Source organism: Dipodomys merriami, unplaced genomic scaffold, assembly GCF_024711535.1.
Source record: "Dipodomys merriami isolate MVZ:Mamm:240054 unplaced genomic scaffold, mDipMer1.0.p SCAF_496, whole genome shotgun sequence".
In the NCBI taxonomy this organism is placed as follows: Eukaryota; Metazoa; Chordata; class Mammalia; order Rodentia; family Heteromyidae; genus Dipodomys; species Dipodomys merriami.
The window spans coordinates 686,347-748,924 of NW_027206064.1; the positions used below are offsets into that span (position 1 = coordinate 686,347).

Consider the following 62,578-nt stretch of genomic DNA (forward strand, 5'->3'; position numbering starts at 1 on the left):
AAACATACACCAAAAGAGAGAAGTTTTTTCAGATCTGAATTTATGGGCTCTTGTGCACATGCACACACACAGGCTGTTATACACACATTCAAGCATACGTGGGTTTTACATACACATATAACACAGTTCTGTATGTGTGTGCACATACGAGCTGGTACTGGGGCTTTGAACATGGGACCTGGTCATTGTCCTTCAGCTCTTTTTTTTTTTCCTTTGTGTCAGTCGTGGGGCTTGAACTCAGGGCCTGAGTGCTGTCCCAGAGCTTTTTTGCTCAAAGCTAGCAATATATAACTGCTTTGAGCCACAGTGCCACTTTTGGTTTTTAGGTGGATAATTAGAGATAAGAGTCTCAGACTTTCCTGCCCAGACTAGCTTCAAACCGTGATCCTCAGATCTCAGCCTCCTGAGTAGATAAAATTACAGGCATGAGCCACCAGTCTCAGCTTTATTTAGGTTTTTTTTAAATTTTGTTTTAGCACTACTAGGGTTTGAATTCACTTGATGGCTCACACCTGTCATCCTAGCTATTCAGGAGGTTGAGATCTGAGGATCATGGTTTGAAGCCAGCCTGGGCAGGAAAGTCTGTGAGACTCTGATCTCTAACTATCCACCTAAAAACTGGAAGTGGCACTGTGGCTCAAAGCAGTTATATATTGCTAGCTTTGAGCAAAAAAGCTCTGGGACAGCACCCAGGCCCTGAGTTCAAGCCTCATGACTGACATGGTCATGGGGTTTGAACTCCAGGCCTAGGCACTGTCCTTTAGCTCTTCAGCTCAAGGCGAGTGCTCTACCACTTGAGCCACAGTGCCACTTCCAGTTTTCTGGTGGTTTATTAGAGATAAGAGTCTTGTGGACTTTCCTGCCCAGGCTGGCTTCAAACCGTGATCCTCAGATCTCAGCCTCCTGAGTAGCTAGGATGACAGGCGTGAGCCACTGGCTCCGGGCTCCTAGTATTTTTTTTTTTTTTTTTACACAAAATGTTGCCATTGTGAAGAATCAGGCAACTGTAACAAGGCATCTCAGTGCATAACTTCTTACAATTACATGCGGATCTACAGTGACTGGGATAAAACTTCAAATAAAAGGGAGAGAACACAGAAAAGGCAGAGAGGCAAGCCAGAGTGGGAGGGAACATTGGTAATTCCCATAACGAATTTGTCTCTAGAATATACACCTTTTTGGGGGGTCAGTTGTGGGCCTGGGCATTTCCCTGAGCCTCTTTGTAGTCAAGGCTAGTGTTCTACCACTTGAGCCACAGCACCACTTTGGGTTTTTTTGAGTGGTTATTTGGAGATAAGAATCTCATGGGGACTTTACTGCCCAGGCTGGCTTTGAACCATGATCCTCAGATCTCAGCCTCCTGAGTAGTTGGGATGACAGGTAGAAGTTACCAGAACCCATTTTAGAATATACAACGTTTCAAATCAATAAGGAAAAGACAACTCAACGGCCAGAAAACATATGAAAAGTGCTGGCAGCTCACGCCTGTCATCCCAGCTACTCAGGAGGCTGAGATCTGAGGATTACTATTCCAGGAAAGTTTGTGAGACTCTTATCTCCAATTAAGCAGCAAAAAGCCAGAAGTGGAGGGATGGTTCAATTGGTAGCGTGCTAGCCTCAAGCACAAGAATGAAGTGAGTCTGAGTCCCTGAGATCAAGCCCCATTACTGACACAAAAAAAAAAAAAGAAAAAAAGAAAACATGAAATTACAAAAAGGTGTTGAACATCATTGATATCAAGAAAAGGCAACTTAAAGCCACTAGATGCCACTACCATTTGAAACACAGCTCCACTTCTAGCTTTTTTGGTGGTTAATCAGAGATAAGAGCCTTATGGACCTTCCTGAAGCCTGGGCTGGCTTTAAATCAGGATCCTCAGATCTCAGCCTCCTGAGTAGCTGGGATTACAGGCGTGAGCCTTGGGGCACGCGGCTACACATGTAGTCATTTGCTTAAAAACCTGTAATACATCTAACATTGTGCAAATGGATTTCCCCAAACCACCACAAAACCAAACTTTCAACACTTCAGGATTTGTTTGTAATTCTTCTCTAGCCTTCTCCCAAGCCACAATACTCAGTTCGTAAATTATTTATATGATCTCTTTCTCCCCTTCAGTAGAATGGTGACAACTCTTTTGAAATACAGTTGGGTTTATTGGTTTTAGTTTCCCTTCTGATTGAGGGATTTTCCTCCCTACCTATCATTACAGATGCAATTTTAAAACATTAACTTATATATGCATGCAAAAAAAGTATATTCCAGCTCCACCTTTCTCTTACGCTCTCATGTCTTCTAAGTAACTGTGAGTGTTCAATTTTTTAATCCCCCCCCCCCACCAGGGCTTGAATTCAAAGTCTTGGGCTCTCACTTGGCTTTTTTACAGCCAGTATACTACTTGAGCCACACCTCTAGACCTGCTTTTTGCTAGTTACTTGGAGATAAGAATCTCAAGGACTTCTGACCAGGCTGGCTTTGAACCAAGATCCTCAGAGTTCGGCCTCCTGAGAAACTAGGATTGCAGGTGTGAGCCTCTCACTAGTGTCTGGCCATCTTCAGTATTTTATAGGGAACTGGTCGATCTTTGGTTTTGATTTGTATCTCTCTCTCTCTCTCTCTCTCTCTCTCTCTCTCTCTCTCTTTCTCTCTCTGTGTGTGTGTGTGTGTGTGTGTGTTTGTGAGTGCTTGTGCTTTATGATCATAGTATCTCATGGAATTCTCCCTTAGCAACCCCTGGGGTCATTCATTATCCTTTATCTTTTCCCTTACCACACATTGTTCATTCTGTACTTGCAGCATATCTTAGCTTATTCAACAACTTCTTGTGCTTGTTTACAGCTTGAAAAACTGAGGCCGGGAGTTAACCTTTGTGCAAATCCATTTTGCATTGTTTTGGTTGGTCCTGGGGCCTGAACTCAGGGCCTGAGCTCTTTTGCTCAAGGTTCTACCACTTTGAATCACAGCTCCACTTCCAGTTTTTGAGTGGTTCATTGGAGATAAGAGTCTCAAGGGGACTTTCCTGCCCGGGCTGGCTTGGAACCTCCAACCTCAGATCTCAGCCTCGTGAGTAGCTAGGATGACACTCGAGAGCCGGTACCACAGTTTGCCCCCTACTCCCATCCTCTAACACACACACACACACACACACACACACACACACACACACGGGGAGGGGGGGGAGAGAAAGCTGAGAATAAAGCAGTTCTGAGCTTGGAGCTAGGGAAAGGTTACTTGAACCCCCACAGGGTGCCCAACCCTTGCTCTAAAGGCGGCCTGACTCTTTCAACCTGGCTCTAACCTCAGGTAGGGGAAAGAAAACATTTAAATCTAGGGAGGCCCCCTAGGCATAAAAGGATAACTAGGCTCCAGTTTTCCCCACAGGCCCGGCAGGGTGGGTCCCTAGCTTCTTTGTTATTTATCTATTAGCATTAACACTCACCTACTGGCTCTGGGCTTAACAAACACCAGAGGGGGGGGGGGCAGGAGGCTTAGGAAAACAAACCCCCAGTAGCTGCTAACTGCAGATCAAAGAAGTCAGTTGGGCGAGAGAGTCCTGGTTGTGGCTCAAGTGGTTAGAGCACCAGCCTTGAGCATAAAAGCTGAGGGATGGCCCCAGGCCCTGAGTTCAAGCCCCGGTACTGGCAAATACAATGGATAATGCTACAACTGATTTGCCCCGCCCCACAGTTGCTCTTTGCATGATTGGTACAGAAATAAGAGTGGGTAATAACCGCTGGTGACAGCCAAACCATCCATGCCACCAGGACTTCAGAAAAAAAGGGGCATCTCTACTCTTCAGGACTCACTTCACGTTTTCTGCAAGACTCGGGGCAAAGCAAGGCCACCCTGGGCACATCGGCTACTCCACCCTCTCCAAAGGACTCGGGGTATACTGACTGTACCCCCCCAACTCGCTCTACCCCTGAAGAGTGGGGATGGTGGTGGTATAGATTCATTGTCTTTATAAATCCCAACGGGCCTCAAACCTACACACAATGGTGGAACTGAAGCTCCTTCCACGCGCAAAGCGAGACTAGACTTTGGGGTGGGTGGGTTTGGCTTTGAAGAGCCAAGGCAGGGGGGTGCAGGGGTGCAGGGGTGCAGGGGTGGGCCTTGGGCAGACCCCGGGCCTGCGGAGGGCTGGAGTCTGAAGATGCCGGTGGGGGATGTTGGGGACACACTGAAGTTTGCACTGATGAGGGGCGGGAGCCCCCCTCGTGCTGATGAAGTTACTGGGGAGCAGGCAGAGACACCCCGGGTTCAGAGACAGGCCCCGCAGGAAGTGCTCCCCGGAGAGCGGGGCCGGGGAAGCGCCTCTCTGGGAGTGGGGGGCTGGGGGACCCCGGGGACCCACGCCTTGGGGCGCGCCCGCGAGGGTTGGGGTGCAGTCGGGGTCCGGGTCGACGTCGGGGTTCGGGTGGCGGCTGGGCGGCAGTCCGCAGTCGAGGTCTGAGTCTGGGTCTAGGTCGGGGTACAGGTTGGGTCGATACTAGGGTTCAGGTCTACGTTGGGTGCATCGGGGTCCGGGTCGACGTCAGGGCGCAGTCGGGGTCGGGGTCCGCGTCGGGGTGCAGCCTGGGCCGGTGTCGGGGCGCAGTCGGGGTCCCCGGGCCGTGTCGGGGCGCGGTCGGGGTCCCGGGCCTTGTCGGGGTCCCGGGCCTTGTCGGGGTCCCGGGCCTCGTCGGGGTTCCTGGTGTCGGGGTCCCGGGCCGTGTTGGGGTTCCCGGTGTCGGGGTTCCTGGTGTCGGGGTCTTGGGCCGTGTCGGGGTTCCCGGTGTCGGGGTCCCGGTGTCGGGGTTCCTGGTGTCGGGGTCCCGGGCCTCGTCGGGGTTCCTGGTGTCGGGGTCCCGGGCCGTGTCGGGGTCCCGGGCCTCGTCGGGGTTCCTGGTGTCGGGGTCCCGGGCCGTGTCGGGGTTCCCGGTGTCGGGGTCCCGGTGTCGGGGTTCCCGGTGTCGGGGTTCCTGGTGTCGGGGTCCCGGGCCGTGTCGGGGTTCCCGGTGTCGGGGTTCCCGGTGTCGGGGTTCCCGGTGTCAGGGTCCGGGCCGTGTCGGGGTCCCGGTGTCAGGGTCCGGGCCGTGTCGGGGTTCCCGGTGTCGGGGTCCCGGTGTCGGGGTTCCCGGTGTCGGGGTTCCTGGTGTCGGGGTCCCGGGCCGTGTCGGGGTTCCCGGTGTCGGGGTTCCCGGTGTCGGGGTTCCCGGTGTCAGGGTCCGGGCCGTGTCGGGGTTCCCGGTGTCAGGGTCCGGGCCGTGTCGGGGTTCCCGGTGTCGGGGTTCCCGGTGTCGGGGTCCCGGGCCGTGTCGGGGTTCCCGGTGTCAGGGTCCGGGCCGTGTTGGGGTTCCCGGTGTCGGGGTTCCCGGTGTCGGGGTCCCGGGCCGTGTCGGGGTTCCCGGTGTCGGGGTCCCGGTGTCGGGGTTCCTGGTGTCGGGGTCCCGGGCCGTGTCGGGGTTCCCGGTGTCGGGGGTCCCGGTGTCGGGGTTCCCGGTGTCGGGGTTCCCGGTGTCGGGGCGCGGTCGCGGCCGGCGTCCCGCGCGGGGGCGGGGCGGGGCGGCGGCGGCGGCGCGCGCGGGGCCGGATGGGACGTGACGGCGCGCGCGGCATTGTGGGAGCCCCGGGCCGCGGCGCTGGTTCCAGTGGAGGCGGCGGCGGCGGCGGCGGCGTCGGGGCGGCGGGGGGCGAGCGCGGGCCGCGGGCGGGAAGGCGGCGGCGGCGGCGGCCGAGAGAAAAGGCGCGAGCGAGCGGCCGGCGGGCGCGGGCCGGACCCCTGCGGCTGCGCGGACGCCGCCCTCGCCTGGGCCTCGGCCTCGGCCCCGGTAAGTGCGGCGCGGCCTCGGGGCTCCGCCGGGCCCCGCGCGGCCCCGGCCCGGCCTCCCCCGGCCTCCCCCGGCCCGGCCTCCCCCGCGTCAGCCACAATGCGAATGGACGCCGACCCGGAAACCAAGTTGTGCGGAGTCGCCGCTCCCGCGCGGGCCGCGGCTCGAGGGCGCGGGGCCCGGCCGGGGGAGGGGAGGGGTGCGAGGGGCACGGGCCGGGGCCGGGAGCAGGGTGAGGAGTGTGTGTGTGTGTGGGGGGGACTCGAACCCCAGGGGTGCTGATGGATGGGGGGGTCCCCTGGGCCCAGCCGGGGTGGGGGGGTGGGGGGATGGGGGATCCCCCCCCCGGGGGTCACGCGAACCCCAGGCCTTTTGTTTGCTTTGTGATGGGGGGTGGGGAGAGGACTGGGAAAGAGGTGAGGGGGGGTCCCCCAGGTGGAGGAGGGGGGCGCCCCGGGACTCAGGGCCGGGGTGGAGAGCCACCAGCGACGGGGAGGCTGGGTTCTGATCTCACCTGACAACAGGTGTGTGCTGGAGGGGGAGGGGGAGAGGAGGAGGAGGAGGAGGAGGAGGCAGGGGACCCCCCCCCCCCACCCCTCCTCGCTCCTCATCGCCCGGATTTGCTGCTTTGGAGATTGGATTGGCTGGTCAGGTGCATCCTAAGACATTTGAAAAGGTTGGGTCCAAATCGTATTCCCTCCCCCTGAGAACCCCCCCCCCCTCCCCAAAACCAAAAATCCAAAGTTCCCGAGTTTGAAAGTGTACCACACTCTTTGCACCCAGAGCAGAGCTAGGCCGGGAATTCCACGCTGGAGCCATGACTCCCAAAAGCCCTTGCAATAAGACTTTCTTTTCTTTTTAAACGATCCAATAAACAGCAGAGAAGAATAGACAATTAGAGGGAGGGGGGAGGGTAGAGAAAGGGGGGGGCTCCCCCCTCCCCTCCCCTCCTAGGCTGCCTTCTTTCCTAACAGGTTTGTGGTTTGAGGTTTTACGGTTAAAAGGGAGGAAGTGCTTTGTTCTTTCTCAGGCTCCTGGCTTTGGGGAGTTCAGGTTTGTGTGTGTGTGTGTGTGTGTGTGTGGGGACAGCTTTGGAGGTCTGAGCTGCCAGACTCAGGTTGCAAATTTAAGTAGAAGCTGCCAGATAATCCACCTGTTGCCTATACTGCCGGGTTTCATCCTTAGGACCCTGGTCTGCTGTCCACCATGTTGTTAACTCTGAACCCAGCGCCTGGGTGGAATGAAGACTCCTTGTACCCACTTGGGCAGTTGTAACTCGAACTGTGTGGAGACTTGTCCACCAGGATGACTGTGCTTCTAAACTTCAATTTGTCTTACGATGGTGAAACTCCTTAACACTGCCCATTCTGCCCCCTTCCAGTTTTACAAGGAGCGAGGGACAGCAATCTGGTCTATTCTTTTGATTTGTTGCTCCCAGATAAGCCAGGAGGGGGTTGGAACTGAAAAAGAAAAATGTTTGCAGCAGAATCTGATTTAGGGAGAGCTCCAGTAAACTTTGAGAGTCTTCTGGAACTTCTCGTGACATTCTAGTGACACCAAACATCACTGGCCTGCCTTTCATCAGATGGGGCCGGGCTAGGGAGTAACATAGCTGGGAGCCCCTCCTTCCTTTGCCACGGAGAGGCTGAGAATGGTTGTATTCTTGGGAGCCACCTGTAGTGTACCTCAGAGCTCACACTGTCTCCATTCATTTAAGATGTATTTAAATAAAAGGGTATGCCGGGCACCGGTGGCTCACGCCTGTCATCCTAGCTACTCAGGAGGCTGAGATCTGAGGATCGCCGTTCAAAGCCAGCCCGGGCAGGAAAGTCTGTGAGACTCTTCTCTCCAATTGAACACCAGAAAACCGAAAGTGGTGCTGTGGCTCAAGTGGTAGAACCTTCGCCTTGAGCTAAAGAGCTCAGGAACAGGGCACAGTCCCAGAGTTCAAGCCCCACAACCAACCAAAAAAAAAAAAGTGTTAACTGAAAAATCTTCAATGAGAAAACAAGCCAGAGACTTCATGTGGTTGGTGTTCAGTCAGATCCAACCCCTGATTCTTATTTCAAATGTCACTAAAGGGGGCTTTGTGGACCTCCTGTCCTGGAATGAGGAAGGGCAGGAACGGGCCATACCTGCCCTTTGAGCCCTTCCCTCTTTAAAGGGCCAGCAAGCCTCAGTTCTTCTGAGTGGGCCTGAACATTCAGCTCTGCATTCCAAAGACTCATATTGCTAGTTTGCCGGGCTCTAACCTGACCAGCTGGTGTCTTGCAGTCTTTCAACAAATACTCCTGAGAATTGGCCCTGCTTCGTGCAGAGGAGACAACATACAGATGGAGAAAGGCCCCGGCTTGCCCGGGAACGCTGACCTTAGGAAGAGGAGACAGGCGTGTCACCATTAGGTGGTCAGGGCAAGAGGCCACAGGAGCTTCCAGGAAGGGCAGTAACTGTAACTTAGCCGGGAAATGAGTGCTTCTCAGGCACCGGGAGGAAGGCAGCTGGGGACCAGTGTGTGAGGACTGGAACCACATGTGCGGATCCGAGGAGACAGTGGAGGGGCTTTGGGGCAACTGCCAGAGATCTAGGTGGCAGAATCCTAGTCCGGTAAAGCCAATGGGGCAAATCATAAAGGATCTTGATCAAACCAGAGGTGCATTAAAGATCCCCCTAAAGGGTCCTGAGCAGGAGAAAGATGTGGGCAGGTGGATGTTTTTTTTTTAAATCTTTTTTTTTGGGGGGAGGGGAAAGGGTGTTGGGGTGTGAGTTTAGGACTCTTATCACTTGAGCCATGTGCCCAACTCTTTTTGCTTTCATTTATTTTTCAGATAGGGTCTGGCGCTTTTGCCTGGGAACAGCCTTGGACTGGGATCCTCCTCCTCTTCCCCCACCCCTCCCATGCCTCACTGGGATCACAGGTGCAAACTACCATGCTCATCTGCGCTCTTTTATTCTCATTGGGAACTCTTCCTTTATTCTGCAGATTCTGAGTAGCTGGCTTCCGGATGCTAGGCCTGACCAAAGTTCTGCCCTTTGAAGCTTGTATTTAACTTTCCTCTTTTTATTTGCTCATTTTTGTTCAAGACTGGGACTGGAACTCAGTACCTGACACTCCCTCATTGGCTGGCACTCTACCAACTGAGCCATGCCTCTAACCCTTTTCCTCTTAAAGGCTTTCCCTTAGACTGGTTATCTTAGAGTCCAGCGCAGCAGCAGGGACTGAGAGAAGGCAAGTGGGAAAGTTTCCTTGTGAAGCACGCAGAGTGAGTTGATATTAAAGTGGTGCGCAAGTCCCTTTGCCCTGCAGAGGTGAAGTTTTCTCTCCCTGGCTAGTTTCCTACAAACTTTTCTGCTTGTGATGAGTGACACTTGTGTTTGGGTTGTTTCCCCCCCCCCCCCGCCCTCCCCACTAAAAGCCTAATGCATGACCAAGAAAAATGTTTGAAAAAGCATGGTGTAGGATTTATCTTCTGTCTTCCTTGGTCTGTGTCTTCCATTTGCAATCCCTCTGATATCTGAGAGTGGACTGTGGTTCTCTAGGTTCTTTAACTCTTGGGCTTATTTTATCATTTGGTGTGTATTGAATGGAGACATATTTCTCCTGATTGGTTAGGGCTTAAGAATAGATCTCTGTTCTAAGCCAATCAGCGAGCAGCTTGTGAAAGCCCAGCTTTGGAGCCCTGGCTGTGTAGTGTATATACTTACGTTTCTAGGGACCCGACAGCAGTGCTGTTAACACCAGCTATGATAAGAATAGACCACAGAGAATACTTCACAGAGTTCATTGTCTGAGAGTTGCCTAATGATTGGAGCTGATAGAAAGGTGACAGATGCACCAGGCGCCGGTGGCTCACGCCTGTCATCCTAGCTACTCAGGAGGCTGAGATCTGAGGATCGCGGTTCAAAGGCAGCCCAGGCAGGAAAGTCTGTGAGACTCTTACCTGCAGTAAACCACTCAGAAAAACACCAGAAGTGGTGCAGTGGCTCAAATGATAGAAACTAGTCGGAGGGACAGCATTCAGGCCCAGTGTTCAAGCCCCATGACCGACAAAAAGAAAAAAAAAGAAGAAAGGTGACAGATGCATGTGGATGCAGGGTGTGTGTCCTGCTGTAGGCAAAGTGAGCAGCCCTCTCTCCCCGGCAGTGCTGATGGCTCGGGCTGGAACACAGGCTCTCTGAACACCGTTCCAGTCAGTATTTCTTTCAGGATCAATGTAAACATGTATTCATTGCTTAGATAATGAAAGAGTTCAGCACTGATCATTCCACAGGGGAGGAGGGCAGTGCTACAGGTAGTGGCCAGAGGAGAGGCCAGTGGAGCCCTGGAATTATTCATAAGCCTCAGCGAGCAGGGCATTGGAGGGGTCCTTCCTGGTCCACCAGGCTCCCCAGCTTCCACGGGGCTGAACCCTCACCGCACTTCACCAAGCGTGTGTATGTGAACGCTCCCAGAGAAAGGGTTTGGAAGCCCATAAGCCACAGCTCTGGGAAAAGTTGCCCTCCCCTTTGCTAAGGGAACTCCGCCCACTGTAGACGCCAACCAACCAGCTGTATCTGAGTGTTTACCTGGGTAGCAGGCACAGTGTGGTTGCTTGGGGAAGCTGGGCGGCAGAGCAGACGGGTCCTCCTTGTCCATGGAAGGCTTGCAGGCCATGGAAGGCTTGCAGGCCGGCAGGGGTGGGCGGCTGGCGTTAGAATTAGGGTATGAGATCTCAGGTGGCTAGCCCCTTGGACGGAAGGGCTGGAAACTGCATCTGCAGAGTACACGAAACTGGTGCAAGTTCCCGGACAGGGCAAACAGAGGGACATTTAAAAGCAGTTTTAGTTGGGTCCCAGGGGCTGTAGCTGCCACGCCCTCCAGCTCCCCAATCCACTGGGGAAACTGGAAAGTTTTAGCCTGGGGGCGTTCCGGGTTAGGGATCAGCTGGGTCTGTGTATAAGGCTAGAGTCTCAGCGGGGAGCAAGCTACCCCAGACTAGACAGTGGTACGGACACAGCAGGACACAGCAGGGCAGGAGCTCGTATGTGACACCAGGACCGGGACTACTAGGGCAACTGCAGACAGGGCTTGGCGCAGGGAAGCTGGTTTGCATGCAGAGAGGGGAAGAGGCCATCGCCAGCGCTCCCGGGCACCCGCGTGCCTCGCCCAGCCTCCTGCCTCTCCTGGTGGTAGAGGGCTCTTGTTCTTACACCACCCTGTTCCTGGGAGCCTCACCCCTGCCTCTGATCGCCCCATCACATCTCCACGTGACCAGCTCTGCAACCATTTGCCATGGGATGAGCTTTGGGTTTCTTCACATGTGGCTTATGTTTATTGTGGTATTGCTCATTGTGTGTACGTGTGATATATGTGCACGTATGCACACATGCACACCAGTATCGGGGCTTGAACTCCAGGGCCTGAGTACTGCCTTTAGTGTTTCCACTCAGTTGGTGCCCCTACCACTTGAACCACAGTTCTACTTCCAGCTTTTTGGTGGTTCAATGGTGATAAGAGTCTCATGGACTTTCCTGCTTGGGCTGGCTTTGCCCTACGATCCTCAGATCTCAGCCTTCTGAGTGGTACTGATGTTTGAACTAGGGTCTGATGCTTGCTTGGCTTATAGGGCCATCACCTGAGCCATGTTGCAAACTTGCTTTTTGCTGGTTGTTTTGGAGATGGAGTCTCGTAGACTTTCCTGCCTGGCTTTGGGCCATAATCTTCTGGATCTCAGCCTCCTGAGTAGCTAAGATGACAGGTGTGAGCTGCCAGTGCCTGGTCTATTAGTCTGTATTTGTTGTTATTGTATCAAGTTACCCACGGCAGGCAGCTTTCTAAAGAAAAGAGATTACTTTGGACTCCCCATTCTGGAAGTACGAAGCCAAGGGCCCAAAGTCGAGAGTCACATCTGGTGATGGCCCTCTTGCTGGCAGGGTCCTGAGGTGGTAGAGAGGATCCAGCGGCACCTGTGCATGCCCCTTCCCCTGTCCCTGTCATGAAGCTGCCAGTGTCTCTCATGGGGCTCCACCCAGAGCCCTCACCTAATCCTAACCACCTCTCCACGGGCCAGCCTGTGCGCCCTGTGGCCAGGCTGTTTCCACCTCTCAGGATTACCATGTCCTTAGGGACACTCAACCACATCCAAACCGTAGCCACACAGGATCACTTCAGGATTGGTGCACCACTTCCTGACCTAGGCTGATGATGGCAAAAAAGCCACCGGGCTCGTGTGCCGTGATGACAGACAGGCAGTGTGAGTGTGTGTGTGTGTGTGTGTGTGTGCACGCGCGCGCGTGCGCACATGTGCGTGTGTTCACTATGAGCCGTACCTGAAGACAGGCTGAGGGCCTAGGCTAGGACTGTCCTCTCAGAGCAGGGAGCGTGCAGCGCCCCATAGGGGCATTGGCTCCCCAGACCATGCCATTTCCCAGTCTCTCCTGCAATCACATGAGCTCTTGTAGCCACATCCTAGGTGAGAGCTTGTTGTCAGGAGCGGCATGCTTCACTCTGAGGCCCTCAAATCCCCCTTGTGTAGTCAGGTGCCAGTGGCTCTCACTTGTAATCCTTGTTACTTGGGAGGCTGAGGTCAGAAGGATTGCAGCTGGAGGCCGGCCTGAGCAGACAGAAGTTTGTAAGCCCTCCTCTCATCTCATAATGGGGCACAGTCACACTCATCATCCCAAGCTACTTGACGGGGGAGGGTTGAGATTGGGAAGCCTATAGTACCAGGTCAACCTGAACAAAAAAGTCTGCAAAACTCCATCTCTACCAAGGGCAGTTGGACGCAGTGGCCTGGGCCTGATCTAGCAATGAAGGACCTCCGAAGTAGGTGGACTTCAGCTCAGGCACATGTCTGGGCGGGAACTTGGGCCCAGGAAGCATGAGGCCCTGAGTTCAAGCCCCCAGTACTGCAGAAACAACAAAACACACAAAAAAACCTCGAGACTCCTTCATTGAAGAGGAGTCAGTCAAGATGAGATGTGAGGCGTCCACCTGCCACCAGAGAAGGGACTGGGATCCTTGACCCCCAGGGCCAGGCAAGCACCCAGGGCCAGGCCAGCCGCGTGGCTGGCGCTCAGCCCCTTGGCATGCGTCACGTCGGGCAGGCAGGTGCTATGGGAACACGCAGTTGGCCATTCGGGCTGTGGCTGGGTCGCAGGAGCCTCCAGGGTGGTGGGGAGGGGTGGTGGGTGGACGAGGAGGGCACTCCAGGCCGGACAGGCAGCCAATACTTGGAGGCTGTGGGTGGGAGGGATGGGGCCAGGCTGCCCTCCCCTTCTCCCTTCCTCCCCTCTCCTCTCCCTTCCTCTCCCCTCATCGAGATATGGTCTCAGGGCCTTGTGCATTCTATCTCTAAGCTAGACCTCCAGCCTCTTTCATTTTGTGTTTTGCTTTTGGGGTTAGGGTCTTGCTGACTACTAGCCTTGAACTTGTAATCTGCCTGCCATCCTTGCAACTGGGATTACAGGTGGGTGCCACTATACCCAGATGTGCAATCCCTCTGAAGGGATTGTGTGTAGGCCCTAGCAGGCCTCGGTACTAACGGTTTCTCTTGGGAGAATGGCATCCGGATTTCCAGCAGGCCTGCTGGAGAGCAGGGGCAAAGTCGGCCCCGTTGGGAGAGGGGCTGCGGGGCTGCTGGAGAGAGGAGATGTGTTGGGATTATAAGCTTTCAGCCCAAAGGCATTGGGTTGTTGGTCTATGAACCATCTTGGTAGCCAAGCCTGAAAACAGGCTCACATGCATGCCCCTGCGTTCCCTGCCCAGTGAGCACGCGCTGTGTGCGGGAGGTCGCACAGAGCAGTGAGTGTCGTTAGAAACAGAGTCGCTAATTGTGTCTGAAATCGCCCTCCACTCTGAGCCCTCAAGGCTGGATTCCACAAGAGGGCACAGTGCAGGACCCCCACGACAAGGGTTCGAAACCATCTCACCCCTGCTAGGCCCAGCTGCACAGCTGCCCAGCAGTGCCCGGGAAGCCTGCCGTCTCTGGCCCTCACAGCTGGGTCTGTGTGGGTCAGATGCCCTGGAGTGCCGTTGGGGCTGTAGAGACGTGTTAGGGGTGAGCTACAGGCCCTGGCATAAGGTGTTACGTGCCAGGCTAACCAGGGCTCCTAGTTGCGTGGCCTCATGGATTCTTGTCCACTTGGCTCAGTGGTCCAGTTACCCTAGAAAAAGCATCAAGGCAACCCCAGAGTGGATGGAGGCTGTGGCCTCCCCCCCTGCATTGCCCCCCTGGAGCCCTCGTTACTGCCATTTAGAAGACTACCGGCTTATTAGTGGTTTCTCTCCCCACTGGCTCAGAAGAGCCGAGCATCGAGTTCCTCAAGCTGAATGCAGGGGGCTCTGAGTAAGCCCCAGCCACCCCAGAAAACAGGGGCAGCCGTCCACCCACCGCAGTGGGAGGGAGACATGAGAGCGTGCGCAGTGCAGTGGCCCGCAGAGAGGATGGCGCAGCGGGACGAGCATGCGCGCGGGGCTGATTGGCAGGTGCGAGGGATACAGGACATCTGGCCAAAGGGAGCAGTGGCTTCGGAGGCGGCAGCCCCGGGGGCGGAGTGAGTGAGGCTTTGGCTTCCTGGTCTGACTTCAGAATACTGGTAAAGCTGGACAGCTGTGCTGGGCCTGGGTTTCTAGGGCATTACATGGTGGCCTGGTGGCCTGATTTTTACCTCGAGACTCGTGCGGCCCTGACAAGCTTTTGGGACAGGACATACTGGAATGAGTGAGAGCAGAGTTGCCCTGCCATGATGTAGAAAGTGGATCGGAGAAGATGGGCCTAGTCAAGGAGACCTTGGCTGGAGGCATTTGTGATCACGTGGCTGAGTGACTAGACTGGGGCTACTGGGGTTGGGGGGACAGCGAGGGGAAACGCGGCTCCCTGCTCTCTGCAGACATCCCTGCCACAGGGCAGTAACGCTACTCTGCTCATCCTTCTCCCAGGTCGGAGTTGTGACATCATGATAGAACCAGGGTGTCTGGCTTTCTGTCTCCGTTCTTTTGTTGTTGTTTTTTTTCCCAGTTGTGGCTTGAACTCAGGGCCTGGGCACTGTCCCTGAGCTCTTTTGCTCAAGGCTCTACCACTTTGAGCCACAGCACCACTTCCAGTTTTCTGGTGTTACATGGACTGTATGCTGCCCAGGCTGGCTTTGAACCGCAATCCTCAGATCTCAAACCTTCTGAGTAGCTATGATTATAGGCGTGAGCCTGTAGGCCTGGGCACCTGGCTTTTACATCTGTGTTCTAAAGGGGAGGCAACACTATCTTCTTGTTACTGCAAATATATTACCCCAGTCTCAAATACATGAAAAGGCAATTATTAAAGTATGTGGAATATAACCAGGAAATCCTATTTTAAAAACATAGCAAGGTATGAAGGCAAGGCACTATTCACAGTTATTGCCAGTGTGACCTTTAAAATGCAGATGACCAATGTTGGTGTTGGGGTATAGACTGGTCGGCTTTCTCTCTTCAGCGGCGCACGTGAACCAGAGGGCCCTGCAGTGGCCCCTGCTGGCCGGGCCTGTGCCTAGCAGGGGTCTGCGCGCCCCTAGAGGAAGGGTGCTGTCCACAGCCATCCTGACAGCTGTGCCTCTTGCCTTCCCAGTGTGCTCACTGATCTGCCTCCAGAACCACCGCCATGTCCAGCCGCGGGGGGAAGAAGAAATCCACCAAGACCTCGCGGTCCGCCAAGGCGGGGGTCATCTTCCCTGTGGGGCGCATGCTCCGGTATATCAAGAAAGGCCACCCCAAGTACAGGATCGGAGTGGGGGCGCCCGTGTACATGGCTGCCGTCCTGGAGTACCTGACAGGTGAGTGAGCTCGCGTCTCGCAGACACCAGAGCCGCAGATGTGGCGGTTCTGTTCGCTTTCCGAGGACGGGGGTAGGGGGAGGACCTTTTCCTGTTGAAACCTAGCAGGAAGTCATGAGAACAGCACAGTGATTATTTCCACGGAGAGTTGCCAGCTATGAACATTTTGTCCCATTTGCTTTCTTTCTTCCCACTGTCGGTGTGTTATTTAATTTTGATCAAGTCTGCATTTTTTTTTTTTTTTTTTGGTCAGTCCAGGGGGCTTGATCTCTGGGACTCTGGGTTGGGCGCTGTCCCTTAGGTCTTCAGCTCAAGGCTAGTGCTCTACCACTTGAGCCACAGTGCCACTTTGAGTTTTCTGGTGGTTAATTGGAGATAGGAGTCTCATGGATGGTCCTGCTTGGGCTGGCTTTGAACCGTGATCCTCAGATTTCAGCCTCCTGAGTAGCTAGGATGACAGGCGTGAGCCACTGGTGCCTGGCAAGTCTGCATTCTTGCATGACATTGGCCTTTTTTTGCTGTCAAGCTGGTGCTTGAGCTTAGGGTCTGGGTGGTGTCTTGTAGCTTTTTCACTTGAGACTAGTGCTCTACTACTTGAGCCATAGCTCCCCTTTTGGTGCTTTGGTGGTAAATTAGAGATGCAGAGTCTCATAGTCTTTCTTCTCTGGGCTGGTTTTGGATCTCGATCCTCAGATCTCAGTCTCCTGAGTAGCTAGGAGTTACAGGTTTGAGCCACCAGTGCCCAGCTGTGTCATGGACAATTTTGAAGTATCCAGGCAAATTGTTCTGCAGTGTGTCCGTCCATCTGGGTGGGTCTGTGATTCAAGACTCACCAATGTGATGTTGACCCCTCTGTGCTTCACACCAGGCGTGGTCTGTTCTGTGGCATGTATACCAGTGCTGAGGTGACGTCTGTATTTCTGCCTATTTTGTACTACAGTGTTTCACCCTGTGGCTTTACCTTAATCCCATGCTACCAGGCATTGGTCATTCTTTTCAGTCCCCATCAATCAGTGCTTTCCCTTTGTCTGTGCTGTTAGCGTTGGCTCACAAATTGTTTCATTCAGTGCATTATTCTCCATTCACGCCATTCTTCACTTTTAACACACAGATTACCTGAACCTCGAACTTCAGGCCTTCTCTTAGGTCCTTGGAGTGTGTGTCCGCTGGCTTCTGTGCGTTTCCTGGCTGTCAGCAGAAGGACGTGCCAATCTTGCCTTGAGCTTCCCTTGCCCCAGTCTTGGGGCTGGCTATCTCCCTTTCACGGTCTCTCTAATCCTCTTTGTGACTTCATAAAAATCTCGGGAGGCCAGGAGTGGTGCTCTTCCCCACTTTTTAGTGAGGTGAAAAGCAGACTGGAAGCATAAAAGCCTTGCCTAGAGTTTTGCACACACTATCGAGAGGCTGAGAAGGCCAAGCCTGTTCTGTTCCAATGTTTTCACCACTTTACTGCTCCCTCATGATGAGCTTGGTTTTGGGTACCAGGAAGCAGCACCCTGATTTCATGCAACCACCTGTCCTGCAGCCAGTAAGGGGAGATTGGGCAAGACAAGGCACTTATTCCACGGTGGCACAGCCAGGTAGGAGAGGAGAAGGGGCTGCTCCTGCTTTCCCAGGGCTCCCAGCTTGGCAGGGCCAACAGCTCCCTGGAGTCGAGACAGCGATTATATTATTCTGTTGAAATCACCAGGCATAAAAAATAATCAAGTTCTACTTCTGAGGTGTGTGTGTGCGCGTGTGTGTGCGTGTGCGTGTCTGCTTGCTTGCATGGGTGTGCGCGCATGCATGTACCAGTACCAGAGCTTGAACTCAAAGCCTGGGCACTGTCCCTTAGCTTTTCCACTCAAAGTGAGCCACAGCTCCACTTCTGCTTTTTGGTGGTTAATTGGAGCCTCGCCTCGCTGAGGTTTCTGCCCAGGCTGCATCTGAATGGTGATCTCAGCCTTGGGAGTAGCTGCAATTACAAATGTAAGCCACAGGTGTCTTTTGGAGCTGCTGGTGAGTCACGCCCCGGGGGCCCCCCCCTCCTGGCAGGCAGCAGAGAGTGTCCCCTTCTGTCAGCAGCACATCCAGTGACAGAGATGCACCTTCAAACCCACACCCGTCACTCTCGCCACCTCTGACACTGGGCAAGAAGCATCCTCCAAACTTGAAAGAGGGGTGCAGGCCTGCCGTTGTGCCGTTGGCTCTGTCGCTTACCTTGAGAATGAGTTCTGAGCCTCTTCTCCACTTTCTGTCTGGGACGCCCAAGTGGGTCCTGGACTCTCACAGCTAAAAACAACAGGAAGGGGACAGCGGGGTGCTGTCCTTTGAGGCTCCACAGCCCTCTGAATGCCTCTGTCCCTTGCCCGTGTCTCTGACTACCTCTTAGATAGACGCCTCAGGCCAGGCTCGGCCAACCCTTGCTAGCTAGCATCTGCTAGGGCGTTCACACTGCCCTAGAGCTCAGATGACTGCTTACAGTGTTGTGCAGAGTCTTTTGCCTGCCCTATTTACACAGGCACAGACACACACACACACACACACAGACACACACACACACACAGACAAAGAATTTTAAGAATTGAAAGGTTGCAACTAGAAGGAAGTTGAAACTCACTTGTAATCCCCCCCTACCCTCCTTCCTTGATAGATAGCCGTTGGTGTCTGAGCATGGTGAACATATGTATAAAACACAATTGGATCAGAGTCTGGTCGTGAACAGACACAATTGTCGACTCTTGCTGAGGACCAATCTCAGAATCATCACTACGAGGTCTTAGACGCCATGAGGGAGGCCCTCCTACCAGCCAGTCCTCCCCTCAGTCTCCTGACCAAGTGCGTAGTTCCTGGGGGGGGTGCTTGATGGAGAATGGGTTCAGCACTATTCCCGCGTGGTGGCGGCCGTGGCTCCCCGTCCTCCCCAGCCCCAGCAGGGTGAGGAAGTGCTGTGGACTGGCCTGAGGACATGCTGCTTCCAGGCACTTGTAGATAAGAACTGAGTTTTCATCTCCTCCTTCATCTGTTCCTGAAGAGTTCACGAAGTTGTGCAAGCATGTGTAGACGTGGCCTGGTGCACCTCATGAAATAATTTCCCCTGTCTCCCTTCCAGTGCAAAACTCACATTCTAGTATCAGAAAGGCCTCAATGCTGCTTTCTTTCTTTCTCTTTTTTAAAATTTATTTTTTGAGACAGGGTCTCCCTATGTGCTCAGAGTGGCCTCAAACTCAGAATCCTCCTGCCTCAGCCTCTCAGAGCCAGGATTGTTGGTACACACTACCTAGCTTGTATTACTGCTTGTCTTTTGAAATCTCTCTCCCTTTCTCTCTCTCTCTCTCTCTTTTCTTTTTGGAATTTCTTTTTCCATGTAGGGACCAAGCCTGGGGCCTCCCTCCTGCCTGATAGACAAGTGCTGTACCCCCAAACTACCTCCCCATTCCTCAGCAGTGTCTTTTACAGAATAGAACAGTTTAAACTGAACGAAATCCAGCCTGTCAGTTACTATTTTGTGTGGCACTGGGGATTGAACTCAGGACCTTGGGCTTGCGAAGAAAGTGTTCTGCCACTTGAATCATGCCCCCTCCCCTTCCCTCTCCCCTTTTTTGCTTTAGTTTGGTTTTCATTGTATCTCTTATCTATGGTGCTTTTGCCTGGGCCAGCCTTGGCTCAAGATGCTCCTGTCATCTACTGAGTAGCGAGGATTATAGATTATAGGCTGGATAGTGTGGTCACCACCAGACCCAGAGGTCCTCTGGATTTTCCCTTGGGCTGTCAGGAGTTGGATGGTACTTGTGATCTGTTTTGAGCTGGATTTTATAGCGTGTATCATTGGTGTGAAGACTCAGCATCACCATCCTGCTTTCTTTAGGATAAGCTGTGTTGCTTAGAAATCACTAATGGCTACAAAGTCTCAACGTTTCTCCACCTCATGACCTTGAAGGGCAATAAGCAGTGTTCATCTGTGTGCATCAGTCCACAGAAGGGTACATGGCCCCATACAAAGGGTTGGGTTAGTGGACTAGTTGACAGTACCCCAAACCCGTGTTTGATTTGAGATAAGGATAGAGGTGTGGTCAAAATGAAGCGTGCTTCCTTTTATCTAGACTCTCGCTCTGAGGCATCGATTGGTCTTTTGATGCTAAATAGTTGCCTTGGTCTCGAGCTCATCCTTAAAGCTTACCAGGCGTGGTCACCTTAACTGTATCCTCAGTCAGCCCCAGCCACTCAGCATGGAACCCAGAATTCAACATCTAGTAGCGTTTTCATTTCATTTTCCATTCATGTTTTCCTATACTACTTTTCTGGGTAGTTATTTCTGATCTGTCCTCCAGAACCATCTTCCATTTTACTAATTCTGTCTCTCTAGTTATAGCTAACCCTAATGATCAGTGAATTTTAAATTGCAGTTATGACACTTGCATTTCTGTCAATTCTGTAGGATAAATGCATGTGGTCTTTTTTTTTTTTTTTTGTCGGTCATGGGCTGACAAAAAAACTCTGGGCCTGGGCGCTGTCCCTCAGCTCTTCAGCTCAAGGCGAGCGCTCTACCGCTTGAGCCACAGCGCCACTTCCGATTTTTCTAGTGGTTTATTGGAGATAAGAGTCTCACGGACTTTCCTTGCCCGGGCTGGCTTTGAACTGCGATCCTCAGATCTCAGCCTCCTGAGTAGCTAGGATTATAGGCGTGAGCCACGGCGCCCGGCTGCATGTGGTCTTTTTTTGTGGTGGTAAGATGAAATTAGGGCTTTTGCTCCCCTTTGCTCTCTCTGCTCTGCCTCCTCTCCTTCTTCTACCTTCTCCCCCAACTCTCTCTTTCTCCCTGATATTCTCTCTCCCTTTCCTTTGACCCCTCCCCTCCTAGCTAGTACTTTACCTCTGAGCTACCTCTCTAGCCCTTGGGTCTTTCTAATCTGTTTTTACCTCATTTTCACTTATCTTTTATATTCTTTATCTAAATGAGTATGTGAAGTCTTTGTGAGTCTTATTTCTGCTGGGCCTTGAGTCATTACGTGGCAAGCCTGGGAAATCCTTCATAATGTTAGTATTTTTAGTGATTTCACTCTACATATTTTTACTTTGAACTTTTTAGATTTTACCCTGTTACATGCTGTGAGATAGAAAGGAATCTCAATTTTGTTTCATGGAGTTAGTCAGTAATACCAGCAGGATTAATGGAATATTCCATCTCTTCCCTGGTGAGGTACGATATACTACCTGTAGCGGGCATAGAATTTCTAGACATAATTACTTCAGAACTTCCTTTAATGTTTCGTTAGTCTGATATATTTATTATACACTGTGTTTTCTTGTGTCTGGTAGGCCTTACATTGTCTTTTTTTCCCCTTTTCCCTTGGTGAGGGTGTGGGGATTTGTGCTTGGGAACTACTGTACCACTTGAGCCATACCTTTGAGTCACTCTCGTTTACTGAATTTATTTCCTTTAATAAGTGATTTTACACACGGTAAAATTCACACATCAAAGGATGTGAAACATGCATCTCCAGTGGGAACACGCAATTCTCTTATGCGAGAAAAGCATCTTCTCTCTCAAAAGTAGATTGCCACCTCTCTGTCACTCTTGTGAGCATTGCTGTTCTGAAAAGTTTGTACTCTGCCAGGTGGCTTGGCCTTGTTGATTGCGCTTCAGTTACATCCTTTTCCTGCTACATTTTGCAACACTGGATTTGAGGTATTAGGTACTGTTAATTAAGCTACATCCTTAGCCAGTCTGAGCGGAGAGGCGGGGCCTGCTGGGTTAAGGATGAAAATCGAGTAGCCTGTCTGCTCTGCCAGCGTGTTGGCTGAGGGCGCGCTCTTCTGCAGAAGTAAACTTTGCCTTGCTGAGGCCTGTTCAGGTCGAGTCCTCCCTCATTCCTACACGCCACGCCGAGCTACGTCTAACTCCAGGAATTTCTTATATGTGCTATATGTCTTCCTAAAGGTATTTCTGTTTCCCTTTTGTTCTCCAAAATAAAGTCTATGAAATTCCCAGGATGGTGAATCAGGAGGATGTGAGGCCAACGGCTTATTTGCATCCGGGCCGAGATACTGGTTGGGAGAATCTGAGGCTCTTTGATCTGCTCCTCACCTACGGTGGTCCCTCAATCGAGCTGGAGTCCCCACGTGGGACTGAAGGGGAGGGCTGTCTGCGCCCTGGGCCCAGCCTGGGCTGCTCTCCTCTGGAACGGCAGCTCCATAGTTCACGTGTATCCGTGAAACCTGCACATCACGTCCAGCCTTCATCACTTCCTGACCGCCACAGCGCCTAGTAATCCATCTGGAATGACCTACTTTCCAAAGTTACCAAGCCCTGACCGAGTACAAGGTGCCAAGTTGGGTGCTGGGCAGGTTTACATTGAGTGTCTGTGTGTGCCAGGCTTATCAGAGGCCATCTCCATAATCCAAGGGCCAGGCCAGTGCGCCCTCCTGTAGGCTCAGCTACCAGCATAGGGACCAACATTTCGCAGGTGCTCAGCAAAGAGCGCGCGCGCGCGCGCGTGTGTGTGTGTGTGTGTGTGTGTGTGTGTGTGTGTGTGTGTGTGTGTGTGTGTGTGTGTGTGTGTGTGTGTGTGTGTGTGTGTTCATGAGCTGATCTTGGGGCTTGAACTCAGGGCCTGGGTGCTGTCCTGAGCTTTTGTGTTGGAGGCTAGTGTTGTTCTACTCCTTGAGCCAAGCTCCACTTCCGACTTTTCAGTGGTTAATTAGAGGCGAGAGTCTCATGGAACTTCCTGCCTGGGCTGGGTTCAAACCATGTTCCTCAGATTTCAGCCTCCTGAGTAGCTAGAATTACAGGGATGAGCCACCAAGCACCCAGCTCAGCAGATCAGCTTTTTCAATTAGAAGATAGAAGAGGAATCAGAGGGAGGGATGAGTTTCAGGGTGATGTCAAATGCTGCCCAGAAATGTTGAGAGATGGACCTAGATCCTGGAGTTTGAGATGAAGCATCATTAGGACTAACAGCATCCCCACTGGGCATGGCTTCTAAAAGAGGAGAGATAGCTAAGAATATGGTGGGTATTTTCTCTGTCAGTATCCCCAACTAAAACATCAGCAAGCAGCAGGCCGCACCGAACAGTCCTCTTGCTTGCTTTCTCCAGCCTGAGGATTTCTATGTCTAGTCAACCCAGATTAAAATATCATGAAAGCAGAAAGTCACTCCTCAGAGCTATAAATAAGTTATAGCAAGAAGACAGACCCAGAGGGTGTTAATCACAGCCAGCCCAGCCCCCCCCTCCTTCCCACTGCCCCCCTTCCGCTTCTGCTTGCCAAGAAGATGACATAAGCCCTCCTTGGATTTGCTGAGCTGCCCAGCTCCGCCCCGGGCTCTGACCCTGGTCCCTCCCTCCCTCCCCTACCCCCTCCCAGGTTCTTCCTTTTTAGGCAAGTGTGTCTTCCTTCCACTCACTGTCCGGGAACATGGGGTTCCTGGTGCTCTGGCTGTCTCCCTGAGCAGCTTACCTCCCCAGCCTGGCATTGCACCCCTCCGCCTGCAGGGGGCCCTGCTGGGTCTTTCCCTGCACAGCTCCTGTTGTGGGTGGGCGGGCTGGGGGAGACCCGTGGCTTTCCTGGTCATGGATATCTTGAAGGTGCTGTGTTGCCTCTGTGAATCTAGACAGAGGCTGCTAACGGCCAGAGAAGGCAGGTACTGGGCCGGCATTGCTGCTGCCCTCCCACCTCAACCCACGCGCTATTCAGACTGAGGCTGGCGGTCGCAGCTGTTTGGGGGATAGTAGAGGAAGTGCTTTTGAGTTCTCTGCAAAGGTGGAGCCCTTTACATCCCAGAATATCTGCTGCATACACGCCCTTAACCTGGTTGAGCCCTACACAAACTTATTTATTTATTGGTTTGCTTGTTTACTTGGTCTGAGGCCTGGGGTTCAACTTGGTATCTTGACATTTTCACTCATTGGCTGGTGCTCTACCAGCTGAGCCATGCCTCCAACCCTGCACATACATTTGTTAACTTCCTGAGAATTCACCCTTCCATTTTGCCTAAGAGGAAGTTGAGGATCGGAGTTGCCTGCCATAACTTCTCCAAAGTCATTCAGCATACTAGCTGGTCTCCAGAGGAGTAGTTTCTACAGACCCCTCCCACTGGGGCTGAAAACTTGGCAGGTTTTTGACTGTGTGTGTGTGTGTCTGTGTGTGTGTGTGTGTGTGTGTGTGTGTGTCTGTGTGTCTGTGTGTGTATGTGTGCCTGTGTATGTGTATAGACCCCGCAGGCACCATTTCTCCGAGGCACGGTTCCGCTTCTTGTCTTGTCCCCCCCTTTAGAGGTGCATCTGGGAAGTGAGACCACGGCGAGGCTCTCTACATGAACTTCCTTGTACATTATACTCTTCAGATCATTGCAGCCGACATCTCCTGATTGTTCACCCTTCCTGAGATGAATTAAGAACAAATGGCTGTGGTTTTCCACATTAAAACAAACATGCACATTAGCCATTTCCTCGTAAATTAATTTAAGGACCTTGAAAGCGAGTGATTGGTGGGTAGAGGCTCTGCCCAGCTGCCAGCCAGAACAAATTTCTCCGGCCTTCCTCTCTACCCCCTCTTTCCCTCCTCCCGGGACCCCAGCCGCTGGCTCTGGCCCTGCCCTGCTGGGGTCTGCACCCTGCTGGGGTCAGACTGAAGTCCAGACGGCCTGTGGGGCTGGGCGGCCCTGGCTGCTGTGTTCCATCCAGGCGGGTCTGGCATCACCGAGGTTAATCAAGTTCAAGTGCATTTTTTTCAAACATATGTAAACGGTTAAGTGTAGCAGAAAAGAATAAACTATTCAGGGAGGAAACACGAGGATTTTCGGTTGCTTTTCTCCTGCTTGCGCCTCACACACATCAATACGTCCACCCATTTATTTACACAGAGGAAGCTGAGGGAAAGGAAGTCTAGTTTTCTTCCCCTACTAATCAAGGCTGCTGTGCTTGTGTCTGTATGTATGTGTCTGTCTGTGTGCACGCGCATTCACGGGTGTGTCTGCATACCACTACTGGGGCTTGAACTCAGGGCCTGGGTGCTGTTCCTTAGCATTTCCACTCACGGCTGGAGTTCTGCCACTTGAGTGACAGCCCCACTTATGTCTTTTTGATAGTTAATCGTAGATAAGACTCACACAATTTTTTGCCTGGGCTGGCATGGAACCATGAACCTCAGATCGTACAGTGTCCAACTGCTCCTCCCCCACTTTTAAAGGAAGGGGTGCAGTTGAAGCATTGCTGGAGAGTCCTCTGCACTTACCAAGTACACTTAAGCATTTTACTCCATCTTCACAGCCCTGAGACGTAACGTCGGTCTCCACTTTGTAGATGGCCGTGTCTTGTCCACGTCTCCCAGCAAAGAGCAGGAGCTGTGTGCCCAGCCCGTGTGTGACTGCAGGCCCCAGCTCTGACCGCTGGGCCGGCCTCCTGTGTCTGCCATCCACACAGCCACTGAGCAGAAGCACAGGTGGAGGAGGGCTAGGCTGGTGGGTTACAGTGATGTCATGCTGGCCAGCAGTCACAGCAGCTCCCTTTTGTCCAATATTAAGTGACATTCTTTTTTTTTCTGTCGGTAGTGGGGCTTGAGCTCTGGGTGGGCCTGGGCGCTGTCCCTCAGCTCTTCAGATCAAGGTAGCGCTCTACCACTTGAGCCACAGCGCCACGTCCAGTTTTCTGGTGGTTCATTGGCGAGAAGAGTCTTAGGGACTTTCCTACCTGGGCTGGCTTTGAACCACAGTCCTCAGATCTCAGCCTCCTGAATTAGCTAGCGTTAACAGGCGTGAGCCACCGGAACCTGGCTTGACACTCTTTTTTAACTCGTAAGATATGAAGAACAAGGAACTTGCGTAAGTTAAGCAGCATTTCTGTCTTATGGGGAGACTTTGGGGAGGACGGGAGACTGGACTGGACCCTGCCTCTGAGGCTCCTCTGGGCCTCCTGGCTCGTGGGCTGACGGCAGGGGATGAGATCACGCAGCACAGAAAGTACCGTTCTAGGTTTTGTGGAATGTCCAGTTCCTCTGCAGGCCTGGGACAGGCCGACGGGGCGGGAGGGAGGGAGGGGGTGTGTGCTGTGCCTCCCCAGGCTTCAGTCTGGGTCACTCCCCTCCTAAAAGCTGCTCTGGGGACAGCAAACTTGGGAATAAGGTTGCAAACACTGTGGGCCTCCAAGCTGATCAGACAAGGCCAGGCGAGGTGTGGTCACCGAGCAGACGCCCTCTGATTGGGGATGTTGGGGTGAAGGGGTTGCAGTGGTGTCACACAGTCCTGAACTCAGTGCACTGCCAATGGAAGGATGACGGAATCGAGAGGAAGACAGTAGACAGATCCCCCTTCGCTTTGTAGCAAGTATGTTTTCTCCTTAGGATTACGTGAACCATTTGCTCTCTTTGATTTCTGGTTGTTATTTCCAATCTTCTTTTTGTGTGTGTGAGAGGAAACGCTTCAAACGACTCTGTAAAAGCCCAGATTCTTTCCTGTGCAAGGTTTGTGTTTGCAGTTGGGCTCAGCCTCACCACATCACCTGCTAGCGGTTAGGAGCCTTAATTCTGCAAGCCATGACTTCATCTCCCAGAAGGAAGGTAGATGAAATGCTTCCATACAACAGATACGGTTTAGTTCGAGACAGGTTTTGTTTTTTTGGAGGGGAAAAAAAAAGCCTTGAGACTTTGGTCTCAGGATGAACTTGGAAAGTAGACCTGTCAAAGGTATTCATGCTCACAGACAGCTGGTCTGTGCTCGAAAGTACTGCCAAATCCCGCTGCTCTCCACGGCTGTGGGAAATCTTGTCAAGTTGCCTTACAATGATGATGTTCAGCGAGACTGGGAGCGTTTGGCCCGGCCTGTCTCCGAGTGCTGGGGCTGTAAGAAAAGGAAGGGGTGTCACTGGTCTTGGCCACCCCAGGAGATGGGACATGGGCCAGACCAGCACTGGGAGCTAGGAGATATCTTGGGGTATCTTAAAGTACCCTAAAAGAATAGCTGGTGTCCGGCCAGCACTACACCTCATTCAGCCTCTTCCCCTTTGGGGAACCTTGTCACACCTAGAATCTTCTCCAGAGCTGACCCCAGGCTCTGGGCTCTGGGCTCCAGTGTTGTTCATTGGCCATGAAGTTAGACTGCCCTTAGCTAAGCTGACTTGGCTGTTGGGGACGGGGGCAGTTGAGGGAAGGGTCCTGGGGCTGGTGAGGGGTCCTGGGGTTCCTCCCGGTTGCTTTTGTCCCCGTCTCCTGTGGGTTTCCTACGGATTCCATTGGTTTTAGTTGCTCCTTCCAGAGCTCTGTGTCCGGGGAATCTCTCCAAGGGTGGATGTAGGGCTTGAGATCTGGAGATGACGGAGTAAAGCGTCTGTGCTTAGAGATCTAGCATTCTTCCTAGTTCTTTCTCAGAATCGCTTTTCCCTTCCACTAGCCAGAGGCAAGACATTGCACAGAAGCCCAGACCATTTGGAACGGTGCGATGAGCCGTGTGTAGGAACCCCTCTGCGTGGGCAGGCCCGGGCAGGCGCCCCGAGGCTGGGGCGGGGGCGGCAGCTGGCCATGGTGTCCACTAGCAGGGCATCCCTGCGGGTGGGCTGTGGGTCCATCCTGGGGACGTGGGCCGCCGTGGCCCAATCCTGAGCCTCCATGCCTTTGCCCCCTCCCACCCCCCAGCCCCCCAGCTCATCGGCAAAGCAGAGTGTCATCGCTGGGAAGAGAATATCATCAGGCCGTCTTTTCTTGGGTGGCGTGTGCCCTGTGCAAGTTCCTTGCCAGTGTTTCTTCTGTGAACACCAGGGCACCTTGGGGTACAGGTTGTACGGTGGCAGGCAGCCCTCGCCGGAACGGCCAGGAAGGGCCTTTATGCGGGCTGGGGACGACAGGCAGTGTGAGGGACCCTTGGCCAGGGGCGAGTGGGTGCTGCGGGATTCCCCTGCTGCGGGGCTGGGGCAGGCTGGGCTGTGGAACCTCGCGTCTGTGTGGTGCTTGGTCTTGTGTGTCCCCTGGTGACAGTGTCGCCATGGTTACTCTCCATCTGGAAAAATGCAAGAGCGAGTGCTTGCCCGGCGGCTGGAGTGTGACTCCGTGCCCCTCCCTCATGTCCTGCAGGACACAGCTTCCCCTTCTCCCACAGAGCCCGGAGCTCATTCTGTGGTGGTAAGGGTCTGACCTGGCAGGGGTTTTGCTCTTGTTTTTAAACTTCTTGGCGGTATTGCTTGTTAGATGGGAACTCTGCCAGTTGAGTCACGCTCCCAAGGCCTTTACGCTTTAGTTATTTCTTTCTTTTTGAATCAAGTCTTGTTCCCCTTCCCCCAAGCCGGGCTGGACTGTGATCCTCGGTTTGTGTTTCTCACATGGCTAGGATGACAGGTGTGTGCCACGGCGCCCAGCTTCTTTTAAATGCCCTGGGCCACAGGGAAGTAAGCCGTGGGGGCCCCAGCTGTGTATGGGCCAAGCTCATGGGCTCCGAGTTTTGCCTTTTATTTTGAAAAATTCTAACCACGTGGAATACTAAAGAACACTGCTTTTATTTGTACTTAACAAGTGGCTATATGAAGAGTGCACTGTGTGCTGTCATGTACCTGTGTGCTTCTCGGTGACAGGATGAATAGATTAGCATAGCTGTCCTCTCATGCTCCTTTCTTGGTGTGGAGACCATGTAAAAAAAATCTACTCTCTTTGCAATTCTGAAATAATCATGATCAACTACAGTTCCCGTTCGCTGTGGTAGATCACAAACTCTTCCGAGTGACCGAAGCTTGGTGCCTGGTGCCCAGCATTTCCTGTTTCCTCCCCCTCCCGCAGTGAGGTGACCACTCTCTGCCCTCTGCTTCCGTGACTTCACCTTTCAGACTTGATGAACTCGGAAGACCGTGCACTAGTTAACCTTTCTGCACCTGGCTTATTTCACGTAGAGTTGAGGCTCATGCTTGTCGTTCAGATGACACAGCCCTGTGCCAGCGGAACCCTCCCACAAGACTCCCACGCCGCCGCTGACACGTGGCCACAATTAGTGTAGGGACAGACACAAAGATGTCTCACCGCTCACTTCTCGAGTGAGCAGCAGCACTGTTGGACACAGAAACTCAGCTCCTTGGCGTGGGGCGCTGTGGTCAGGCCCCGTTGTGTGGGTGTTCATCTTGGACTCAGGCAGCAGTGACTCCTCAGGCCCCCCAGCCCCATAAACACACAGCAGCCTGAAGATGGAGGCACTGTGCGCCCGAGGGCCACACCCCTGCCTGTCCCAGGCGCCAGCCGCCAGCCAGCCATTTCTAGAAAATGGGAGCTGGAGCTGGAGCTGGGTCTTTCTCACTCAGTGCCCTCCAGCTGGTCCCTTCCCCTCAGCGCCCCCCCATCTCCAAAACAAAAGGGTCCCACCAGGCCCCAAAGTCCCCCTTTATGCCATTCAGCTCCTCTGTGCCTTCCTCTGCCCTAAGTATTGCCAGCGAGACCCTGCCACGGCTTCACACCTCAGGGTGCCGCTCCCCAAGGCGCCCCCCGCCCCTCCCTGGGAATGCGGGCACCGGGGGCACGCGGTGCTCTGACTTGACCATGTGCTCCCCTCTGTCCCCACAGCCGAGATCCTGGAGCTGGCTGGCAATGCGGCGAGGGACAACAAGAAGGGACGGGTCACGCCCCGGCACATCCTGCTGGCCGTGGCCAATGATGAAGAGCTAAATCAGGTAGGGGCTCTTTCATCACCCCCCCCCCCCCCGTCAAGCGCGGGCAGCCACGTTGGGGGACTATGTTTGGGACCACGAGCTGCTTCTGCTTCCCCGTGGCACCTCACGCTGGGGGGGGGGGTGAAGGGACTGAAACAAGGTGCCCGCTCTCCCCCAGGAGTAACAGGATCTAAATTGCAGCCCGGGCTTGCGGGGGGGGGGGGGGGGAGGGATCTGCAGGACTTGATCTCTGCACGGGGCCGGGACGGTCAGCACCCGGAGCCAGCAGGCGCGCGCACACGCGTGCAAGGGCAGGCTGACTTCTCAGAGTCAGGAGCCAGCCAGGCCGGCTCACCAGCTGCTACTTTGGTTTTCCTGCAAGCTGCTCAAAGGAGTCACCATAGCCAGCGGGGGAGTGTTGCCGAACATCCACCCCGAGCTGCTAGCGAAGAAGCGAGGCTCCAAAGGGAAGCTGGAGGCCATCATCACTCCACCGCCGGCCAAAAAGGCCAAGTCTCCATCCCAGAAGAAGCCCGTGTCCAAGAAGGCGGGAGGCAAGAAAGGGGCCCGGAAATCCAAGGTACGTACGTGGTCTGTGAGGGAGGGGGAGGGTGGGCGGGGCTTCACAGGGGACCTCCCCACGGATGGGAAACAGAGGAGTAACTGTAAGAGCGCAGCACGGGTCGGGAGGCTAATATAGCCAGAGGATGGAAACGGTGGCTGAGAGGGGACGGCTAATGGGCTCTCGGGGAGCCAAGGGGTAGGGGTAGGCCAGGCACAGGCCTGTGGGAGGGGCTTCTCTCCCGCTGCCTGGCTGCCTGGCAGGTTTTGGCAGCCGTGTTCCAGGTAGTTCCCCTTTTGGAACTGTGTCCGGGCTGCTGGCCTTTGGTGGAGGCAAGGGAAAGCCCCTCATCCATGCGTCACACAGGGGGAGAGGAGCTGCGCCCCAGCCTCCTGAGAGGAGCTGCTGGAACCCTGAGGCAGCGAAACCGCATCCCCAGGAGGACGCGGAGCAGCTCACCTGGCCAAAGGCCACCCTCTGTCTGTGGGAGCCTCAGTCAGGAGTCCTTGGAAGGGGCTGGAGGGACTAGGGAGAGCAGGCTCTGGTGTGTCAGCTGTCAGGGGCCGTGGACACATTGGCCAGCATGGCCTGGAGGGGCTAGGACCAGACTTGCTGAGCTCTCTCCCCTGCCTGCCCCCCCCCCCAGCCCGCCTTTTCACCCCAGGTGCGGCACCTGCTTTGACCTCAGCCACGTTCTCTGTTCCACTGTTGTAGAACAGCCCACGCTAGTTGACGTGCAGGATGCCGTATTTCCTTGCACATTCTTCTGGATGCTAAAAGAAAAAGAAACCAAGCTGATCCCTGTCCACGCCCCCTCCTTCCCTCCCTCCCCAGGCCCAGAGCCACGCCTGGCTCGCTCGTGAAGAGTAACTCCATCGCATTCCCCCTCCCTCATGAGTCCTGGAGGAGGTCGGGCTGGCCAGGCAGGGACTGCACAGAACGCTCCCCTACTCGGTCCTGCTAGCTGTAAAACAGGGTGGAAGGGCAGGGAAGGCGGGGCAGAGTGCCTGTGCAGCCCTTCCAGTGTTAATAACCACACAGATGCCCAAGCCAGACTCTTGAAAACAGCCCCCCGGAGCCCGGCTGTCCCCCGAGCCAGGGCCCCTGGCCCTCGGTGCCGGGGTCCAGCAGAGGCTGAGCCGGGAGCCCAGCCTGGCCCTGATCTCACCGGGGTCCACGCCTTTGCCCTCTTCCACGCTCAAGTTGCTGGGATTTTTGAGCCTGTCTCTCCCATGCAGGCTCTGCAGCAAACCTGGCCTTTGATCCCCCCCCCCCCCACCTTTTCCAAGTAGATTTTGTCCTGAACTTTCCAGCCTACCAAACACTGGGAGTCTTTTTTTTTTTTTCTTCCTTTCCCTGACTTGAAACCGTGTGTGTGTGTCTTCGGCTATATTTGGAACTCCGTGTTTCTAGTACTCATGTGCCAGTAATCACTTGAACGCGCAACTTTTCCCTGATTACAAAAGCAGGAAGTCTGTAGTGGTGGTCTGTTTTTCTTCCGCACAATAAAACACATTGTCTGCTTACTGTACCACAGCTTAGCTAACATTAAACCCTGGGGGGAGCTGAAATTGGAACCGTGAACAGCTAATTTTCAAAACATTTGTTTAATGTAAATTGTGGTGTCAGCTCCCAGAATCAGCGGAGAACCCTGCATCTCCAGGCTTAAGTGGAACATTCTGGAAATAACCTTTCCAGGGACATACAGAGAAAGCCTCAGAAACACACTGAAGCACTCAGAAACAGGCTGAAGCACTTGTAGTGGAAGGGAATTGGTATTTTTCAAGTGTCAACACTCAAATTCCAAATCCTAATTTCCCTCTCAATTCTATGTGATTTGACAGTTTTGAAAATGTCCAGTCGTGATGACTGCGTCAGCCAGCACCAGGACGGTCGGACCGCAGCAAACCCCACAGGGGCTGCGAGGCCGGGGTCTCGGCTGTGCCCGGGGGTCCTCCTCCCTACGTGGGTGGCCTCAAAAAAGTCTCCTCCCTCTCTCTGCCTCAGTCTACCACTAGCCCATAAGATGCTAACGTCCATGCCAGTCCACAGTCTGACGGCGAGGCCTACTGCATGTGTGTGTGCCCACGCCAGAAATACGTGTACATTTGGACTGTACACACACACAATACGTTATCAGAGTTGCTCTGTCAGGAACTTTTAGTCTTTCCAGAAAGTCCGGAGTTTTTTAAGTCTTTGCAGAAAGTCAGTACAGGTAGTACTCAATAGATGAACCCTTCCTGTTCTACCCGCTTTAAATAGACATATAAAGCACAGGCCTAGCAGTGTATCTTAGGAGGGTAGAATGCAAGTTCTTGGGTGAGTAACCTGGCCTTGTAGTTGAGTTCTGCCCTTTTCTAGCTCTGTGACCGTGGGAAGTTACTTCTCTGGTGTTGTTTCCTCCTCTGTAAAAATACACCCGGGTGGTGATAGACTTAAAAGAGCTGTCCTGTAAAAAGCTGGGGCGGGAGCAGGGTTGGGCATGGGCGCTGTGCTGCCCGACACCGGAGGCCATGGATGCCTGCATTGCGTATGAGCGCCGTACAGCCAGACCTGACACTGCGTGTCACCGGACACCGCCCGTGCTCACGCGTCAGTGTCTCTGTAGTGTGTGTGTGTATGTAGTCTTGATGGTTAATACTTGCATATTATTTTAACCCCATTAATACATTTCAAAAGCTGCCCCTTCCATTTCCCATCTGATTCTGAGCGGTTTACAGAACGTCCACGTCCGGAACTGCACATGCGGGTGCTGTTCTTGGTACAAGTACTGCAGTCAGCACCAAGTTCCCGTCTCCCTCAGGGCCCAGTGAGCGCGGTAGAGGAGAGGGCGCAGCAAGCGCTGTGGCAGAAATAAATGGGTGCCTTTTACCAAGACAGTCGGGTGACAGGTGCAGAGGAGAGAGACAGGAGACAGGCAGGTGTCACGTGAGTCACTGGATAGCATCGTGGTTTTCAAGCTTTGTTGCTTGCCTGCCTCCTGAAAGGTGGTTTTTTTTTGGTGCCAGTAACAGGGCTTGAACCCAGGGCTTTGTGTCTCTCGTGACCTTTTTGCTCGCAGCTGGAGCCCCTACCATTTGAACCGCCCCTCTTAGTCTGGTATTTTACTGGTTAGAGATGGAATCCCTTAGATTTTCCTGGGTGAGGTTGGCCTCAAACCATGTTCCTCCACATCTCAGCCATTTGAGTACCTAGTAGGCATAAGCACCTGGTACCTGGTCTGAGAGAATTCAAAAAGTTTTTGTGCTGGGTGCCAGTGGCTCACACCTGTAAGTTACTTAGGAAGCAGTTCGAAATCAGCCTGGGCAAGAAAGTCCATGAGACTTTTTTTTTTTTTTTAATCAGTTGTGGGGCTTGAACTCTGGGCCTGTGCGCTGTCCCTCAGCTCTTCAGCTCAAGGCAAGCGCTCTACCACTTGAGCCATAGCGCCACTTCCAGTTTTCTGGTGGTTCATTGGAGCTCAGAGTCTCAGGAACTTTCCTGCCTGGGCTGGATTTGAACCTCGATCCTCAAATCTCAGCCTCCTGAGTAGCTAGGCGTGAGCCACCGGTTCCTGGCTAAAACCTTTTATTGTTTAAATGTATACAGTGGAATCCAACTACTCCCATTAGGCATGCTACTACCCATTACTAAATATACAGAGGAACTTTTTTTTAAAATAGTAGATACTGTTTTTAAAATAGTGACACTGTTGTGCTTACAGTCATTTCTGTCCTGAGGTGGACACTGGAGAGCTAAGGAGGGAGTGATAGCTCATATAATTTATGGCTTTTTAAAAACTGATTGCTGCAACAAAACAGTATACACAGATGTCAGTGTATCTTGAAGAAAATCCTGTGACCACACGTAAACATACTAAATGATATAGATTCCCAAGATGGGTCATAAACACATTTGTTAGTAATAAACACTTGGTTAGATGAACAAAAGCATTACAAATTATAGGAAGTTTTAAAGAAAAAGTAAGATTTTCTTGGGGAAACTTCTTGTAACAGGGTGAGTAGGAATAGATTTTTTTTCCTTCTAATTATTGATACTTATAAGTACCAATACCTAATATCTGGGAGATCTATTCACTAAAATAATTAAATGGCAAGGAGTTTTGTTGTAATACCATTTAGTTCTCTATGTTCTCTGATGTGCGTCATGTAATCTCGCCTTGATTTAGGAAACGTTTTATTTTAGAATAACTCGATTTTGTAGCAAGGTTACAAAGACAGTTCAGAGAGTTCTTTCTTTGATCATGAAAAAGTTATGAAGTAAAAAACTTCACCAACTTTGTTTTTTAGTTTTTTGTTTCTTTTGGTCATGGGGCTTGCACTCGGGGCCTGGGTGCTGTCCCTCAGCTTTTTTGTCCAAGGCTCTACCACTTGGTGCCACAGCGCCACTTCTGGTTTTCTGGTAGTTAATTGGAGGTAAGAGTCTCACAGACTTTGTTGCCTGGCTTTGAACCATAATCCTCAGATCTTGGCCTCCTGAGTAGCTAGGATGACAGGTGTGAGCCACCTGGTTCTACAGAAGTGTTTTTAAATAACTACCAGCAGGAATCTGCTCATGTTGATGGCTATAGATACTATAGCTACTAGAATATTAGTGTCTGTTTTTATTTATTCCCACCTATTATTTACAGAAGCAGGGAGATTGTAAATACTTCTCCCCCCAAGTTTGTGTGATTAATGTCCCAAATAACTGTGGCACATGGGGTCGGTTCTGGGACATTCTTGCTAACCAAAGCATCAGCCTGCTTTTCACTGCTACTGTTGTTGTTATTCGGTGTGTGGAATTTAAAACACCCGCATTGAGGAAGGCTTATGATCCAGCCTTTCCCTTTCTTGGTTCTTGGAAACTGTGTCAGAAAAGGCTTATTACTAGGACTTAGCAGGTAATCGTTGAGTAGACCTATTTGGCGTTCATGGGTCAGGGCAATACCTTCAAAGTATTAGAAAAATCAGCATAGTAATAATTTATCTTTGCCCGTACTATATTTCTTGATAGCAGGATTTTTGTCATATGCCAGTGTCGTGGAGGTTCAGAGCAGCTCATTTAATTCATGGAAAATGTCAGGTATAAAACCTGCCTGCCAAAGCCAGCCTTGCTGTTACAGCAGTCGGCAAAATTGGATGTTATTTTTTGAGTTGAGTACAACTGCTAACACACTGACGTGAATGAACTTGAGCCCTACACTACACAGGCAAATGGACCAGGCACAGGCCCTGCTCTGAGCTTACTGCCCAGGGGTATCCTTCTGGAAGGCCCAGCCATCTGTACTTTCCACCCCACAATCCTGGTGCTGGGGATTGAACCCAGAGCCTTTTTGTCCATGCTAAGAAAGCTCTACCACTAAGCTGCACTCCTCCCCCATTTTCTACCCTCCAGTACCCACCCAATCGCCATTTCCCACTATCATCTCTTCCGTGTGTGCAGGAAGTCCCCAAATGAATGACACGTCCTTAGTTACTACAGGCGTCATCTTCAACAGAAGCACGCAAGAAGCATACTTCCCCATCCCCCGCCCCAGGGCACTGAGCCCTATTAGTGTTGGCTCTGGGCAGCAGGAGGAGGGAGTTAAAAAAGGAGGCAGGTGCCATCTCCACCCAGCCCAGAGCCCTCTGGAACGGCTGGTGAGCTGGAGAAGACACCCCAGAGCTGAGGATCTGGGCCACGTGTCCCTGGGCGGCCCTGGGGAACTCTAGGACCTGGGTATAGGCTGAGAACCACGAAGGAAGAGACCCAAGAGAGGCTTGAGATCCACATCTCCACGGAGGGGGCCGCCCTCTTCACAGCAGCTTCCGCAGGGACGTGGAACAGGGTCGCCGATTCTGGGGTGGGGAAGGTCGGAGACTTGTTTGGGTGCTTGTTGGGCCTTTTAGAATGGAGGACCTAAAAACAGTTTATGTTCTTCTTAAATTTTTAGAGCAGGCAGACATCTAGGAAGGAAAAACCTGGAGAAACATTTCCTTGGTCTGAATTACTGAAAATGATTCTGTTCTCAATTATCACTGTCAAGTTCTAAATAGCTTTTATTTAAAAAATTACGGAGCTGGGTGTCTGTGGCTCACACCTGTAATCTTGGCTATTCAGGAGGCTGAGATCTGAGGATTGTGGTTCAAAGCCAGCTCAGGCAGGAAAGACCATGAGACTCTTTAGCTCTTCTTTACCAGCAAAAAGCCATACATGGAGGTGTGATTCAAGAGGTGGAGTGCTAGCTTTGAGCAGGAAAAGAAAAAGTTCAGGGATAGCATTCAGGCTCTGAGTTAAAATCCCAGGGATGGCACACACACAAAAAAAAGCAGTTATGAAGTGGTTTGAAAATTTCATACCCTTCACGGGACTCTTGTCCCTGAAATCAGCGTGTGGCCCCTGTGGGGAGAAATGCCCAGAGCTGTGGTTTCATTTCCTGTGTTCTCACAGGGTGGGCAAGGTTTTGGGGCCTCTCAGTTAGGAAAACCCAGGCCTTTGTGGCCCTGCTGGCTCAGGAGCACGCGTCCTGACTCTTCTGTTTGTGCAAGAAGAAGCAGGGAGAAGTCAGCAAGGCGGCCAGCGCCGACAGCACGACCGAGGGCACGCCCACCGATGGCTTCACGGTCCTCTCTACCAAGAGTCTCTTCCTCGGCCAGAAGGTAGGCAGACCTGGGCTGCCAGCCCGCGCCAGGGCCCCGGGACGGAGGGCATGGGCCATCCCCTTCCTGCCAGGCTGGAATTCTGGGGGCCATCTCAGGGATAGTGGGTAGACAGAGGCGCAGGGGCTGGCTTTGGGAGTGGCCGGGGGTGGTGGGGTGCAAAGCCAGGGCAGGGGCCCTCCGGCAAGGGGAAAGGGCAGCAGTGGTTCCTGGGTACTGCTGCCCAGGGAAGAGGCCCCTTCTTTGGCATGCCTGGTCATCAGCAGCCTGGAGCAGGCACCTCCTAGTGGGTACTGAAGGTAGAGCCCCAACGGATCCAATGGGAGGGGGAGCCTGGGGGGAGGGGGAGGCTGGGGGGAGGGTGCTGTCCTAGGCAGATGGGTGGGTGCGCCGGGCATCCTCACCAAGCCTCCAGACAACTCCAGTCCTGTGTGTGTGTATGTGTGTGTGTGCGCGCGTGCGTGTTGCGTGCATGCGTGTGTGTGTGTGTGTGTGTGTGTGTGTGTGTGTGTGTTTAACCATGGGCCATATATTTTCAGCCGTCCCAGTGATGCGACTTTACCAGGATGCCATGGTCTTGTAAAAGATGATTCACTTTTATTGAAAATAAAAATGATGCAAAAGCTTTTAAGACCTGAGCACGAGAGCTAATATTTACTGCTCCCACTAATAATAACCTAAAAAGGAAGGGGCGGGAGCTTAGTTTTTGATCCTGGGTTAATATGTTAAGAGGAAGACTGGATTTGGCCTGGCACGTGCATTTGTGAACGGTGATGGCACCTTGGTCCTGAAGCGGCATCATTTTTATACCCCTGGGACACAGTTCTCTTGCTCACGTCATCGCAAATCTCCCCATCCCGCCCCCCCCTCCCCCGCCTGTCCCTCTTCTGTCACTAATTGCATTCAGTCTCCCATGATGCAATTCCCACGAAGTGGACTCCTGCAGAATCTAACCATTGCTTCTACATTCTATAACCATCATCTGTATTTTGTATTTTTCTAAAGAGGGAGGGGAAAAAAGCGGTACTAGTTGTCATCTTAAGGTCTTAGCTTTTCAAGTTCTTTACATTTTTTTTCTCTCATTTAAGAAATTTCAGCTCAGCAGGGAAGGCAGCCACCTGGGTCTACTTTCACACTCTTGACTGTGTTCTCTGGGTGACGTGTAGACAATTGATGTGGCCTGTCAGACGCTTCACACGCACGCACAGAGTGTCTTAGATCCCTAAGGCAGAGGGCTAGCCAGGACCAGGGGCCTGTGGGTAGATGGCACAGGTCAGCCCTGGGGTCGCCTGCATCCCTTCTCCAGCCCCGCCTCCTCTTCCCTGTGTGCCCGCCTCTTCCTGCTGCGACCCAGCCCCAGCTTCAGATAGAACTCACACCCTCCTCAATGGAAACAGAAGCCTGTGTGCACAGGGGCATGCACTTCTCACTTCTGTGCTCTGGGCAGGAAGTAGGGTCCGCTCCATACCCAGGCTCACCCTGTCAGGTCTGGGCACAGCTCAGATCCCACCAGGGCACTCCTGGCCTCAGGAGTGGACAGGTACCCCAGGAATGAACGACACATCTGGCCGACGCAGTCTAGAACTGGAACCTCCCTCAGGATTAGAGAGCGGGACCCTAAAAAGCCATAGAAAACGTACGACCCGCGGTCCCAGGAGAACGTGGGCCGTACCAGGAAGCCGCAGAGCTGTTTGAGATCTTGACGTCAGGTGAGATTGAGCTGGAATCCCCATGTCAAGCGGCCAGCGTAAGAGAAGGTGCAGAGCGCCGGCCCTGACATTCAGCCAGCCTCTGGCCCACGCTGGCCGCTGTGAGGAGGAGCGCGCCGGCTGGGGTGCACAGCCAGGGAGAGGACCCCAGCTTGCCACGGCGGGCGGCTCTGTGGGTCAGCAGCACCTGCGGTCAGCCCCGGACTCTGGTGTCAGGGAGTTGGGGCCCCGTGGCTGGGGACGATGCGTCTAGTTCAGAGCATTGTCCCGAAGCTGTACGTGCTGGGCTCTGCATGGACAGGGAGCGCCCGGGGACAAAGGTCAGAAAATGGACATACACATACAGCGTTAGGCCAAGCGCATGAACAAGTTAGTACGAGCGCCCATGGAGAGTTGGGTTTTAGGAAGTGTCTCACAAAGGGCACTTTGAGAACGATGACTGGAACCGTGTGTGCTGTGCACCTTATTTTTCCATCTGTGACGGCGAAACGAGCACTAGAATATCACAAGCAAGCTGTTGGAGAGAAAGGTGATACTGTGCACCACAGCCCGGGAGGCACGGTTGCTAAGCTACTCGCGCGAGGCGCTGGCTCTGGGCTTAGGGGCCTGGGATCTAATTGTTGTTGTTAATGATGTATTTCATAGACCCAAGTCCCCGGAGTAGTCACCCTCGTGACTCTGACGATTTTGCCCAGGGTTCACACACACCGTTGAATTGCTTTAAAACAACAACAACAACAACAACAGTGCTGTGGATCTGAACCAGTGGAATGTTTTTATTTTGAGGTTCAGGGGGAGATTGGCAACCTTTTTTTTTTTTTTTTTTCCAGAGGGTTTAAAACCCAGTGGCTTTATTTCCAAAAGAACACTTCCAGTGTGCGTGTGTATACATACGTGTCATGGTGGCAGGTCATTTACTGGAAGTGGTTGGGAAGCAGTTGAGTCCGTGTGTGAGCGTGTCTCTGCGCCTCCCAGATGAGCGATCGGGATCCCGCGCCCCACGGGAGCCCACGGAAGACAGCACCGCAGTCCCCCTCTGTCCGCGCCCCTTCTTCTTGGGTGCCACGGAGCACTAAGGGGACAGGCTGCTGTCTGCGCCCTTCCCACCGCTCCGGCCAGGGCAGGTTAGAAAACCGGCCTTTCACACGGGGTTCCTGGAACTTTCCGTGACCATCACACGGGAGTGACATCAGCCACCCCCCTTCCCCGTTTGTCGGACTCCCGGCTAGACTCAGATACCTTGATCATGTTCATTTTCTGAAACTGATCGTGTTAAATATATCATATGTATATTTGAAAAAGGGAACGTACTGTTTTCTGTAGCCAAGTAGGTCAGGTCAGAGCAGGCTGCCATGTCCGCCCAGTGGCTCCAGGCCACGCTGTCTTCTTCCCTGTCCTCGGTCAGTGTGCTCTCGCCTGGCCTGCCCCACATGCTGGGTGCTGGCCTACAGCCAGGCAAGGCGGCCAGGTTGGTTGGCCCAGCTAGGGCCCAGCTTCTGAGTCCTGGCGTTCTATCAACTCTCCTTTGGGGACGGCAGACACAGTCGTTTTGTCTGAGGATGTTTGCCATTGAGCGTTGATGTGAACGTACCTCTGTGGTAGAGGCTCAAGGACAGCAGCCACTCAAGGTCAGGACAACTGGACCCCTGTGGGGAAGGGACCTGGAGGTCCCTTTCTTCCAGCTTGCTCTAATCGTCAAGGTCCTGTAGCCACTGTATCCAGTGGCCAGGATTCTTCATAGCTGCCTTAAACTCCCCCATGCTGTGATCAGAACTCATGCTTTCCATCTTTCCCAGTGGTTACCACAAAGTAGTAATCACCTTATTTAGATTCTGCAACCATCACCGAGTCTCCTTTCCGGATGATCAGACTGTGCTTGGAGAAAAGGCAGATTTCTCACCCACAAGTACCTCTTCTCCGCCAGATGCTTTACGTAGCTGTGTGCCCTTGGGGATCCTCCTGGGACTGGCCCCAGCCCTGCTACGCCCACTCAGGGCTGAGCACCCTGGCCGTGGCGTCCCTGCCAGGCATGCGCATCCACGGTGCGTTGGCACCCTGTGGTCATCTCATCGCTGACCACTGCCCACCAGTCCAACCTGCGCAAGCCAAGAGGATGATCCATTTTTCTTTCCAAAGTGCCTGAACCAACTCATCATCTCCTCCCCCCCCCCCCCCCACCTCTCTGCCTCCTGCCCGGCTTTGTAATCTGGAGGATTTAAAACAATCCACATTTGAATATGATTTTGTTAGCGGCCAAATGATTTGGTAGCTCAGGCCCCCAACCTGAGCCTGGCGCAGGGCAGAGCTCAGTGGGCGGTCCCGGCCTGGCTGCATCCCCAGGGGTGATTCCCCGTGGTAGGAAGTCAGTGGTCCGCGCTTCTCAGAGTCGGCTGGCCGGCCTCTGCTCAGAGGAAAGGTGGCGAATACAGAGAGAGCTGGAAATTCTCCAAGAAACCCGAGTTCTTTGCAGGCCCTCCCCTCTCTGCAGCAGAGCCAGAACACAGAACACCCACAGTGTCCCCGAGAGAGCCCGTTCCCTTAGCCAGCCAGAGCAGGCCACTGGGCCTTGCTGGCTCCTGGAGCCAGAGGCCAGCTCTCCGGCGAGGCCTGGCTGAAAACAGACCCCAAAGATCCTGGAGGCAGCAGGCCCGCCCGGCCTCACCTATGCCCACTGTCTCCTCTGTGGTAGTCTGGGCAGGGGCCCCGAGCCCCGAGCCTCCTCCCCGGATGGGTGTGGGGGGCGCCTGGTTCAGCTCCAGGGATGTGCGTGGCCTCCAGTCACCTGACACTTAAGGAACAAATCACCAGAGACTGGAGATGAAGAACAGTGGGTCCTCTTCCCTTCTGGAGTCTTTTCTTGGCCACAGCTTGCCGGGGCAGCGGCTGTTCTAAAGGCTTCGGTCCAAGCAGCTTCTCTTCACCCCCCTCTTTTGAGAATGTAGATTTCTAAGATTCCTCGTGCTTGTTAAGGCTAGTGTGCTGCCCTTTGAGCCACAGCTCCATTTCCTCACTTCTGGCTTTTTTTGGAAGTGGAGATCAGAGCCTCACGGACTTTTTCCTGCCCAGGCTGGCTTTGAACCACGATCCTCAGATCTCAGCTTCCCGAGTCGCTCCCATAACAGGCGTGTACCACCAGCGCCTGGCTTCATTGCTCATAGTGTATTAGTCACCTCGTTTCGTTTTTCTTCTTAACAAAATGGCTGGCCCCCCAAATTCAGCAGTTTGGAACTCTGTTTCCAGGAGCCTCCTCTGGGGTGTGTGTGTGTGTGGGTGAGGGCTCCCCCCGGCTCCCCCCTGCAGGCCACAGCCTCCTGCAAGACCGCATCGTAGTCTGTCAGAGCAGCAGCCACTGGGGGCTGGCGAGGCTTTTCAGGTCGCTACCACGACCAGGAATTTGTCACCAGAGAACGCGTGGCTCTGTTCCAAGATGGCGTGCACATGCAGGTTTACCGCAGGAACCGGTTCCTAAAGAGAGGAGGGGGAGAGCCAGGGCCAGGACTTCAGTGCCCCTTGGACAGCAGAGTCCAGCACTCCCTTTAGTCAGGGGGTGGGGGGTGGACCCCAGTGTTGTCATGGCAGCAGAACGGGGCGGGGGAAGGGAGCAGCCAGCGGCTCTTCAGAAAGACCCAAGGTAGTGAGGTAGACACAGAATGCAAGGCACACGCCTGCCAGCCACCCATCGAGCCTCGGAGCAGCCTGACCAAGGACGGGAAAACTCTTTAAAGATGCGTTGTCTTGCCGGAGGACCGTTAGTTTGCCTCCTGGCTTTCGCCAGATCGTAGCAGACGGTTCCTGCTGCTCACCCGCCTCGGAGCAGCCTTGAAGACCCACGGCCCCTTGGAAGGCTTCCTGCCACTGCCCTGACGCCCCCTGCAGGCCAGCCGCCCCGCCCCGCCGTGCGCTCTGCTTCCCTCTGGCCCCCAGCTTGCAGGCTTCTCCCCCAGGCTCACCCACAGGTTCTGACTGCTCCGCCTAGCTTGCTTCCTTTCAGCGCCCGGCCGCACCGGAGTCTCCCGTGTGAAGTGGATTCCTGTCCGCGGCTCCCCCTGTGCCCAGGGCACTGTGAGTGCCCAGTGTCTTCGCCCGTGTCCAGGGCTCCTTCTCTGCGACCTGCCGGCTCTCCCGTTATTTCCCACCTCATGCTTTTCTTTTCAGCTGAACCTTATTCACAGTGAAATCAGTAATTTAGCCGGCTTTGAGGTGGAGGCCATAATCAATCCTACCAATGCTGACATTGACCTTAAAGATGACCTAGGTAATTGGGGACGGGGTTCGGCACCACCAGCTGTCAGAGGAAGCGTTATGGAACCCAGAATTTAGACTGTGCCTCCACCCAAGGCAAGTCCCCAAATCCACGACTGAGGTTTGAGTGTGCACCTTGCACGATTACTCCCTCAGAGCCACTTCCGGTGGAGATGGCCTGGCATTTCCCCGAGTCCAATTGGCTTCTTCCCCCCTTCTTCCCACATGACATCTGAATTCTCTTCCATAACAATCGCACTGACTGCTGGTTCCTCGGGAGGGGATTGTAAAACATGTGTTCTTTGTTTTCCTTTTCAAGCTGGGAAATTTCAGGTAACTACAAAATAATAGTTTCTCCATTTGAGCCTTGATGAGATCTGGCACACAGAGAGAAAAGCGAGGCGAGCTACATCCGTATGCCGATGAGCTGTCGTTCAGCCGCAGGCAGATTGGTGTGCTCCAGATTTACCACCTTACTGTCGCTTCTCAAACAGTGTGCGACCGTGTGCTCCCCACGCATTATTGGGGATGGGGCCATTAAACAGAGGGCACCGTCTCTTTCTGAGTGCGTGCCTACGGTGCCTCCCTGCAGAAGAACCACAGTCCGAGTGAAACACCCGTGCTCCACCATCTTTTCACCATGCCAGCCCATGGCACAATGAAGCTCCTGCCCTCCTGGTAGAGAGACCGGCCAGGAGACGTAGGCTGTGCCGATGCACACAGAGGTAGTGCTAGCCCCGGTATATCTCCCGTGCCTTTAGCCCCTGGCTTCGGCTGCCTCTCTCACCCGGCAGATGTTCTTGGCAGGGAGAGTTGCTTATCCCAGAGGCCCAGCCGGCCCCATACAAACTGGGCATCTCAGAAAGCCTGAGATGCAGGGGCTGAGACTGCTCTCCCCCCCGCCCCCCAAAATGCCCTGCTTGAAATTGTGCACACAGATACTTGCCTTAAAGTAAGACATCATAGGCAAGGATTCTGTCCTGAGTACCGTTCACATTAAAATACATACAAGTCAGAGGCAAGGCAGGCCCGGAAGCATTTCACCGGCCACCGGGGAGGCCACCTTCCACGTGTGTCTACACTATGTTCTTGGTTTTGAAGGGAGGCAAAAACAACGGATGCCCCAGGAACAGAAATCAGAGCCTGCAAGTTGACCGCGGCAGACTAAATGGAGAAACTCATTGTTTTGTTTGGCCTGATGGTCCACTTTTTTTTTTTTTTTTTTAAAGCGGATGCCATGTTTTTGTAGTCTTCTCAGTGGGGTGCCAGTTTTATAGGTTTTTGCAAAGTGAAATGGGGCGTTTGTTTTCTTTCTTTTAACCTTTGAAAATGATCTCATGTGTATTTTTTTTTTGGACTTGTCATTCAAGTGTTTAATTTAAACATGTCACATTTGATATTCCTCCTCCTCCTCCTCCTCCTCCTCCTCCTGTCCTCACCCCCATCCACATGTGTGCGCACTGCGTGGACTGATTGCCCCTTGGGCTCGTATGTTGGAATCGACCAGGTAGGCCAGCCCTGCCATTGGGGCGTTAGTAAATGTGCCTGTGTGTGGGTCTCGGTCCAACACAGTTGATGTACATTTGTTTACCCATTATAGTTGCAAGTTGTACAGGCTGACATTGCCTCGATCGACAGTGATGCTGTCGTTCACCCGACAAACAATGACTTCTACATCGGTGGTGAAGTAGGTAATGCCCAGCCGGGTGCTGCCGCGTGTGTGTGTGCATGGGCAGTCGGCCGCCGCAGACAGCTTGATCCTCTTAGCTATGCAGGGCTGCATTCATTTCACACTTCCAGCTGTCCTGACCCCCAAGACCCCCCCTGACCCCCGGGGTTGTGAACTGGAGAAGGCACGGCTGAGCTGTCAGCCAGGGACAGCCACAGCTGGCCAGCGAGCGCTTCTAGTTTGGAAGCGGGCCGGGCACTACCGTTTCTTCCCCTGATCAACGAGGTGCAGTTTTGCTGGAGACTGGGCTCTGGGTTCCAGAGGTGGCGGCTGCAGGAGAAGGAGGGCAGACAGCTGAGCAGCCCTCTTAGACGGCCCCCGTGTCCTCTAAAGGGCAGACACACATGCACAACCACCCGCGCACCGGGTCCTGCCTTCTGAGTCAGGAGCGTAGCATGCATGTACCATGGCCCCAGCCCGAGCGCCACGGGAGCTGCAGGAAAACCGCCTGGTTTTGATGAAATGCCCTCAGGCAGCTCTTGAGAAGCTGTCCTAGGACCCAGAGGGCCCCTGCCCGTGTGCTGGCCGCCGGCACTCCATGGTGGGTCTCCCAGCATGTGCCCACGAATGCGCGGCGCCCTGCCCTCCTGGTGCACGGGAGGCTTACGTAGGAAATGGCAGGCTAGCTCCGCATCCACAGGCCGTAGGGCCCGGGCAGGCGACTAAATTCTCCATGGCCTTGTTTCCTCCATCTGGTAATAGCGAGAATCCCATGAAATGCCTGGCGCCTGGCTGACCGTGCATGACTGGTGCTCGCGGTACGGTCTTGCTCTGGCGTGCACATACAGTCTGACGTGTACCTGTGCTGAGCCCGAGAGCAGCGGTCCATGCGGACTCAAACACAGCAGATGGCGCCATTTCTAATAAGCTGCAAGTCCGCTCATTTCGGAGCAGGAGGAGATGAGGACTTTTCCTGAGTTGCAGCCTGGCTGGCCGTCCGTAGCGTGGCCCTGTAGACGGCCCAGCTCGCCTGCGTCCCCAGCAGAGGCTGCTGGTCCCAGCCTGCCCTGGATTTGCAGTGGGGGCTAATGACTCTCCTGAGCACGCTGGAGTTTGGATGTGGATGGAAAGACAAACTAGATGGAAAGTTGGGATTCGCCAAGTCCGCCGAGCCAAAATGAAATCAGGCTGTAGGCGGTTAAAATAAAGCTTCCCCCCCCCCCCACAAGACTTGAGAGGAGTTTAAGAGGTCCCCAGAGAAGCTGCTTAAGAGAAATACGCTTCCTCCCATAACCCCAGGAAAAGTTGACGGGAGGGAAGCACTTACTTGCAGAAAGATAAATAAACGCACAGCGAAGGGCCTGTCCCCCTTGTAGCTGGGCGTGATCTAGGCCTGGCCCGTGGTCCTGGCTCACACCATCGGGCGGCACGTAAGTGGTGACGTTCCCCGGGGCAGAAGGAGCCACGCAGGCCCAAGGAGCGCAGAAAGTGGGCCAGCCTGCCAGGGGGAGACGTGGAGGCTTTGAAAGGCCCCCCCACCCCCGGTTGGAGAGGGACAGGCAAAGCCAGCTGATTCCCCTCCTCCTCCTCCCACCCCCCAGACGAGCCAGCCCTTTCTGAGCCTGTCTGGTCTTGGGGTAGGTAGCGACGATGCTGCTGCTTCTCCCCTGACACGCGTGTAGGGCAGTGCCACCCGGTCACAGCCATGGCCACCTCAGCTGCAGGGAAGACCTTGCCAGGCCAGAACCCAGCCTTCCAAAGCCCACCTCCGCTTTCTCCGCCCGGCGAGCCGGCCCAAACCAGTCCCCACCCCGCCTGCCTCGTAAGAGCCCAGACGGAGGCTACTCCAGACGCATGCCTGGTCTCAATTGGTTCCAGCCCCCACTTTGCTGTGCGAGAGGGGCAAAGAGAAAGCCAGGAAGTGCCGGCTCCCCTTCTCACGTTTGGTGTGGAATTCCTGAGTCCGAGACCGCTGGAAGAAGGAATTCGAGTGCAGGAATGCTTAGCCCCAGTGATTAACTTCTACCCATCCGAAGTTCTTTCTAACAGTGAAATAGACCACAGGCTTAGCCTGACATTTGTCCAAGCCTAAATTTTCGCTTAGGCCGTTTTGAACACTGATACTTCTGCCTGCTTTCTAAGCATGAAATAATATTGGAGAGTAACACATGTGTATGCTTGGGGGCGTATCAGCCAATTGCTTTACGATTAACCCTGAAGTTAAGCCTAAAAAGCAAGAGCCTTACTTTGAGCGTTGACAACACAGTTGAAAACGGGCCTGTTTCTTGTTAAAAAGTACACGTGTGTCTACATGAACATGTGCATATACATATGTGTGTGTAGGAGTCCAGTCCTGACTGGGTCGATTGCCTGTGAACTAGGGTTTAATTTTTTTTTTAAGTTTGAGAAATGCATCCAGTGGACTTTTAACTTGCAATTTCACTTCTAATTAAAGCAGCATTTAATTATAAGTAAATGATTTTAAAGTAAACACTCTTCCTAAGATAACACCTTTAATGATAAAGCAGCCCATTTTCTTAGGAGATGTTCGATGACATACAAGGGACTTGGCGGTCTTCACCAGGGGCCTTGCTGTGCTGGTTTTCCAAATTTCCCAGCTCTGCACAGAGCGTAGCCGGGACAGAGAGCGAGGACCCGAGCGTTCCAGCCGACAGCTGGCCCGTTGTCTTAGCCCGCCACGCTTGAGGATGGGCTGATGGGGAGGCAGCAGATTTGGGCTCGCGCCCCTTTTGTTCAGCTGCACGGATGCTCCCCGGGACCCTGTACTGGGGTCTCCCGCCTGGGCTGGACGGGTCTACTTCCCGGCGGGGCGAGCTGGGCTTCAGGCCCTCACGCACTTAAAACATTCAGCCCGCACCTGTGATGCTGTTACACCAACCACACAGCAGCGGCCCAGTGACCTTCCGTGACACCTGCCTTACAAGGCTCATGTGGCCGCCCAGGGCGCTGAAGGCCTGAGTTGAGGAAGACAGACACAGGGTCCCCCAAGAGTCCAGAGTTCGAATTATCTCTGCAAGTCCAGCCTCTGCCCTGGCTGAGAGCTCCCTGTGTGGGTTCAAGTATTCTCGTGCAGCCCCAGACCCCCACAGCAGGGCGGCGCCCGGCTCAGCCCCGACCCTCAGGCCCTGATGCTGTCTTAATTTGTGACCGGGCCCAACCAATGGGCTCTTCCTTCCAGATGCTTCCCTGGGTTAGTTCACCTCCGCAGAACAAGCAGGCAGGTTTTACTAAGATAATTAAGACCAAATTTGCATCCCAGTCCACCTTGACCAGTCCGTACCAGAATTATGCCAGGCACGCTTTGAATTTTCCAAGACAAACGGTGAATCTTAAGGGGAGTATTTTGTCCTCTTGTGAGGGAAAAGTACTTTAAAATGTGCAACATGGAAGAATCAGAGCTTAAGGAAGACAGACCCCCGTGCTGGCCAGCTCCCTTCGATGGTTGCTTGCCAGACCCACACTCGAGGCCTCCCAACTTCTTACGGGCCCTGGGAATCTCGTGAGGCACTTGGCTTTCGTCCCCGTGCAGGACGACTTAGCGAGAGCACCCTCCCTCCAGAGAGTGCTCATTGCACAGTGCTCCCAGCCTCCGCTGGTGGCTTGGCTTTTAGAAATCCGGCCCCAAGCAACGAGACACCCTTCTTTTACACAGCACACGTTCATCCTTAAGCTCTGCTTCTGCTGTTCCCCTCCCCTGTCCCCCGGGATGGTTCTGAATCATTAGTGTAATGAAGAAAAAAACTGTCTGAGGTCATTGTTCCTTTACTTGTATTCACACACGACGCCAGGGCTGCGAAGCAGGAACTAAGCTGGTTCCGTGGGCCGAAGAGGAAGGCGGGTCTCCTGCCCCGGGAGGGGGGGGGCGGGGAAGGACGCAAGGTGCGCAGCCTCCTTGATTTGGGGCTTCTCCCCAGAACCAGAGAAGGAAAACCAGGGTGGATGGGTGTTAGCCATGGCAGCCAGTGCCAGCTGGTTTCTCAAGCCTCTGAAACGTGTGTGTGTGTGGGGGGGGCAAGCAGGTGTGTTTGCACCTCCGACATCCCCCCCCCACACCCTACGCTCACACTCGGCCCCCAGATTGCTGCAGAAGCAATCCCCGGCTCCGCTTCACCCCGCCCAGCCAAGGCGTTAGTTCCTGCTGGCAGCTCTGTGGGAGTTTAGCTGATCAGACCATTGAAAGTTTGTAATCACCTGACATGCTCCGTGTCTGCCTGTGCCACAGACACGGGTGGCCTCTGACCGCCCTGCCCTGTCCTTGTCTAGGGAACACGCTGGAGAAGAAGGGCGGCAAGGAGTTTGTGGAGGCTGTTCTGGAACTCCGGAAAAAGAACGGGCCCCTAGAAGTAGCTGGAGGTGAGTTGGGGTGCGCAGACCTGGGGAGGCAGCCTTGGACACCCCCCCTCCACCCCCCCCCCAGAAGGCCCGGGCACAGGGACGTCCCCAGAGCGTGGGCCTGCCGCTGAAGAGTTCATCTCTCATTATCATTCAGAGGGAGGGGCTCCTGGATGTTGGCCCTCTGCTTTTCATGGAAAACACGTACACCCACATTGCTCACCTGCCACTCACACCCACACCTCTCCTTCCCGGATAGGGAAGAAAAGGACTGGGAACCTGCTTGGGGGAGGAGCTTCACGGTGCTCAGCAGACTGGCAGGCCCGAGTCCTGAGGTTAGGTGGAGAGCAGGATACAGAAGACAGAGGGCTTCCCGCCTCCTCAAAGGGAGAGCTGCACCCCAATGCCTATTCTGTTCAACCCTGCTCGGTTTCAGAGTACATCCTAGCCACACACCGGTGGCTCAGGCCTGTCATCCTAGCTACCCAGGAGGCTGAGATCTGAGGATTGAGGTTTGAAGCCAGCCAGGCAGGAAAAGTCTATGAGACTCTGATCTCCAATGAGCCACCCCAAAAGCTGGAAGTGGCGCTGTGGCACAAGTGGTAGAGCGCTAGCCTTGAGCAAAAGCTCGGGGACGGTGCCCAGGCCCCCATCTCAAGCCCCAGGACCTGCGCAAAAAGTGAACATTGACTAACTGTCAGTAATTACTAGGCAGCGTCCACACAGGCCTTTCCCCAGTGGGACCACCGTACCTTACCTCCCCCCACCCTGGACCAGTCTTGGGGCCCAGTAGGAATCAAGGTTGGCCTTCCCCAGGCCGCCCCGAGCTCTGTGACTTCTGTTTGGCCTGAGGGTCACCTGGCAGAGCGCTAGTTATAAAGCCGCCCAAGCCCTCCAGCAAGTGGGGAGGGCACATGCACCCTGCTGGCACCTGGCTAGGACCCTGGCACACGACACAGTGGGCACAAGGCAGCCTGGAGCCCAGGCCCTGCCCTTACGACTTAGCCTGGAGCCCAGGCCCTGCCCTTACGACTTAGCCTGGTGCCCAGGCCCGACTTAGCCTGGTGCAAAACACTTTGGCTTACTTTAATGATGCATTTGTTCTTGATCCTAAGAGCTGTTTTAGAACATATATGTAAGTACTAGGGTTTGAACTCAAGGGCTATGTTTGCTTGGCAGTTACCCAGACGACTTGATTCATGCCCCTAGACCCTTTTGCTTTTCGTTTGTCTTTAGAACGTGGCCTTGTGCCTTGCGTATGTGTGTATAATACACACACATATATATAATACATATACATGTTGCATTGTACTCTTCTTTTTTTAATCATACATCAGTAGCACAAGGGGTTTTGTTGGGGTCACCTGCTTTTTGTCTGGGCCAGCCATGGACCGACGTCTTCCTGGCTCTGCTCCCCATGTAGCTGGGTGACAGCTATGGCCACCACGCCCAGTTGCTTAGTTCTGAGACTGGGTCTCTGCTACCTCAGGCCAGGCTCAAGTGAGCCCACTTTTTGGGCCTTTCTTTGTCCGTGTATAGTAACCACGCTTCACAGACTGCAGGTCTTGGTCAGTTATTGTCATGTTATCCATGCTGCCAGGAGTCTGTGCCCTGCACCTCTGGTTATGGAGGGGTCACCGTGGGGCGGAGGTGTTTATGCCTGGCCTGGCTCAGAACCACCACCTTTGCAGAATGTCTTGGAGACAGGCCCTGCAAGAGCTCGGGGAGATAGGCAGGCTTGTTACAGGAGAGCAAGGCTAGCCTGAGGCATGACGGGGAGGGACAGGTGTGGAGATGATGATCAAGAATCAGGCTCCTCCTTGGGCTGGGAAGGTGGCTCCGTGGTAGAGTGCGTGCCTCGCATGCATGAAGCCCAGGGTTTGATTCCTCAGTACCACATACACAGAAAAAGCCAAAGTGGCACTGTGGCTCAAGTGGTAGAGCGCTAGGCTTGAGTAAAAGAAGCTCAGGGACAGCTCCCAGGCCCTGAGTTCAAGCCCCAGGACTGGCCAAAAAAAATAATAGACTCCATCTCTGCTACCGGCAGAGGCTGGAGACGTAGGGAGAGCCAGCAGGCAGGTGGCGGTGGGGCTCAGGGCTCCTGGGATGTATCGCGCCCCTAGATCCATTTTTGTCAGGAGAGGTGATGTGCATCACAGCTAGGGGCACCCAAGTGACACTCCAGTTAGAGGTGGAGGCCCTGCCTTTGGGGAGAGAGGGCTCCCCAGAATTGGCCAGCACTCCTGGTAAACACACATCCACACCTGGCTGTCCCCCAGGGAGTGGTGACGCTGGTCAGGGCCGCCAGGTCCCCTCGGGCATGGCCTGGCTTTGGCTTCCCGTGACGGGCTTCCATCTTGTCTGCTCCAGCTGCCATGAGTGCCGGCCACGGCCTGCCCGCCAAGTTTGTGATCCACTGCAACAGCCCGGTGTGGGGCGCAGACAAGTGCGAAGAACTCCTGGAGAAGACAGTGAAGAACTGCTTGGCCCTGGCCGACGACAAGAAGCTCAAGTCCATCGCCTTTCCATCCATCGGCAGCGGCAGGTAGGGCTCGCGTGGTCCACGGCCCACGTTGGCCATGGGGCCGGTGCGCCCCGGCCGGGGAGGGCTGATGAGGACCGGTGTCAGGAGAGGACGAGCTGCAGGCTGCAGGCCACGCAAAACCAGCTGCAGCAGCAAGTGTCGCACGGAGGGGGACGGCAGACCCGTCCCACGGGGGGACAGCTCTGAAGGGCAGGGAATGGGAGCACACAGGGCCATCCCAGAGCAAGCCCGGGAGCGTGTGACGGCTGTCCTGAGACCGCAGCGAGGCCCTGGGCCGCATACCTCGTCCTCTCCATCTCCCGCCCAGGGCTGTGGGTGATCTCGTGACCCACAGGTGAGCTCGTGACCCGCAGGAGCTGTGAGGGTCCGGGTGGAAATGGCATGAACTAGACAGGACCGGAACTGACTCACCAAGGTGTTCAGAACAGTACACTCGCTCCTCACACCCCCACCCCTGAGCGCTTTCTCTGGAGCAGGGGTCCCTCAGCAGCTGCGCATGCGCCCCCAGATGCCACCGGGTGGCCTGGGGTCCGTGCCACTGACAGACGGCATGTAAGTAAGCGTAGGCTCGGGGGGGACGCTGGTGCGGCCGTTCACTCCCCCGCCACATCCTGGGCTGCACCGAGGGCAGCGCGGCTCCACTGGGGAGCCCGCCACCCTGGGACACGTCTTCACCGCAGGCAGTGTGGGTCGGGACTGTCTGGCTCCTCACCATCAAGGTGGCAGGGCTGAGGGACAGTAGCGTGGTACCCCACGCTGACCTCGCCATCCACGGACCCACAGTGAGACACTCCAGCTCCCCAGCCCCTCCAGCAAGGGGCGCAGGGGCTGGGCCTCCTCTCTCTGGTTCTGCAGTTCTGTGAGCGAGGTCCCCAAGGCTCTGCTCTGCTCTGCTTTGGCGGCTCTGGCCTGGGACCTCTCGATCGAAGGACCTTTAACAAGTACAGCAGGCAGAGACACAGCGGAGGATAAGCAAACGTGTCTGCTCCCCACTCTCGGCCCTGCACCCCAAAGCCTGCAGCACCCGGGGAGCGGGGATGGACGCCTGAGCACCTGCTGTTCCTACTGTGCTCGTTCACTCCAGTGGAGACAGCTCTGAGAAGAGGAGCTGTGTCCTGCACAAGGCTCCCCTGGGCTGGGCCGTGGGGAGCAGGTGCCAGGGCTGGTGGAGCAAGCGGTGCGCCAGTCCCCCTCCTGTGTGCCCAGCACTGTGGTATTTAAGAAGCAAACTCAGCCTCTCTGTTCCTGGCCTCTCCCAGAGGGCTCTGAGGCTCCGTTAATTATTAATTAGTGCCTCAAATGCACTTTGATCTGCTTGGATGAAAGGCGCTTCCGAAGAGCGGGGCAGTAGTAGCCTTTATTGGAGGTCATAATTTCACGCTCTTTCATACGGCTATTGGGAAATTTTTTTTAATTGAAGCCTAAAAGTAATTCCCATTAAAAAAAAAAAAAGAGCATCTGTTATTACACACTTATTTATATTTTTCATGGAGCAAAAAGTTTATTTTTGAAACTAATCAATCGAAAGCTTTTTTAAGAGGGCCGAACGCCAAAGGCAGCACATGTGCGGGGCTCCGCGGCCACATCTGCCCGGCAGACCGCCCGCCCTGCAGCTGCGCGCACAGCTGTGCGTCGCCCTCTCCTAGGCAGGAGAATGGGGCTGCTCCAGAGCCGCCAGTAAACCACAGGCTGGGAGGGGGCCGAGAGCGGCTTGTTCGCGGCATCTCGCGTCCCTGGTGTACAGTCCACACAAATGTGGTGACAGGCTGCGGCCGCTGTCCCTGGCCCGGGCAGCCTCAGCCCTGGTGGGGGCGTGGGGCCCCCGCTGTGCAGCCTGGCCGCCGTGGCCGCCGTGTGTATGCACCCCCGCTCCCTCGGCTCTGGTTAGCATTAGGGGCAGCACGGCAGGAACAGCTCATTTGGGGGAGAATCTTTGATTAAACTTCCCGTGGATTTATGAGCATGAAATGCAAGCCGCTCCGCTGGGTTGCAAGCTACCATTCGGGGGTGCTCACCCGCACCTTCCCAGCCACCCTGAGAAGCCAGCGCTCGGCAGACATTCAGAGACGAAGACGCGAAGCCCGGAAGGGTTAATGGCACGCCCAAGGTCGCACGGCATCTGCTGGGCAGAGCCAGACTCGAACCTGCGGCCCTGTGCTCCCAGCCTACGCGGTCAGGCCCCAGGATGGCCTCCTCAGCACGCCCACCCCACCTGCAGAGAAGAGGGTGCACAAAGCCAGCCAGTTACTCTCCGTCGGGAGGCGCGGGGCCGGTCAGGCGCCGAGGAGGACGCCCGTCACCCTCCGCAGGTGTCCGCCTCCTGGGCACCATTGCTTTGGGCTCTGGATCCTCGTGGTCTGGCCACTCAGAGGCCCTGGCAGAAGCGTCCACGCGCAAGGTGACAGCCACATCCCTCAGCTCCACCCGACCCCCCCACACACAGTGCACCCCTTTCCTGCCGCCCGTCCCTCCGGCCCCGGCTCCCTCCCCGGCCTGTGCCTGCAGAGTTGGAGGTGCAGCCCTGGTGAACCCAGATCTCTGCGCACCACGCGGGGTCAAGTGTCTTCGTGGGCCGTCAACATCACGGAGCAAGCCGAGTGTGGAGGGCTTCCGACAGCGCGTGTATTCTTGCAGGAGCCCATGGGAGCCCAGAGGGCACACCAGGCGGTCGGGGTCCCCGCGCAGTGTGTGGGGGCGCCCCTGCTCCACCCGGCCTACGGCCAAAGACCCTGCTCCGGGCCTGGGCCTGTCCCCTGCGCACGGACACAGGCTCACGCGCTCCCGTGGGGCTCCCGTGTGGTGCAGGAAGTGCGCAGCTGAGGCATTCTGCTGGGCCAGCCGTGTCCCCCGGGCAGCTGGGACTGGCCTGCCCGGGCCATCTTCGCTGGGCGTGCAGAGCCGGCGGCACCTCAGCCGTGCCGGGGAGCCCCGCCCGGAAACCCCGGGAAAGCGGTCGCTGGGCCATTCTTTCCTGGCAGCCTCTGAGGTCTGGAGTGGCCTCGTCCCTCTGCCGGGTGGCATCCTAGGACAGAAACCGCTTTGTCAACAAGAGCTTTTCCCGGATGCAAACCCAGATTCACGTCCATCCAGCAGCGGGCGGAGCACCAAGGCCGGCGCTGTGCAGGCAAGAGCCGCCGCTCCCTGCCAGCCGCTGTCCCTCTGAGCGTTTATGCTCCACTTCCGGCTTTTTGCTGGTTCACTGGAGATAAGAGGCTCATGGATTTTCCTGCCCAGACCTGGCTTTGAACCAAGATCCTCAGATCTCAGCTTCCTGAATAGTGAGGATGACAGGTGGGAGCCACCAGCACCTGGCTAGTGGCCGGCTCTGTGGTGCGGGGGTCTCAGGAAGAACACTCACCCCTCGGGACGCAACTTGCTCTTCTCCAGAGCCAGAGGGACAGATGAGGCCTAGAGGGCGAATGCCGTGCTCACGCACGCAGACGTTTCTGATGCCACTGTCGTGGAAGCCATGTTTGTTCCAAAGCGAGGGGCGCTGTCCCGGGCGGCACGGGGTGGGTGAGCCCCTGGGCGCACAGCAGGGCCAGGTGTGCTGTGAGGGACGTCCCCTGGCCCTGGGCCGGCCTCCCTGCCTGGCGGGAGGGAGGAGGGGACCCCACACGCTCGGGAAGGGGCACAGGCACAAGCAGACTGGCAGCTTCCGTCTGCCACGAACGAGGAAGCGTCCAGCCGCTGCCCTGGCCGCCGTGGATTGGGAAGAGGGGCGATCGGGGCTACCACCCCATGCCACCCTCTAAAAATGGTCGCACGTGGAGCCCTAAGTAGATTCCAGAACAATCGGCGTGGAGATTTTGCTGACATCCCCGAGATGGAGAGGCCACTTGGCCCCCGAGTTCTTCCCTGCACCACAGGGGCGTCCTGGTCTGCCGTGGCGGGGAGGGGGGTCCTGAGGGCCTCTGTGCCAGTTTTGGGGGGAGGCGAGTGCCTGTCCCCCAGCTCTCCTCGGGGACACGCGCGGGCTTCCAGGCCACGCCGGGCAGGGCTGGTGAGGAAGAGCAGCGTGGAGCTCCCGCTGCCCTGCCCGGGACCGTGCCCCGGTTCCCCTCCCCAAGCCCCGTGTACTTCCTTGGGGGGCGATGGGCGGGGGGGGGCTGGCCGCGTGCTCCCCTGCCCGACAGCGCATGCCCGGCTCCACGTGGCCACCAGCCCGCAAAGCATGCGGCCTTTACCCCAGCCCGAGGCCGGGGGTCCCGGCTCCCCCGGGAGGTGCCCCGCGGGCGGGACGGGTCCCCACCACCGTGTCCTCCCTTGCAGGAACGGATTCCCGAAGCAGACGGCTGCCCAGCTCATCCTGAAGGCCATCTCCAGCTACTTCGTGGCCACCATGTCCTCCTCCATCAAAACCGTGTACTTCGTGCTCTTCGACAGCGAGAGCATAGGCATCTACGTGCAGGAGATGGCCAAGCTGGATGCCAACTAGCCGGAGCCGCCCCCCGAGCCCTGGCCAGGGGAGAAGAGCCGCCCCCGCCCCCCGCTTCGGTGGGGCCCAGGGGGTGGGGTCCCCTTCCCTTTTCAGTTTTGCTCATCTAGGAAAATTAAGGTTTTGGTTTCCAGTTTTACTTGTTTTCGCCCCTCTGAAATGTTTTTACGTTAGCACTGATAGTTGGCATTGCTGTTGTGAGCACCGTGCGGACCGTGTCTGACTTTAGCGTGACCTAGGAGGTTCTTCTAGTTTGGTTTTTAATGAGCCCTGATTGGCGCAGAGCAGCGCGGGGGGCGGGCCCCGGCAGCCCCCCCTCCACGCCGAAGCCCTCCCCCTCGGCGACATGTTGTTGTGCTTCCGCACACCCGTGGCGTTCTTTTTTTTACCTAGGTTGTTGTTGTTTTTTTTTTTCCCTCCCCCCCCACCCCAGAAACAAAAATCATGAAGTTTGCAACAGACCTGATTTCCTGTTTACTTTTTTGTCTTAATGATTTGAAAAAATGGGGAAAAAAAAGTTTTTAAAGGCACAACAAACATGTGTTGTCCTTCCTTATATTTGCAATCTGGAATTTGTGTGAACTGGTTTAGTAAAATGTCAAAACTGTTGTTAACGACTGGCATGTGTTGAGTGTGTGCCCCCGAGTCCGTTTGTCCTCCGTGGCAGGGGGGGGGGCGGTAGGCAGCCCATTCCCACGGTGGCAGCTGCACCCAGGGTGGGGACCCTCACCTCACAGTGCAGCCCGAGGCTGGGCTGGGAAGGGTGGCAGGCACCCCATGCCCGGCGTGGGCCGTGTGGGCCGGGGATCCCACAGGACAGGGTCCACGGGGGAGGGCCCCCCCCCAGGAGTTCCTAAGCAAGCCGCCCTCAGCAAGGTCCTCGGTCTGTGCCACCGGCTCACGTGCACCCCGCGCTGCCAGGGACTGGGTTTACCAGTTCAGAGAGATCCTAGCCAGACCAGCAGCGAAGCCTGGCCCGCAAAGCCTGCATACATTTTGCTGCATGCTGTCTCCATCCCACCTGCCCAAAGTGCCCAGAAGCCTTCCTCCATCTCTAAGAAGAAAAATGCTCCTAGAGAAGGAGGAGCAGCCCACCCACAGCGCGAGGACACCACCACAGAGCGTGGAGAGCGTGGACACACCCACAGAGCGTGGACACACCCACAGAGCGTGGACACCACCACAGAGCGTGGACACACCCACAGAGCGTGGACACCACCACAGAGCATGAAGAGCGTGGACACACCCACAGAGTGTGGACACACCCACAGAGCGTGGACACCACCACAGAGTGTGGACACACCCACAGAGCGTGGACAGCACCAGAGTGTGGACACTACCACAGAGCATGGGCACACCCACAGAGTGTGGACACCACCACAGAGCGTGGAGAGCGTGGACACACCCACAGAGTGTGGGCACCACCACAGAGCGTGGACAGCACCAGAGTGTGGACACTACCACAGAGCATGGGCACACCCACAGAGTGTGGACACCACCACAGAGCGTGGAGAGCGTGGACACACCCACAGAGTGTGGGCACCACCACAGAGCATGGACAGCACCAGAGTGTGGACACACCCACAGAGCGTGGACACACCCACAGAGCGTGGACACCACCATAGCATGTAGATACCATCAGAGCGTGGCTATCACCAGGGCGTGGACACACCCACAGAGCGTGGGCACACCCACCTTCCACAGAGTGTGGACGCCCACTGCAGCACGTCGACACCACAGCGCGTGGACACGCACCACAGAGCATGGACATCACAGACTGGACACCACAGGGTGTGGACACCCTTAGGGGACGGCTTTTCCTAGCCAAGGGGAAACGACCAGCCTGCAGCAGAATGGGCCTTTTCCAGATCTCCTCATCTCTCTAATACTGGGGCCTGGACGCTGCCCCTCAGCTCTTCAGCTCAAGGTGAGCGCTCTACCATTTCAGCCACAGTGCACTTCTGAGTGGTTTATTGGAGATCAGAGTCTCATGGACTTTCCTTGCCCAGGTTGGCTTTGAACCCCGATCCTCAGATCTCAGTCTCCTGAGCAGCTAGGATGACAGGCGTGAGCCACCAGTGCCCAGCTATCCCTGAGCATTTTTGTTCAAGGCTGGCGTTCTACCATGAGCCTCATCTCCCCTTCTGGGCTGGCTTCAAACCCTTATCCTCAGATCTCAGTCCCTAAGTATCTAGGATTGCAGGTGTGCTCCACCAGCACTCAGCTAATTGTGTGTGTGTGTGTGTGGTTGTGGGGCTTGAACTCTGGGCCTGGACGCTATCCCTCAGCCCTTCAACTCAAGGCAACTGCGCTACCACTTGAGCCACAGCACCACTTCCAGTTTTCTGGTGGTTTATTGGAGGTAAGAGTCTCACGAACTTTTTTGCCGGTGCTGGCTTTGAACTGTGATCCTCAGATCTCAGCCTCCTGAGCAGCTAGGATGACAGGCGTGAGCCACGGACGCCTGGCTCTTTGCCGGGTCTATGTTATGTATTCCCACTTCTTGACTAGAAATTTGGCTGAGGGAGGAAAAGAGGGGAACTGGGAGAGAGGAGAGACAGGGAGAGAGGGGGTGAAAATGTCTTGTCCTCTTCCGTGACTGTCCACTAGGTGTCGCTCACGGAAGAGGCGGGACATAATCACCTCCATGTTTCTAAACTTGGAATAATCCTAAGTAACATCATGTCCCCGGGGAGGTGCCCTGAAGAGGTTTGTTCTTTCCACGAAGCCCAGGAGAAAGAGCCAACCACCTGCCTGCAATTCCATGATCGAAACCAACCCACCCCAGCCAGGGCTTCAATCCCGGATCGAGAAATCGCTCTCCGACGGCAGCCTCGGGTTTAAATGGAGGAAAGGTCTCATGACTTGGGAGAAAACCGGGGCAGTCTCGAAAGACGGGCACTGGAAGCTCACGCTGGAAGCTAGCTACGGAGGAGGCCAAGGTCTGAGGATCGTGGTTCGAAGCCAGCCTGGGAAGAAAAGCCTGTGAGTCTCATCTCCAGTTAGCCAGCAAAAAATCGGGAAGGTAGAAGTGTGGCTCAGGTGGTAGAGTGCCACCCTTAAACGAAAAAGCCAAGTGAGGGACCTTGAGACCCCGAATTCAAGCCCCAGTATTTATACACACGCGCGCGCGCACACATGCACACACAGGAACTTCTTAAACTGCTCACACGCAAAAATGGTAATTAGTAGCCTGACAGTGCGTGGGGAGCTGGCCGGAGCTCCCCCCGAGATCCCACTGGTTAGATGCAGAAAGTACGTCCTCGGGGCCGTGGAACCCCACAATCCCAAGGTGGTCCCAGGCAGACGGATCCCCCAGCCTTGTTTACCAACAGCCTCGCTTTCTACAACAATCATCACGCCGGTTCCCAGGCTTCTCCGAGATCCTTTAGATGTCACCTGAGATGGGACACGGATCCCCCCGCTAAGCCTGGCCAACCCCGCGCAGAGATGCCACACTGTCGCTATTTTAAGGCTAAGCAAAGGACGCTAAAGAGGTGACGCCGTAGAGGTGGGATTCGAACCTAGGCCTATGTGACTCAACCAGCTTTCTGCCCATCCCAGCCTCAGCATCCACCTGGACATTTTTTTTTTTTTCTTCTGGCCGGTCCTGGGGCTGGAACTCTGGGCCTGGGCGCTGTCCCTCAGCTCTTCAGCTCAAGGCGAGCGCTCTACCACTTGAGCCACAGCGCCACTTCCGGCTTTTTCTACTTATGTGGAATCGAACCCAGGGCCTCATGCATGGGAGGCAAGCACTCTACCACTGAGCCACCTTCCCAGCCCCCACCGGGACATGTTGATCTCCAGCTGGGTGGGGCTGCTGGGTGTCCATCACTGGTCACACGGGTGGCCTAGCCCACGTCTTCATTAGCAACCATGATATGCATTATCTGCTGCTGGCACCGGCACCAGCGTTATCTTGGGCGCTGGCATTGAGCGAGGGAGGGATGGGCTTTGAAGGTGTGGGGGGGTGAGGGTGGAGGGGGGCCCTGCTGGGGAAACCCTGAATGGCCAGGGGGGTGAGGCCATCTTTGCTTGGACTTTTCTTCTCTTTCTAGCCTGGCCTGTTGTGTTTGCTTCGGGGGGCCTCCTGATATCAAAATAACATCCCAGGGGGTCCTGACAGGGGCTCACGCGCCCGGCCTTGCCCACCTTCAGAGGTGTGCAAACAGCGTCTGTCCCTGACACCCCCCTCCCCCAGCCCGCCCTGCGGCGCTGCCACACTTGGCCAATGAGCGTCTTGGAAACACTGTTGCCTCTTCCTCCCCCTCCCCTCCTCCCCTCCTCCCCTCCCTCTCCACCCCTGAGGAGTGTCGCTAAGAGACGCACTAATAAATACGACTCAGACTCAAACAGAAGGCAGCTTCCACGCTCTCCCACAGCACATCGCTGGAAACTTCTACAGAGATCCTCTCTGGCCCCGTTTCACCCTTGAGATGGGCAGGTCTGCTGCCAACGCCTCTTACCCGCCCCCCATTCCCCAGGCCCTTGGAGCAATGGGAAGAAGGTCCTGCGCCGCTGGGGACCTAGCCCGCGGCCGCTGGGACTGCAGTGACACGAGGTGTCCACAGGCATGTCCCCCCCTCCAGTGTCCACGCGTGGGGCCCAGCCCTGGCCAGGAAGCCCCGACTCTGTCACAGGCCTCAGATTGGCACCGGCGCCTGGGGGAGGGGAGAGGCGGGGGACTCATGACCAGAAACCACAGTGCTCCTCTAGAACCCAGTCTCGAACACAGAGCCCTGGACAGGTGGCTTTGATTCCGATGCCCCTCGGATGGTTCCCCCCCCCCCCCAGCACACACACACACCACCACCGACCCCACCCCCCACCCCCAGGCCCGCAAAACCCTCTGGGCCTTGAGCCTCTGTTGGGCCCCGGCCATCACCTGGCTCAGGCCACCGCGCCTGCGCCATCCCCGGCCGGGCCACCTGGGAAACCTGATCTTTGTCTACCTTGCAAACGCCCCGGCTTCCGAAGCTGCAGAGAATAAATTAGAGCCGGGCTCCCGTCAGCTCAGCTGTGGCAGATGGGCAGATTGATTGGCTTCCATCTGGGGGGGATTAAATTCCGCCGCCCCAAAATGGCAGCCAGGTAATGAGCTGTCAGTCAAACGGTGCGAGCCGGGGTCCTGGCGCCTCGGAAACCCGGCAGCTCCTCATTAGATCCCACGGAGGCCTAGGCGCTGTGTCTGTGTGTCTGTCTGCGTGTGTCTCTGTGTGTCTGTGTCTATGTCTCCTACCTTGAGGCCCCCAGAACCCCAGGACCAGAGACACCCAAGGCCCTGTGGCCCCTAGGATGAATACAAGGCTGGATTTGAGGATCTTGCAGTGCATTTGCCTGAGGTAACTGTACACCCCCAGCTAGTGTTAAGTCTTACTGGGGGGGGCAGCACCCCCAAAACGCCCTGAGATAGTCTCATGTTCCCACTACACAGGTGGGGAAACTGAGGCCCATGGACGCCACCTGGTAGGTCTCTGGAGGCCCGGGAAGGGAGAAGACCCTCACCACCCTCACCCTGCGCCCCCCCCCACGCTGCCCCTGCCCTGGCCATTTCTATCTGGCCTTCAGCTCTATGCCCATCTGCAGCCCTGCTCACCCTGGGGGCCTTGGCACCTTGGCATCCTTCCCACCTCCTCCGGGAAGTCCTCGCTGACTTACTATCCGCCCGCCAGGTAGACAGCCGACCTGCACCCACGGGGCCCACGGGGCATCTACATGCACTTCTGGACATTGCGGGGGGGGGGGGGATGGTGGGAAAGAAGGAACAAAAGTACTTGCATGAGATGGGGCGGTGGCTTGCGCTGTCATCCCAGCTACTCGGGAGACTGAGATCTGAAGATGGCGGTTCAAAGCCAGCTGGGGTAGGAAAGTCCACCTGACTCTCATCTCCCAGTTAAGAAAAAGCTAGAAGGGGCGGTGCAGTCCAAGTGGTAGAGCGCTAGGCCTTGAGCACAAAGGAGCTCAGGGACCTGCATGTCACCAAAGCCTCCTGGCATCTTTGCACCACAGACCTTGGATCCCTGCTTCCAGAAAAGCATTTGGATCAGAGAGGTGGTGTGGCTTGCCTAGGTCACCCAGCGGCACCTCGCTCCCCCAACTTGCCATCCCACATTACAGATGAGGAAAATGGAGATCGGTGTGATGTTCTGCCCAAGGCCCCAGAGCTAATGATCCCAGGTCTGTACCCCGTGGGTCCTCGTGATGGGGACCCCAGGACTCCCATCCAACCAGGTAGAACCAAGCAGACAACCAGACCCTCGGCTGGTCTCTCCTACCAGTAATTACGGAGGGGGGAGGCGCGGGAGGGCTCTTGCTAAGACCCAGTCGCGCCATTTCCCGGGCCAGGACTTGTTTTTGTTCCCAAGTGGAGGCCCTGGCAGGAAAGCCGGGCACACGTGCGCAGCCCCATAAATCCAGCCGGCGTCGCTCATTACAACGTTCCGCTTCACAACTCAGCCTGCGCGGGGCTTCTCGCCGGGTGCTGGGCCTCCCTGCAGCCGCGGCCCCTGCTCTCCCCGGCCGTCCCGCAGCCTCAGACATGAGCTCATGCAGCCCAGGAGGGCGTGTGAGGAAGTGGCCGGGCGGGACCCTCACGGGTGGGGGACAATGTGTCTATTAAGCCCCGTCAGCCACCTCCACCCCCCACCCCCCAACTCTGGGCCCTGCCAGGCTCAGGCGGGGTGGGCGTGGGTAGATGGGTGGTGGGCAGAGCGTGGCTTGCATGTCCTGGGCAGGTGGCTGGATCTCCTTGAAACTGCCATTCCCACGGGGAGGTCTGGGGCTGTCCTGGCCACGCCCAGTCCAGGGCGGTGACCCAGCAGAGGTGGACAGACCCTGAGCCTCTGCGCTTCTTGCCACACTCAATCTGATGGCTCCTTGAATGGCTTGAACTACAGCGTTTAGATCTCAGCCTCCTGAGTAGCTAGGATGACAGGCGTGAGCCACCGGCGCCCGGCCCACAAGAAATCCTTTTTTGTTGGTGGTGGTGTTCATGGGTCTTGAACTCAGGGCCTGGGCGCTGTCCCTCAGCTCTTCAGCTCAAGGCGAGCGCTCTACCACTTGAGCCACAGTGCCACTTCTGGTTTTCTGGTGGTTTATTGCAGGTGAGAGTCTCATGGACTTTCCAGCCCCGGGCTGGCTTTGAACTGTGATCCTCAGATCTCAGCCTCCTGAGTAGCTGGCCACAAGAAACCATTTTTATATCTCTTTATTCCCACCGAGGTGAAAGCTGAGAACCCGCCATGCTTGGGG

At 55.1% G+C, this 62,578-nt stretch overlaps 2 protein-coding genes across 5 annotated transcripts; one reads left to right on the forward strand and one right to left on the reverse strand.

The window, feature by feature from the left end:
* Positions 1 to 4,461: 4,461 nt before the first annotated feature.
* On the reverse strand, positions 4,462 to 10,461 carry LOC138809370 (basic proline-rich protein-like). Its single transcript, XM_069995880.1, has 4 exons — positions 10,374 to 10,461; positions 5,246 to 5,973; positions 4,982 to 5,131; positions 4,462 to 4,884 (listed from the first exon to the last, which is right to left on the reverse strand). The coding sequence occupies exons 1-4, from the start codon at positions 10,459 to 10,461 to the stop codon at positions 4,462 to 4,464; spliced, it is 1,389 nt and encodes a 462-aa protein (XP_069851981.1).
* On the forward strand, positions 5,679 to 55,936 carry LOC138809382 (core histone macro-H2A.1). Of its 4 annotated transcripts, none has more exons than XM_069995895.1 (9): positions 5,679 to 5,810; positions 15,392 to 15,596; positions 29,104 to 29,210; positions 29,572 to 29,769; positions 36,261 to 36,371; positions 43,923 to 44,013; positions 48,276 to 48,365; positions 50,715 to 50,889; positions 55,162 to 55,936. In XM_069995895.1, exons 2-9 carry the CDS (start codon positions 15,425 to 15,427, stop codon positions 55,325 to 55,327), a joined length of 1,110 nt encoding a protein of 369 aa, XP_069851996.1. In that variant the 5' UTR covers positions 5,679 to 5,810; positions 15,392 to 15,424; the 3' UTR covers positions 55,328 to 55,936. The 4 variants fall into 4 exon arrangements, with proteins under 4 accessions (XP_069851996.1, XP_069851997.1, XP_069851994.1 ...); XM_069995896.1 differs by having other exon boundaries at positions 5,680 to 5,810; positions 36,264 to 36,371; XM_069995893.1 differs by lacking the exon at positions 43,923 to 44,013 and adding an exon at positions 42,236 to 42,335 and having other exon boundaries at positions 5,683 to 5,810.
* Positions 55,937 to 62,578: the final 6,642 nt, after the last annotated feature.

Bases quoted from the DNA above. Each gene is read 5' to 3' on its own strand.
- LOC138809382 (XM_069995893.1), top strand. From the start codon at position 15,425: ATGTCCAGCCGCGGGGGGAAGAAGAAATCCACCAAGACCTCGCGGTCC. The intron at 15,597-29,103 runs GTGAGTGAGCTC...CTGTCCCCACAG, and splicing joins CGTCCTGGAGTACCTGACAG to CCGAGATCCTGGAGCTGGCT. The intron at 29,211-29,571 runs GTAGGGGCTCTT...TTTTCCTGCAAG, and splicing joins ATGATGAAGAGCTAAATCAG to CTGCTCAAAGGAGTCACCAT.
- LOC138809370 (XM_069995880.1), bottom strand. From the start codon at position 10,461: ATGGCCTGCAAGCCTTCCATGGACAAGGAGGACCCGTCTGCTCTGCCG. The intron at 5,132-5,245 runs GCCCGGACCCTG...CCCCGACACCAG, and splicing joins ACACCGGGAACCCCGACACG to GAACCCCGACACCGGGAACC. The intron at 4,885-4,981 runs GCCCGGGACCCC...CCCCGACACCAG, and splicing joins ACACCGGGAACCCCGACACG to GAACCCCGACGAGGCCCGGG.